General features: G+C 45.3%; 2 protein-coding genes across 2 annotated transcripts in view; one reads left to right on the top strand and one right to left on the bottom strand.

The window, feature by feature from the left end:
* The window catches only part of LOC142578170 (uncharacterized), a 29,913-nt gene extending 3,250 nt beyond the window's left edge, over positions 1–26,663 (top strand). The window contains exons 3-12 of the mRNA XM_075687571.1: positions 1,675–1,972; positions 4,511–4,544; positions 4,792–4,911; positions 6,063–6,185; positions 6,276–6,353; positions 9,861–9,971; positions 12,380–12,560; positions 13,923–14,081; positions 19,019–19,156; positions 25,826–26,663. Coding sequence (XP_075543686.1) covers positions 1,675–1,972; positions 4,511–4,544; positions 4,792–4,911; positions 6,063–6,185; positions 6,276–6,353; positions 9,861–9,971; positions 12,380–12,560; positions 13,923–14,081; positions 19,019–19,156; positions 25,826–26,011 — 1,428 coding nt within the window. The 3' untranslated portion in view covers positions 26,012–26,663. The remainder of the gene's footprint in view (positions 1–1,674; positions 1,973–4,510; positions 4,545–4,791; positions 4,912–6,062; positions 6,186–6,275; positions 6,354–9,860; positions 9,972–12,379; positions 12,561–13,922; positions 14,082–19,018; positions 19,157–25,825) is intronic.
* Positions 26,664–33,730: 7,067 nt separating this feature from the next.
* Positions 33,731–71,757, bottom strand: LOC142578882 (lysosomal alpha-glucosidase-like). Its single transcript, XM_075688553.1, has 20 exons — positions 71,625–71,757; positions 68,281–68,354; positions 66,872–67,191; positions 64,314–64,459; positions 61,430–61,595; positions 60,110–60,206; positions 59,216–59,454; positions 58,296–58,427; positions 58,076–58,186; positions 56,549–56,665; positions 54,936–55,135; positions 54,453–54,586; positions 52,900–53,051; positions 51,119–51,267; positions 48,548–48,632; positions 41,295–41,482; positions 39,475–39,563; positions 34,992–35,050; positions 34,779–34,922; positions 33,731–33,903 (listed from the first exon to the last, which is right to left on the bottom strand). Exons 1-20 carry the CDS (start codon positions 71,654–71,656, stop codon positions 33,841–33,843), a joined length of 2,697 nt encoding a protein of 898 aa, XP_075544668.1. The 5' UTR covers positions 71,657–71,757; the 3' UTR covers positions 33,731–33,840.
* Positions 71,758–72,089: the final 332 nt, after the last annotated feature.

Below are 72,089 nucleotides of genomic sequence, written 5' to 3'. Positions count from 1 at the left end.
AATCGCTCAACATTGACAGAGGCAGAAGCACCGTTTAGACTGAGTTTCGCTAAATAATGTTATTATTATTATTATTATTATTATTATTATTTAGTAGTAGTAGTAGTAGTAGTGGTAGTAGTAGTAGTAGTAGTAGTAGTAGTAGTAGTAGTAGTAGTAGTAGTAGTAGTAGTAGAAGTAGTAGTAGTAGTAGTAGTAGTAGTAGTAGCAGCAGCAGCATAGGTGGAAAGATTTAAATTTTTCGGGGCAGGGAGCTGGTGCCCGACCAGCTTTCCGAACCCAATGTTTATATATATATATGTGTGTGTGTGTGTGTGTGTGCGTGTGTGTGTGTGTGTGTGTGTCGCCTAAAAGAACAATTGCACTTGAAGAAACGTGCTGTGACCTCGAAGAATTGTTCACTTAAGTAGCGGCCTTATATGAGCATATGCAATACCTCGCAGTAGGAGACAGTTCAATTTCACAGTCTTAGTCCTCTCGCACCACCAAGAATCGGGCATCACTCCGTGGTGTAATCTTCCTTCGTGAAATTGTTTTCGCTATCAATAATAGTGCTTCGCCTTTCCGAAGAAACTGCAGCATCTCTTTTTTTCTCTGAGAGTTTGAGTATAAGCGCTGCTGCGCATGACTGCTGCTGATGCTGATTTGGAGTCAATCGGTCTTGGCCTCATTTCAGTTACTGAGTGAATTATGCAGGGTGCCCCAACTATCACGCACCAAGACTTAAAGAAAGAGCAGTTGCGTTACTCGAAGAAAACCTAGTGCACATTGTTTCCAGTACAGTGGAGTAGCGATAATTTTTTTCGTTACTGTGATTTAATTAGGCAATTATAATTATCTAACTCGAGAAGTACTGTCGTAAATATCAAAATATCAATAAGGCATTTGTAGGCACTCCCAAATTACATCTCATTGCAGTGTTTTAAACGATGTGCGAATTGCGTTAAATATTTTTTTTCTGACTGGTAAAGACACCCCACGAAAAATGAAAAATAGCACGTGACTGCGCTCCCACTCGCGTCATAAAGCGGCGCCCTCAAATAAGCTGATTGAAAGCAACTGCTTTGCCTGTCACAAACACGAGGAGACAGCGCATCACCTTGGTAATTGTACGGAAGGAGCATCAACAGCAGGTTTCTCAGCTTCACAGCTATTCCTTCCTCTCATTTCTACGTCACACTTATTATCCGCCTCTGAAGGCCGACTGATCACATTGACGATAGAAAGTAAGGCTAGTAGATTTACCGGCCGTGTAAACTTCTAAACATTCGCCTGCTAATTAAATTAACAAGCATGGTTTCACGCGTGCACAAGCAAACATTAACATATCTTACTCGATGACCTCGTGAACTCTCTAAAAACGCTGGAGTCAGGAAGTGCGGCAGGAGCAGCGAGCGAATTGACCTTTGTGCTGCCTCTCGCTTCAACGCGAACTAGGCGGTGAAAACACAGCGCTTACGAAGCTATCAGCACCCGGCGCACTCCATCGACATCGAAGATCACTTTCAAGATAGGGCATGCGCGGCCGCGCCATATGCAGTCGCCATCGGAGTAACACTCTCCCCTCCCCTTATGCTCACGTAGTATTTCTTTTTTTTTTTGCTAAGAGAATGAGTAGTTTCTAACCAATCTGTGCCACTCTTGGCGTTGCTTCCCCGGGAACTTGCATCAAAGGTTGCTGTCGCGGAAAATGCGCGCCCTGACCAAAGTGAATCGGGGAAGCCTAAGAAGCAGGGGGACGCCAGATCCTTGAGCGAGGACAATGAGAAAAGCCCCAAGGGTGACAGCGACAGAAGCCCAGAAAAGCAACACGAGTCTTTCGGTCAACAAGGCGCTGATCCGGGAGGTGACGATGAAAATGATCAACTGGGAGGCCACGAGGGGGCTGCAGATACTTCTCGCCTTGCGAGTGCCGTCGGAGAAGGTGGCCACGCTCAAGTCAACAAGACCCATGAGCACGGAGGTCGAGCGCGTGAGTTGTGCACTTAGGGGCAAGTTATGCATGCAAAATAGAATTAGTAGTAAGTGTTTACTGTTCGCGTTTAAAATATACTAGCAAGGCGTTTATTATACCATTGTGCTATTTTCGCTATTAGCTGGGCCTCTCGGCACTTTATTTCGAACCGGCTAGTGGAAATCTCAGAGCATGTATAAGGAAATCGCAGAACAAGGAAAACATGACACTCCTTAGGATAGAAAGTAGAGTGAGTGGCGAGGATTCAGCATTTTAAAAGGCAGGAATTTAGCTCAAGGGCACAAGGAAGCGAGAAGGAGAGCACAAATGCCGACTGTCAACTGAGATTTCGCGCTGTGGCAGAAAAAGCTGGGACACAAATTAGCCTCTAGTAATGATGTTCAAGTGCGCTTATTGGGGAAAATAGACTTTCGTATATTAATGCTTCTTGCAAGCAAGTTGCCTGCGCAACTAACACGTCACAATTCTGGCTTAAATGTTGCTCTTAGCTCGGAATGCTCTGCTAGAAAACTTCGCCAGAGTTACGTCATATGGGCCACCAGCAGAACAACTATCAACAAGAAAGCTGGATGGGAGATAGTGTGTTTGCGATGTCATTTGTATTGTCCCTTGCACAATACGCCATTCAATATGTCATGAATAAAAGTACGCGCGATGTTAGAAAGGCTTATGCAATGCTTGGTCATGTGTTCATGCAGATATTTGCAAGATTAATACACATATACGGAGAGGTTGCAATTTTTATTCAAATTACGCTTCCACTTGCATTTGATCTGGACTTGTCACTAGCGTTCGGTGTTTTTCCCGTTTACTTATAAAATTTATGCGCTTCCACAAGGACTCGTTGAACATGTACCTTGCATTACGTGTTCCCGCATTTAATGTCTGTCTTCATCTGTGATATGAGAATCTCGGCACATTTTGTGATCGATGACAGCTCCTTGATAACTTTCGTCGGCTCATCACACGTGTTAGCTCAGTGCCTATGGCGCAAGGTCGCGGGCTCGATCACAGTCGCCGCATCCGCACTCCGACGTTGGTATAATGCAAAAGTGCTCATGTTCCGTGCACCGGATGCGCGTTAAAGAACCTCAGGTGGTCAAAATTAATCCTCAGTTCCTCTCTACGGTCTGCCTCATAATGAGATGGTGGTTGTGGCACGTAATGCTCGATTTTCATTCTTGTGTTTGGGCTACCTTCGCCAGTAGCTATTCGCACCTCACCGGAGTCTCCAAGTGCAGGAGCTTGTAGGACTCATTTAAAAGGAAATGGAACCCGCTCTTTATACAAGGTGTCCAAGCTAAATTTAGCTAAAGTATAAAAATATGAAAATGCCACGTAGCTGGACAGAAAGAAGGTAATGTTGTTTGCCGTCACTTGGAGATACTCAGATTTTTTTTTTCATTCCGCCTAATTAGCTAATTAGTCTTAATTAATGAATAAGCTTCTCAAATATTATAGCTAGATGAAAAGTGTGAACGAGAAAATTGTAAAGCGAGATGAAGGCTCCCGATACAGCTTTCTGTTGCTCAATACGTGCGACATAGAAGTGTTTTTCCGACCATGAAAGAAGCCCGCAAATGCTCGCAATATTGCCGTGTGACTGGCCGCTCGAGGCACTTTGCGTGTATTCGCGGGATTTTTTTCGTGTTGCTCTACAATTTTCTCGTTCACCCTTTTCGTCTAAGTATAATATTTGAGAATGTTAATAATTCAGACGAACTATCTAATTTGGCGGAATGAAAAATTATATTGAGCATCTCCAAGCAGCGGCAAACAACGCTACCTTCGTTCTGTCCAGCGATGTGGCGTTCGCATATTTTTTAAACTCTGGCTAAAGTTAGCTGGGATATGTTAGCTGTATATGTAGGATAGAATAATCATTTTATTTTACATGCGCTGAACCAATTTTGATAGCTTATTCGGCTAAAAGAAAAGTAAACCTACCGATTCTTGCGAGAAACTTACTCTAGGCATCAGAGCTTTCAACACAAATTGTCGAAGGTTTGAAAGCCTGAAAGAAAAAGGGACTGCATCTGACGGTGAACTTTCGTCGGCTCATCACACGTGTTAGCTCAGTGCCTATGGCGCAAGGTCGCGGGCTCGATCACAGTCGCTTTTTAGATGTTGAAACATCTAAAAAGTCTGAAAAAAAGAGGGCGGAATTGATAGATTGCATGCCTCTCTGCATTATATATACCAATAACTTCTAAATATGGTTTATTAAAGAACTCAGTTATCAATATACCGATTTTCACGTATGCTCTCAAATAATGCTGCGTTCTTGAATTCACCAATTTTCAGAAAATTTTTTCAGACATCTACAACCGTAAATCAAAAGTTTACGTTCAACAGCCGGTACAATTTAGCTATTTCACTTAAATGCGATAAATTTCATTCATCTCAGTTCAACGATTCATCTACTAAAGGCGCTTTCTGAGTATCTCGTATAGTGTGATTCAATGGAGAAATCGAAATTCGCCCAGAGGGAAAGTTCCTGCGTGTTCTGAGTGGTCCTGTGGACTTCTGTTGCAGGGGAGCTTGAAGCAATAATCATGGAGGAAAAAGAGTAAGTGTCGTTTTGCTTTTTGGTCTTGGTTTATTTAGTTGTGGTTGATTCAGTCTCGATTAGTGCAGCCGCGTAGTTTGCGCAAATAAGTAAGTAAATATTTCATGGCCAATATCACTCTAGAGCTCAGCTCTAGCTCGTGATTCTCTCGGAATATATACTGCTAGAAATCCCCATATATATATATATATATATATATATATATATATATATATATACATAGAGTACGTTTTTATTTACTTTCCAGAAAAGCAAAAGACCTGAGAGCGGCTGTGCTACTGGCACTGACGTACGGCGCCAGTTTCGGGGCCGCTGCTGCTTACGGAGCGTCCAACGCTAACGTCTACATGAAAAAGTACATAGAAATGTGAGTATCATATTTATGACGCTACTCCGTATTGACTACTTCGCAAGTTTGTTCGCCTGAAGAGTTCAATTTCGTGATTAAATTTAGGCATAAAATTCAGGTTCTGCCTCTTGACTAGCTTTCGTATACAACTTCGTTGTCGAAAGCATGCGAGGTGTAAAGATAGTGGTAGCGTTAAAGGAGACGATGTTTTTTTTTTTCCAATCTATTACAGTTTACTTCGCATAGAAGTAGAGATCCAGCCTAACTTTATCGAGCGGCCAGACAGTTCTGAAGATGTCGATTTTTTGCATTATTACGTCCTGACATCTCTGCATACATCTAACGATTGAGCTCGAAAAATGGAGTAGGCCGCGTGGTATTGGCTTATTTTAATTACTGCATGCGCAGGTGCCTTGATGACTGCCGAGTTTGTGATGCGGGCCTGTGCTACAAGACAAGATTAATATACATACATTATAATTCTTTTTTTTTTGTGGTCTGGCCCAAGGTGTTCATTATTTATGGCCTAATTTATTAAGGACGGCACGCGGAGCTTAGATTGCGCACGTACGCATATCGACGTATTTAGTTGGGCCGCTGGCATGGTCGGGTGACAATATCCCATGATGCTGAGACCGCCGAGCTCTGCATCATAAGCGGTGAATTTGATCCTCAGCATGGAAGGACCACACGCATGATCGCAATGCACGTGACTGAGACCAATTAAGAGTTGGAAGTTTGAGAAAAAACTGGCGATAAACTATACTGAAATGCCGCAGTAGAACGTTTATCTCGCATCAAACGACTCGGCTCGCCAATCGACGCGCTTGTAGCCTCGTGTTACCATGAATCTCCGCACACCAACCGGCGCTCTTGAGACGGTCTACTGTGTATTCATCATCATCATCATCATCATCATCATCATCATCATCATCATCATCATCATCATCATCATCATCATCATCATCATCATCATCATCATCATCACCACCACCATCATCATCATCATCATTATCATCATAATCATCATCATCATCATCTTTATGTCCACTAATGTCCACTGCAGGACGAAGGCCTCTCCCTTCAATCTCCAATTAATCAATTAATTAAGTAATTAATTAAGTAATTAATTATTTAATTAATTAATTAATTAATTAATTTCCTTCAAGGAACGTCAAACTGCCGAACCTCACCCTGAACGTCTACACGTGGCTTCTAGTACACGTCCCGTTCTGCTTCGCGCTCATGGTCATCGCCGCCAGAATCATTTATTACGTCCACACTCGGAACTAGTGAGTACCGACACTTTAGACCTGGGCATAAATAGTTTCCTGATGTGCGTTTGTGCCTCTTTGTGTCTCCATCGTTGTCTTCGTAAACAGCGACATCATTGAGACTGCCACCGCCCCCAAGAGCAACGTCGTCATTCGGGACCGACTGCACATCATGGGACATGTCAGGTACGCGAAAAGAGAAAGCTGGACGACAGGCTGAGAGGTTCTGTGGGGCCATATAGACAAATAGAAATCATATACGATCGCACTAAATATTTGACTTGAAGTCAAATTGGACTGCGTTAGCGTAACGTTGTGCGGAGTTAGGAGTAAAACTGCTTTCGGAAATCTTACAGTAAGTGTATTAGCACGCAACAAAGGGCAGGGTAATGTATCACGTTTTCGCACCCATAATTTATTAATCTATAATGAATTACGCTGAGGCGGACGTTCCGCTACATAACTGCTCTTTTAACGGCGGTAAATATATATAGCGTACAAAATATTTGTCTTTATGCTTTTGTGACGATGTTTCTGTTACGGAATAATTAGAACGCGACTCCTGTTACACCACATCAATAATTATTCTGGGCTAAGAGAGCTGCTTCTGACATGTTGGATGTGTCTGTTTTGTTTCCTCGGAATCTTTGGTGCCATCATTTGGAGCGCTAGGGCTGGGTTTTACGTGTACACGAGTTGGTGTGTCCGCCTCCGCCCCCCCCCCCCCCCCTTTGTGGCACCCTCGCATGAGAGCCCTTAGGGGTATTGTAAATAAAAAATGAAGCTTAAATTGCGAATAACATATCCTCAAGCATAGAAATGTCCTTTTAATGACAACGCGAGTAGCCATTGGTACGTTGCTACACTCTGGTGGTGCGTTGCTATACCCTGAAAAAGACTCCGAAATTAAGGGCCAAGTTTACCTCGCGCTTACGTAAATTTCAAAATGTGACGTCACGAAGATGCGGAAATGTTCCGTCACCTTGCTGCAGGCGGTGGCTGTGGGCGAAGCGTCCTTGTGCCTCCTCTGTTGTCTGTTTTGTCATGTTTAACGTCGTGTACTGACAGCACGACTGGCTCCACTGGAACGCGTGTCTGTAAAATACTGGACAAATACTTTCGAGCAGCCTTTACGATATCTTCTTTTGAGTGTTTTTCCTTCGAAAGACGGCTGACATACAGTAGAGACCCTGCACGCGTCCGGGCTGTTTTTTTCAATGCGCCGTTTCGTAGCGCTCTTTGGTGGGGAAACGCAGCTCGATCAAGATGACCTTCGAGAGGCGCAGCGACGCCAGAGGGGATAGGTTAGTGGAATTGGACCTATAAAGGCCTACCTCTCGGAAAAAAATGAGATCCTAAACATAAGCTGCCTATTTCTAAACGAAGAGCACTGCGAAATAATAATAATAATAATAATAATAATAATAATAATAATAATAATAATAATAATAATAATAATAATAATAATAATAATAATAATAATAATAATAATACTTTATTGATGACTTGGGAATAATAGAATGCAAGAATCGGGCCTGCCAAAGCCGCAGTGGGCTTGAACGGCAGTGCCTGGCAGACAGCGACAGAGCCGTTAGTAACACGTTATTAGTTTGTAGACAACAGTTAAGAAAAAAAAACCTGACAGGCTCCCGATCACGCATTAATGTGTCTAAGAGCCTTTCTGAGGCCATATTTCGTCTTCACATCTTGTATGCTTCGGGGAAGTAAATCAAGCATTGCTGGGGACATAATAGTTAGAGAGTCTTCGACCGTATCTCGTCTTACAGCGGGGTGTAACGTATGGATTTTTTGGTCTCAGGCAACGAACAGGCACATAAGGAATTTTATACTGGCTTATTCAAAAATGCTTTAAGACAGCAGTTTCTAGCAGCAAAGAATTGAACTCAGGTAAAGACAAAGTTTTGAACACATCATATTTGGGGGAGACATCATATGCAACATGCTTCAGAATACCACGAAGGATGGAATTGACCCGATTTACCAAATGTGGATTGCCATGACCATATGTTGATATCCCATACCGGAATACACTGTAGCATAAGGCATGTACTACAAGCTTTCGGACAGACAATGGCATGTAAAATTTAATATTATACAATATACAAGACACTGCGCGAAGTTTTTGACAAATATGTGCGAAATGAGCGTTCCAGGATAAATCACTGTCGAAAAAAAAAACACCAAGGTATTTAATTGAACAAGCGTCACAATTGAACACACAGGGTCGCAGGAACAGGGATTGCAATGTGATGTGTGCAAATATAATGGGGACGATAGGGTAACTTGCTTGACAGGGTTGTAGAAACAGATTTGTTGAGTTTTGGACGCATTGATATCGACTACATTATTCCGAAACCAGTCCATCACTTTTGTTGTTGCCATTTGTAAAGAAGAGATGGCGTCAGTGTAACTTTGAGCGTATGAAACAAGGACCAGTGTCATCAACATACTGATATAATTTGACGGTACAGTGTGAAAGACATCACACTGTACACCTATAGATAGATAAACATAAAATATTAAATCAATCGATAAATAAATTGTAGCTAACTACGATGAGTTTCAATTTGTGAGGTGATTAACCGCTGTTTTTTGTTTTTGCTATGTGATCCAAGGTAGCTTTTCGAAATTTGTCTCCAAGCACTGACTTTGGCTTTTGGAAGAAATTTGCCCGCCAGTATAAATATGGCGGAGGTAGTTCCCGCTCTCAATGCTCACGGAGCAAAGACTGAAGCGACAATGATGGCGAGACTGTCATACTTCATGACGTCATGCTCTTCGGCTTTTTTGTTAGACCGGATGATTTTCTGCAGCGCTTCCCCATGTTATGTCGTGAGCTCCTGCTAGCCCGTTGAGAACAACAGAAGATACCGATCTATACGATCTATACGTTCGGGCCGAAGGAGAACGCCGAAGAGCCAGAGAGCACCAGTTCTGGCGACTCACTAAGGGTACTGGCTCACCAGAACAAGGGGTATTTAGCATTCACACACACAAAAAAGGATTAGGGTTATTTTATTTCTGAAACAAACTAGATGACCGCAGATGCTGAGGCTTCTGAACAGTGCAGGAATAAGGTATGTGCAAATAGGAGGTGTCTATAGAAGTAGAACCTCGTTGGCGAGAGTCCCGGTCTTCGCGAGGGGCACGGTCGCAACAAACTTTTCTTGTTCGCTTCTTATGCCTGGCGCTTGCTCGGTTTCGGCCTAACTCAGCCTGTTGTCCTCTTCGCCACTGATGTAGCGCTTTGTCGCAATGGATTGATGGCGGGTTGCCGTGAGGCATCGCAAAACCAAGTGCCTCACTGCGGAAACCGGTAATCAAAACTGAAACTGTTAGGTTTCTCTATTCCACAAGTGATCATGGCTGATCGCAGAGGGTGCATTTAGGAGTCCAGAAAGATGCATAGAAGCGTTGTGACACATTTGTGTCCTTGTGAACGTGAACAATCGTTTGAATCGTCTCGAGACGCGAGCTTCCCGAGGAAGTGAGAACCGAAGAGGTTATAGTTGTTCACGCATTTCGTGCAAACGTGCTTAAGCGTTTTCTAATATGGCCGAGGCTTCGCTGTAAAACCGCTTCTGCGGCAAAAACTGCCGCTTCAGGCTCAGTGAACGTAAACGCAGAATAGTTCCGAAGCGGCGGCGTTCATCTTTTTCTTTTAACGTCCAGCTACGGCGAGTACATCGCCGCCTTCCTCGTTGGCACGGCCATGGTCCTGCTGATTTTTCGGGAGCCTACATTCATGAGCACCGGATGGGGAGATTGGCTCGGCATTGAAAGGTGAGCATTGCTAAAATTGAAAAGCCTTCATAACATTGTGTTCGCTGCCCTCCTTGGCTTGTTGTGGTCTATATACTTATTTTGCCAACATTATCATTTGTTTAATTTATTTTTATTTTGCCTACTGGGACCTTGCGACTGGCCCATACTGACGGGTGCGGGTCATTAAATGACCCGAACCGTCATTTTCTGGCTACCTAACAATAGCGAGGTTCTTTCATTAGGCGCGGAAAGAAAGCTGGATGTGGGTCAGGATGTGGCTTAACGCAACGATTTTGTCATAGACACCTGGCTTGTGTGCCCTTCAGTGAGCTCTATACACTGATACTCCATAGTCTAACTACCATTTAAAAATTTGGTTAACAAATTTAGCTGATAAAAGAGACAATCCACAGAGACTTTCCGTGAATATGCCGTCAACTTCTTTTGTAGGCGTTTCTTTGTGAAGCAGAATTGGCTTTTCGCTGTTGCTGCGACGCAATCGCCTTTTAATGCGTAGCATTGGGAAAGTAGGCCCGAAAATTCTGTCCATTCGTCCGGGGCCAAGAAATGTGGGCCGATGCCGGAAATAGTGCAATGCCAGGCCGATAGTTTCCCGGTATTGAACCCTTTCCCAATATAAGGGGAGAATGCGCAGTTTAAGCCCATTGTGTGCGCGCTTGGCAGTGGCCGGCAGGTGTGGCGTGATAACGACTCAGCACTATACTTATGTCAGTGAGTCTCGTACGGTACGCTCTGAACTCTGTCTTCCTGGTTATGACAACTTGGTGGAAAAGAGAACGCCCGTGATTGTAGTGGGTGATTTGAACGTGGACGTATCAAAGGCCGTAAACAGATAGTTGCCGCAGTACCTGGAGGAAGTGTTCGGACTAATACTCTCTACATACGTGCGTACTAGAAGACAAGAATGAGTCATTGATCAAGTATACGTACGTGGCATCCAAAACGAAAAGACACTAAAGTACGCTTGTCATACTTCAGCACCAATAGACCCGTTACTCAGTGTATAGTGGGATCAAACACGTACAATGGGAAGCACGAGGGAGAAGTGCAATAAACACAAGAGGGAAAGAGGAGAGTGTACGTGTATGGAATGTGAAATACAAGACTACGTGAGTGTATGTATTTATATACGTTGTCTTTGGTTCCACACACATACTCAACAATTACTCTCCCCACAATACGTGCACTAAACAGCCGCAACAGCAGCAGAAGCAAGCCGAAGCCGAATATAGGCCTACCACTACCCATATCTTGGATCATTCCCGTTCAGGGAGGTTTCGCAAATTTTTAATCTGTAGGATGGACGACCGTACGACAGAAATTTAGGTCGCCATCTAAGTGCTTATTGCGGCTGCTTGCGCCGCTCGCGCCACTGAGTGCTTTACTCGGAGGCGCCTGGCTGATGCGTTACACTCACTTTCAGCACTGGCGGCGTGAGCTCGACCTCCTGCTATCGCGGTGGCAGGACAGCGTGCGGTGCAACGTTCACGTTCAGCAGACCACATCTTATATCCACGTTGGCGCAGGCACTGTACTTTTGAGCCCCGCTATCTTTTAAGCAAGGAAACCTTACACTGGGATTCGGAGGCGCCATCTCGACTCTGAATTGGATGCAACTACCGCCCACCGTTCCGGCTCTCTAAATGATCCGATCACTCCAACCGTCCTACGCACTGACCGCGCATGAAGCGACCCTTTCGGAGTAACCTTTGTGCTGTTGGCTCGCGCCCCGGACAAACATGATTTGCTGAAGGCCGGAGACATACGGATGGAGGCAGTGACGAAGCGGGAGCGGGTGCATCACGGACATGTTTTCGGTGTTTTATGAGCCGTGTGCCTCCTGCGGCTGTAAAGTAAGGCTACGACAACACAAGGCTGATTTCGCATAGACACCTATATGACTTATTGTTTTAGATGTTTACTTGCGAACAACCTGTGCAACTAATCTACAAACACCTTTATTTTCTATCGTACGCGAAAAAAAATAATTAAACGGTGCTAATTAGAATCTTAGCGTTCTCTTAGAAGTAATATTTACCTCTAATGGGAAAGAAACCAGCTGCACATTACGATGACACTTGCATGAGGATGCACCTGTCACTGGTAATGTCATCATAAAGGCGCCAAAAAAGCAGCTGCTATTCACTTGAAGGATCATTACCGTTGCCTTCAGGTATCACTGAGAGCATAAATACACGCACCACGTGCTTTTGTCTGTCACGCGAAGTATCGACTGACAAAATTTGCCGACCAGTAAGCGTATTTGTCTACACATCGAATCTAGTGCTCGTAGTCAATTCAAGCGATCAGATACTCTGTCAGAGCTCACGTTGCCATAAAAGACTACGTGATAAGACTTCCGCTTTGAAGGGAGGTGACGCTTTGGTGAGCATTCCGCTTTGAAGGGAGGTGACGGACGCATCGGTTGGCATCATTGTGGGTATGCTGGCCTTTCTATTTCCCGCGGACATCCTCCCCGAGGCACACCAGACGCAGATCATCGAGTGGGCTGACATGCTTAAGCGCCTTCCCTGGGGCGTCATCTTCATCTTGGGCAGTTCCTCCACCGTCACCACGGCAATAGAGGTGAGTGGCTGCATATACGGGGGCGTTTCGTGACCGCTGTTCAGTGAGCAGCATTGAGTTAAAGCGGTAAATGCCACGCCATTTGGGGCTTCCTGTAGTCATGTATTATTGTGCGCGAAACGTTCTGCCGCCTGTTGCTTGTTTGTGGTAAGTTTTTCTTGACCTCGTTCGCATATATTTGTGCGCGAGACACGTACTACATCGGAGTGCTACAGTTCTGATAGCGTAGTAGCTATGGCGCGATGGGCTTCTTATCGTTACCATATGGACACTACGTATCGTACGCTCACACTGCCGCAGTGGTCGCCGACGGTTCGGGAACGCATGGTAATCCTGCAACGCGAGATTAGCCAATTGTTAGCCAATTCATTCAATCCTACAACCATTTACGGTACTCGCTACGTGAATTGTTCCTGTACTTTTCGTTAGTGAGAACTCGGCCAGGTGAGTTCGGTTCGGCCAAGTGAGTTGAATACTATTCTGAGTTGCTCGTCAGCTCCTTGGGTGCGGCTTTCTGTGGTCTTCACTCTCACGTGATTTCAATTTTGTCCTTCACGTGTCCATTGAATATGGTATACCGCATTGCACTCAATGCGGCGCTATAGGTACATCCGCAACCAGCGCGTGTAGTACAAAGCAGGCCCCTCGGAGCTATTTATTGCGAAGGCAATCGTACTGTGGTGTGGCAATCGTACTGTAGGCACTGTGGTGAAACACTCCAATAAACCTTGAAGTACGAACATTGGTTGACCGTGTCAGGCACCCTTCAATAACCCCGTTAAGCTGGGATAGGGAACTGTCCTCTGGCTGAGCGATCATCACTCTGCCTTTAAATTTTAGACGACGTGCATAAGGACCTTGCACCAGACAGAGGGCGCTGTGGCGTTTTCACTTATCACTCCGGGTTAGCCGAAATCGGTCTCTGTGGATGCTAAGAAAATGAGGCGTCATTCCAAACGTCAATGACCTACACTTCATCGCTCGTTTCATGATTACGCTCCGAGCTTTGTGGAACTCAAGCGCAGGAATGTTGGCTCTTTTGCTCTCGATTTTAAACAAATCCAGTTATTTGAAGTGCACACACACTTCGACATTTTTACGTCTTGGACACTCATGCCTCGCGGTGAACGATCTGATATGTCCCGGCGAGTGTTTATCGTACTCTTCCCACTTCGCTTCCACTATACCTGTGTTTTCTGCTTCTACTGTCAGTTCCTGAAAGCTTCGGAATCTACGAAATTTTTCGTGTTCGACTTGTATTCCTAAGATCACTGCCGGCAGTTAAATGTGCTCAACTAAGCGCTAGCACTTGGTTGAATGGAAGCACATGATTTGGCATCGGCTCATCACTGCCGTTCGCAGAATAACGGCGTGTACAAGATGCTCGAGGAGAAGCTGTTCAACCTCACCATGCCGCCTTTCTACCACCAATACATCTCGGTGCTGATTATGGGCTGCTTCGGTGAGCTGACCACATTCAAGAGCCGGCTACGCCACTTCACCAGGATCGGATACAGAATAGTACGTCGGTGGATTTTAAACGATGCTCAGTCCGAATCCACATTGAACGCTATCGTCACTGAGCTTGTAGGTGTTGTGTTTAGCTGAAGGAATGTCACAACAGTAGCAAGGAATGAGTTGTTTGCTTTGTGAACTGTTCGACAATTGTTCGGCCAGTATAACATAACACGTGCAGGACAGAAAGTCATGGGTCCCTGTACTACGTTGTACCGGCCAAACCATACAGTCGAGATGCATTAACAAGCCCAGCAATATGTTAAAATTCAGCAATCTTGCCTGAAAAGGGCATCTACAAAAATTTCCGAGAAGTTAAATGATTGCGCTCACTGACCATGCTCACTGCGAATGCGGTAACAGCGTAAAATGTATTCCCAAATCTAATTTATATCGGGAAATCTTGTTATTATTGATATTTTGAATTTATCATGATAACCCTGATTTACATTGGAAACGTCGCATTGATCCCATTCTCCACAAAGCGCCTCGCGCCGTTGTATTTATGAAGGGAAATCAAAAGGACTTTCTCGCGAAAGCTACAACGATTTGCTGTCTGTTATCAACGTCCGGTCAATACTTTGATATGCCAGCATGGTGTGGATCCTTGAACCCACATATACATAGAAAAAGTAGAAAGGGCTCAGAAAGAAGCTGTACAGTTTTTATTTTAGAATTATAGCAGAAATTTTAGTATGACGGAGGCATAGGACATAGGACATAGGAACAACAGGAACCTCGGAACATAGGAACAGGTGAACAAAATTGATATTCGAGTTATTTTAAGCATGAAATGCATTTAGCTCCCGTTGTCGGCAACCTTCAAGTGACCCCGAGCCAAAAACCAGAGCCGTCATCCGGGCACTCAAAAGAGAAAACATCCGGGCAAGTTGTGAGAACAAAACGAGTTCATCCGGGCAACCCGTCAAGAGCGTATACATACGCTAGTTACTTCTCGAACAGATTACAAAAAAAAATATTACTCCCGAGTTCTTCAAAATGTTCGTTCACAATACCACTCAAGCTGTAACTTCTAGTACGCTGAAGTTTTATTAGTCATTTTTAATAGCGACGTTCAGGATGCAGATGCAGGACACTATACACTTCATTGTCATCTTTTGGCGCTGAGGCCGAGTTGCCTGTGGTCTTTTCAACGATGCGGTCCGTGAGGTCTGCGACGCGTCCGGCAGCGTCCAATCCAGTAGTGTCCGGCGCTCCGCGGATGGCTGCTTGACCGCGACGCGACTTACAATGAAGTTCTGCCAGTGACAGGACTGCGTCGACATGGATCAGTATGGTGTGGAGTATGGTGTGGCGCTGTGTGGTGTGGTGGGGTGCGCCGTTGCGAACGTGCGCTACACCCATATTAAGATCATGGCCAGTATCATGTCAGACCAATCTGCTTTGCCAGTGGCGCTTTCATGCTTGCTTCTACTCTCGATTACGGGAGAGCCAGCTTTTCTTTAACTTCTAGGGTTCTATCAGCCAAAATGGCGGTCTGATAATAAGGCACGCCGTATCGAGGGGCTGCGGATTAATTTTGACCACCCGGGGTTGCACCTAATGCACGGTGCGCGAGCGTTTTTGCATTTCGCCTCCATCGAAGTGCGGCCGCTGCACCCGGGATCGAACCCGCCACCTCGAGCTCATCAGCGCAGCCAGAGTGGGATACCGCGGCGGGTAGAGATTAAAGTTGCTTCTTAATACTGTCAATTCAGAAACAAGTATTTTTTTTATGGTTACTACTACCATAAAAATTCATTTTACATAGGAACATGGGTTAAACGCGCACACGATAACCAAAACAAGCGCTTACGCGCTTAGAATTGCGTTCTTGCTGGTTTGTTCTTTCGCGTCCACGCGCGTCTTTATACACTCTGGGATAAATATGCAAAACGAGCCCGCGCAATATCCGCGCAATATCTTGCTGGAGCGAGCTGCAGAGCTAACGAGGCCGGGCACTTGGTGCAACGCTGTGCCGCAAGCTGAATCGAGACCCACACTTAGTCCTACTTCCGGTGAGCGTGATGACCTGAGCCTGATCCTCCCGTCGGCGAGCCGAAACAACGCTATATATATATATATATATATATATATAAAAGCTCATTGCGCTAATGAACTTCCTAATTAATTGTGTCACATATCTACCTACGCATTATAGCCGGTGAGTTCGCAAGGACTGCATCAGGACTGCATCAGTTTCGAGATAATAATTTTCAAAGTTTCAGATGAAATGCATTGGTGCTCCAGTTACCTTCATTTTTAAAGAAATAGCTGGAACGCCAGTACATTTCGTCGGACATATTGAAACATTTCGAAACAGCCCTGAGAATTCGTTCCGAGTGGATACAACTTGCGAATTCGCCGGCTATAATTCGTAGATTCAAATATGTGCCTTAAGATAAGTTACATAAAAAGTTGCTTAGCCTAGTTATGTTATTTTTTAATTATGCATTTTAACTTTTCTTAGAAGTAATGGCGCCCTCGTCGAGTAATTTAGACCAAGGGTTAGAATTGGGCTATCTGACAATGGCGATTAAAAAAGGAGTTAGTGCAGCTAAAAAAATTGCGCCCTATATAAGACAGGCACGTGGCTATCAGCATCGTAAGAGTTTCCGCAATGTGTTGCCATATGGCGCAACACGTAGAGCGAGCGTGGGTGATGGCAACGACAAGGCGACGACACGACGAGAAGGAGTTGACGACGATGGCGACAACGATGGCATGGAGGTTGATTTATCGTAATCCGGCGATGCAGCGTTACGTTGCTACATCTTACGACCTGGGCCGCTCCCAAAGGCGGTGCCTTGTCACGCAGCGTGTCAAAGCACTGGCTGCAACACGGAAGGATGAGAGAAACAGGCGCGCTGACGTGACGTGCGCGCCGACCGTCTCGACGCGCTAGACAACGTGGGTTTGAAGGAGTGAAATAAGCTTGTTATCCTCTTGTGCTATGCATGCGTATGTAGCTAACGGGCAGGGATGGTCATTAATTTTTTATTAGATTAACGACTAATCATTCATCATTTTAACCTTTAGTCGATTTATCGCTTTTGATGCAGGGTTTGTCATGGCACAATTAATTAAGCGAAATTTTTGCCGGTCCCTTTCAGAAAGCTTGAAACACAGTTATCTGCTTTTGTAGGACCCTATCTTAATGATTGAGAGGTGGAACCAAGTTTGAAACACGAGTCTATAAACGTTTGATAAAGGATAATGTTTAACTTGTTAAAAACTAAATATAATTGACACTGTGGCTTTTGAAAATATAAACAATATATGTTATAAAATTTGAATGACACACAACCAGCATGCGAAAATAAGTGCTCGGACGCTATAGATTTCCTGGAATCGACATGAACTCCATCGCTACGTCAAACCCGCCGTGGTTGCTCAGTGGCTATGGTGTTGGGCTGCTGAGCGCTAGGACGCGGGATCTAATCTCGGCCACGGCGGCCGCATTTCGATGGGGGCGAAATTCAAAAACAGCCGTGTTCTTAGATTTAGGTGCACGTTAAAGAACCCCAGGTGGTCAAAATTTCCGGAGTCCCCTACTACGGCGTGCCTCATAATCAGAAAATGGTTTTGGCACGTAAAACCCCGTAATTTATTCGCTACGTCAAATACATGCTACGTACCGGCGCGCCTGCTGTGTGCCACGTATTCAGTGGACTGGAAGTGGCACGAGGATCCAACGGCTGGGTTGCCATAGTATGCCTTGAATTTCGAAGGCATTTCAAGCCTCAGGCTTCGGGCAGCGTGGTGGTGTGTGCGGTGTAAGGGAAGATAAGAGAACGGCTCGGCTCGGCGTCACTCGGGACTCGAAAAAAATACAGTCGGCAGTCGCTTTACCACAGCCACACAGCCAGTGCTCATGCGGCGCCATTCCAATGCGATTTCAAAATTTTCACGCCCCTCCTGTCAAACTCTCTAAAACGACTAATCGAACAGGTCTAATCGATTAAGTCGATTGAGTGAAAGGTGGACATCGATGAAGAATAGTTGTTTTGCGGGATACATCTAATCGATTAATCGATTAATCATCCATTGATATTGCCAACCCTACTAACGGGTAGAGCACTGGGCTGTTGTGTCGGTAGACCGTGCTTGTTTTAAGTCCCATCAGCGATACTGCTATTTTAAGGCAACGGTTTCTTTGCTTACCCCTCCGGGATTTGGCGTGTCGTCGTCCGTCTCGCCAAGTAAAAGCTGTCGACCAAGTAAAAGAAGACCATACTGTTGCGGTCGCAAATACATTTTGCCGAGATTTCGCGTGACTCGGCACCAGACGTGTCGGGGTATATGGCTGACAACGTTGATGGCATTGTGCCAAGCTCGCTATCTTCGCAGAGGGCTAAAGGTGCGCTATCGGCCGTCTATTTCGACGCAGCCGGTGCCCACACAGGCCAAATCTCGCGCGAAGTTTAAGTACATCGGAAATTAATCCCTCGAGAACATTGCCCCTGAATGAAATTTGCCTCGCCGTGAAAGGTGCGCCACAGCGACTGGAGACCCGTTACGGGCAGGTTATGATGCGTTCGTCGCCGAAGTGCTCTGAGTTTTTCGGTGATGTGATGAGCGGGTTTGTCTTGCAGGCTCATCAAAGCTTCGCTAACACCGGTTTCCACAGTACGTGGCATTGCATAATATAATTTTTAATATAATATGCCCAGAATGAGGCGAGACAGTAATCTACTTATTGCGAAGTGGTTTACAATGCGACCGAATGCGCCGCATTGTAAACTGTCAGGATTTCCGTAAGGCACGTCGCAGACATCCTCATCGCACAACGCCGGTGCACATCCGAGGGCGCGGATGCAGAAAAGCAACACTGCCGTTTACTCTGGGATGAATGCGCAAAACGAGCAGCCAATAACCCGCGCATTTCTGGAGCGCGCTGAAGAGCTAACGAGGCACGGCACTGTCCACTCGATGCAACGCAGTCGCGCAAGCTGCATCGAGAACCTCACTTGTTCCTACTTCCGGTGAGCGTGGTGTGCCAGCTGAGCCTCATCCTCCCGTCGGCGAGCCCAAACAACGCTATGGCCTTTGAGTTGGGCAGCATGACTTCGCTTCAAATGGTTAGTGTGCTGCAGCGACGTTGCCAGAAATTTTCATCCCCTGGGTGCCGGTGTGGACATTCTCAAATGCCGCCATATTGTCAACTTCTGCAATGGCGGCACTTTGAACAAATGAGAGAAGCCGTATAGCAGCCCTCTGAGCCTATCAGAGCTGACAATTTAGATGGCGAATTTGACAACATGGCGAATTTTGTCACTGCCAAAAATAGCACTTCCTGTTTCGAGCAGACAGAACGGTAGGTCGTGGTATATTGTCGTGAGTATCGGTCACACAAAGCCAACCATTTTCTGTGCTGTGTTGTCACGTGCCACTTTGCTTCGCTTCGTGTTCGTACGGCAATCGGGGCCAGTCGTAACGTCACCGAGGTAAGCCTATGACATAAAAAGAAAACGCTGGTCATGGGCCTTATAGTGTAAAACCATTCCAATTTGTTGTTCCAATCTCCTAACGTCAAATTTACAGAAACGCCGACGCAGGCATAGAGCGTTGACCCGCAGCGTTACTTGAACACACCACTCAAACGCTCTCCTCATTTATAGGAAGTCACTTTTGTTTGCTTTCAACATGAATGACATTGCATGTCTTGACCGTTTCTTTTAAACCAGTTGGCTGACACGAGGCAAGGATCACGCAGGAGTTGGTAGAATTTCGGTGGAGCCGAGTTAGTCTAGTGAAAGTAAATAATCGGATTAAGAGGGTGGTGCCGGCGTGTGCGATTGGCCCGCTTCGCCTTGTTCAACTTGCCGTGGCTGGTCGAAAATCGCGGCGATGTGCAACTGAAGGGCTAAAAATGCCACTGAAACGTATCCTGCGTGAAGAAGAGTTGGCAGTGCGATGTCGTAAAAGTGCCAGAACGACTCGACAACGTTATGCTGCCGCGCAAGAATGCTTATTATATGCAAATAAATTCATGCTCCCCGGCAGCTTCGCGTAGCCATGCAGCGTTCGAGTGATCGGTAGGCAGAACGGGGCAGTGTCCGGCTATTTCGAAGAAAAAAAATTTTTTCAACGGATTATGACATCTTTATTGCGCACACATCAACTTTGACTTGGGGCGGCTTGCACGAACATTTAATAACAAACAGAATAACGAATTTAAGAACGCGTTCTAGTGCTGTCTAGGAGTTGTCTACGGAACATTCAAGAACGTGTTCTTAAATTCGTTATAATTTCGTTAATTAAATAATGCAGTGCGGTCTAGGAGTTGTCTACGGAACATTCAAGAACGCGTTCTTAAATTCGTTATATTTTCGTTAATAACATATTTAAATAATAACCAATTTAAGAACGCGTTCTAGTGCGGTCTAGTAGTTGTCTACGCAACAATCAAGAACGCGTTCTTAAATTCGTTGAATTCTCGTTGATGAAATGGTTGAATAATAACGAATTTAAGAAACAGTTCTAGTGCGGTCTAGGAGTTATCTACGGAACATTCAAGAACGCGTTCTAGTATGGTCTAGGAGTACTCTACAGAACATTCAAGATCGCGTTCTTAAATTCGTTATATTTTATTTAATAAAATAATTAAATTATAACGAATTCAAGAAGCGTTCTAGTGCGGTCTAGGATTGTCTACGGAACATTCAAGAACGCGTTCTTAAATTCGTTATATTTTCGTTAATAAAATATTTAAATAATAACGAATTTAAGAATGCGTTCTAGTGCGGTCTTGGAGTTGTCTACGCAACATTCAAGAACGCGCTCTTAAATTCGTTAAATTCTCGTTGATGAAATGGTTAAATAATAACGAATTTAAGAAACAGTTCTAGTGCGGTCTAGGAGTTGTCTACGGAACATTCAAGAATGTATTCCTTAATTCGTTATATTATCATTATTAATATAATTAAATAATAACGAATTTAAGAACGCGTTCTGGTGCGGTTTAGGAGTTGTCTACGGAACATTCAAGAGCGTGTTCTTAAATTCTTTATATTTTCGTTAATAAAATAATTAAATAACGAATTTAACAACGCGTTATAGTGTGGTCTAGTTGTCTACGGAATGTTCAAGAACGTGTTCTTAAATTCGTTATATTTTCGTTAATAAAATAATTAAGTAATAACGAATTTAAGAACGCGTTCTAGTGCGGTCTAGGAGTTGTCTACGGAACATTCAAGAACGCGTTCTTAAATTCGTTATATTTTCGTTAATAAAATAATTAAATAATAACGAATTTAAGAACGCGTTCTAGTGCGGTCTTGGAGTTGTCTACGCAACATTCAAGAACGCGTTCTTAAATTGGTTAAATTCTCGTTGATGAAATGGTTAAATAATAACGAATTTAAGAAACAGTTCTAGTGCGGTCTAGGAGTTGTCTACGGAACATTAAAGAACGTATTCCTTAATTCGTTATAATATCATTAATAATATAATTAAATAATAACGAATTTAAGAACGCGTTCTAGTGTGATATAGGAGTTGTCTACGGAATATTCAAGAGCGTGTCCTTAAATTCTTTATATTTTCGTGAATAAAATAATTAAATAACGAATTTAACAACGCGTTATAGTGTGATCTAGGAGTTGTCTGCGGAATGTTCAAGGACGCGTTCTTAAATTCGTTATATTTTTGTTAATAAAATAATTAAGTAATAACGAATTTAAGAATGCGTTCTAGTGCGGCCTAGGAGTTGTCTACGGAACATTCAAGAATGCATTCTTAAATTCGTTATATTTTCATTATTAAATGTTCGTGCAACCACTCCTGGTGAGGTTTCGCAGTTTTGTGATGCCGCGGACAAGAAGCTTGAGAAGTTGAAGACCGCGCAAGGAGCGATATAACGAGATTGATTGATTGATTGAAAACATCTTTATTTGCAGGATATTCGTAGAACTGATATAGCGAGAAATATTAGGCGTACCGTTAAGAGACAGCGAGACAGGTGTGGATCAGAGAGCAAACGTAGGTAGCCGATATTCTAGTTGACATTACGATGCGAAAGTTGAGCTGAGCAGGTTATGTAATGCGTAGGTCAGGTAACCAGTGGTCTCTTACACAATGGTTGCCGAGGGAAGGTAAGTACAGTCGAGGACGCCAGATAATTATGTGGTGTGATGAAACTGGGAAATTTGCAGGCATAATTGGGAATCAGCTATTGGAAATTAGAGGTAATTGGATATCGCTGGGAGAGACCGCCGTCCTACAGTTAACATAAAATAGAATGATGACGACCACGATGACGACGACGATGGTGATGATGATGATGATGATGACGACGACGAAAAGAAAAGCTAATGCGTCCTTTCGCAGCTTCTTGTCATAGTTGAAACCGAACTTCTTCTAATGGCTGATTGAACCGTTGCCATGCATTCAGCATTTCCTTCTGGTGTTGTGGCACATGCCATTAAGCCTGTTGCCCCTCCCCCTTTTCTACCTTCGCGGCGTATGTTTCACATCTTCGGGTTGCCGTTTCGGAGCATTCAAGAGGCATCCTTTTGTTCGGGGGATCGAAAACGTGCGCTCCGACTACATTCGGTTGGTTCTTTCAGAATGCTGAAATCCGACTTGGCGCGCCCAGAAATGCTACCACAGACGTGATACGGGTGGTTTCTGGTCGCGTGAGCGTTGTGCAGCTTCCGTCAGCGTGCTTTTGCCAGTGCTATTTCGGTCGCTTAGACGGATTCCTAATTGAGCTGTCGTGATTTGTGGCAAGAATCAGATGTATGCGTTAAGAGACAAAGCCGGTAATATCATTAATAATATGGATGAGATAGTTCAAGTGGCTGAGGAGTTCTATAGAGATTTATACAGTACCAGTGGCACCCACGAAGATAATGGAAGAGAGAGTAGTCTAGAGAAGGCAGCTGAGGAGGATCAGGTAACAGCAGATTTGTTGAAGGATGGTGGGCAGATTGTTCTAGAAAAACTGGCCACTCTGTATACGCAATGCCTCATGACTTCGAGCGTACCGAAATCTTGGAAGAACGCTAACATAATCCTAATCCATAAGAAAGGGGACGCCAAAGACTTGAAAAATTATAGGTCGATCAGCTTACTGTCCGTTACCTACAAAGTATTTACTAAGCTAATCACAAATAAAATCAGGAACACCTTAGACTTCTGACAAAGAAGGACCAGGCAGGATTCCGTAAAGGATACTCAACAATAGACCATATTCACTCTATCAATCAAGTAATAGAGAAATGTGCGGAATATAACCAAACCCTAATATATAGCTCTCATTGATTACGAGAACGCGTTTCATTCAGTCGAAACCTCAGCAGTCATGGAGGAATTGCGTAATCATGGTGTAGACGAGCCGTATGTAAAAATACTGAACAATATCTATAGCGGCTCCACAGCCACCGTAGTCTTCCATAAAGAAAGCAACAAAAACCCAATAAAGAAAGGCGTCAGGCAGGGAGATACGATCTCTCCAATCCTATTCACAGCGTGTTTACAGGAGGTATTCAGAGACCTGGATTGGGAAGAATTGGGCATCAGAGTTAATGGAGAATACCTTAGTAACTTGGGATTCGCTGATGATATTGCCTTGCATAGTAATTCAGGGGACCAATTGCAATGCATGCTCACTGACCTGGAGAGGCAAAGCAGAAGGGTGGGTCTAAAAATTAGTCTGCAGAAAACTAATGTAATGTTTAGCAGTCTCGGGAAGAGAACAGAAGTTTACGATGGGTAGCGAGGTACTGGAAATGGTAAGGGAATACATCTACTTAGAGCAGGTAGTGACGGCGCATCCGGATCATGAGACGGAAATAATCCGAAGAATAAGAATTGGCTGGGGTGCGTTTGGGAGGCATTCTAAGATCATGAACAGCAGGTTGCCATTATCCCTCAAGAGAAAAGTGTGTAACAGCTGTGTTTTATCAGTACTCACGTACGGGGCAGAAACCTGGAGGCTTACGAAAAGGGTTTACTTAAATTGAGGACGACGCAACGAGCTATGGAAAGAAGAATGATGGGTGAAACGTTAAGGGACAAGAAAAGAGCAGATTGGGTGAGGGAACAAACGCGAGTTAATGACAGCTTCGTTGAAATCAAGAAAAAGAAATGGGCATGGGCAGGACATGTAATATGTAATGAGGAGGCAAGATAACCGATGGTCATTAAGGGTTTCGGACTGGATTCCAAGGGAAGGGAAGCGTAGCAGGGGGCGGTAGAAAGTTAGTGGGCGGATGAGATTAAGAAGTTTGCAGGGACAAGATGGCCATAATTAGTACACGACCGGGGTAGTTGGAGAAGTATGGGAGAAGCCTTTGCCCTACAGTGGGCGTAACCAGGCTGATGATGATAATGATGGTGGTGATGATGGTGATGATGATGATGATTATTATTATTTGTGTGCATCGCAACAAAACGTTTGCTTTTGTTAGCACCACCTTCAGTTCTTCCTTTGAGTCGAGAGGCAAATACAGCGCCTTCATCATAGTGCTGAAAAGTTGCTGTACTGGCGTAGGACAATCCTGAAAGCGATGGCCTCTGTAGTCGCCATTTTGTAGTCTCCAATTTCTTATGTGGCTCATGCTCTAGCTCGCCATGATGCAATGTGATGCGGCGGTATTCACTCAGACATCACCGGTAGCTCCTCTACGCCATCGTGTCCTTCCCTGTCACGGCTCCGGAAGCTGAACGGAGTGGTTCAGGTTGCGTGTGCTTTCTCTGACTCGGACTTGGGCCTTTTGCAATCCGACTCAGATGACCGGATACCGTTAAATGGCCTATGATGAGTCCGCCTAGAAACTTTACGTGACGTTGAAGAGTGTATTCTTCTTTGAAACTGGGCAGTGGCATGTCCTACCATGCTCCAGCGTGCTGTGAAACATTTTTATGCAACATTACGGGGTACTTCAGCGTCACCTACAACTCTAGGGATCAACGGCTTAACGAAAGTGATGCTACTTCCGAAACACAGTGATCTCATGCAGGTTACTTCGCGCGAAAATCGAACTTTTGTTCCAGGCCCGTTGTACTAATCTGTGCCCTCTGTATGGAGTTGGGCTGACGCGAACTAGTTATACGACCAGGCTGGTAATAATGGTAAACCAAGTTCACAGAACATACGCATCGAAAACCACTGCCGTATGCCAGAACATATATGCGCTGAGACAGACCCGTCAAGTTGTGAAATGACGTTCAATACGTGTTTGACCAATGGTTAGTGGCTGGATTCGATTCACGGACCATGCTTAATTTTTTCTACAACTGCAAAGCTTTCTTTCTGACAAACCCGTGTGGGTTTGCTTGGTAGCTTTAGGCTTACGCTAGGGTTGACGACAAATTTCCCTTATCCTCCGAGATAGCAGCGCGCCGCCCAATCTAGGGGGCCTTGACTGCACCCTGCGGGTTTCTAAAAAAAATTGAATTATTGGGTTTTACGTACCAAAACCTTTTTGTGGCACGCCGTAGTGGAGGACTCCGGAAATTTCTACCACCTGGGGTTCTTTAACGTGCACCTAATTTTAAATACACGGGCGTTTTTCGCCTCCGTCGAAATGCGGCCGCCGTGGCCGGGATTCGATCCCGCACAGCAGCCCAACACCATAGCCACTGAGCGACTTCGGCGAATTTGCGGGTTTCTACAGAAATATTTTGCCATATTCGGTTTCGCAAAGTTCGAGCATACGTTGGTACCTGAAAATACCGCATCCTCCATGCTCCGAGAGCACACGAACGCGCACTAAACACTTGTGTGCATGTGTTTCTGGCAGATCGTACCCGGCTTCATCACCAAGGCCCTGGCGATCGTGCTCTACATGACGCTGATAAACTTCACCATTTCGCCGAATGAACTGTCTGATGTGCACGGCTTCGTGAACGACACAACTGGCTTGGAAGCTGGCTATCAGGACGCAGCCAGTGTGGCCATTGACGTTGCGCAGGTCGCATTCGAGTGACTTCTTCGCCTATTTGCAGACACTGAAGTTGTGCGATGGCTGACGATATCGTCACGTTTAATATAGTCGCTTCGCGGATGCGTTACGAGTTATCAGGTGAAAGCGTGTCCATCAATACTCCCGGGGGACTCCTGGAGTATGCTGAACTGCACTGGCTAGGGCAAGTTGAAAGGGGTTGAACAGCGTGACAAGGCGCGATGAAGTGTAAACGACACAGTGAACGTGAAATTAGCGAAGCTTATTAGATACACCAACGCGGCACGTGATTCATGTGTTAGCTTGCCTTGTGTATCGCTACATGGCAGTGAAATGCGCCACTTATCGAATGTGTGCTAGTTCACCGACAGCAGTGGGCTGCGATGGTTTTGTGTTGTTTTCATGTTCTCAGCGTGGCTTGTTTATCCTGTATATTGCAGAGGACATAGGGCAGTGTTTCAAACGGCGCACGCAAGCGATTTTGCGTGCACGGAAACCCCCACGCCCTGCTTGCGTCCTTTTGCAGGCGTTTTGCTTTATTTTATATACCTTCCTGCGTGCTTTCATACGCCGGACACTTTTCGTCGCCTAACTTTGGGTGCCGAAGACTCCCTAATGTCGAGTGGCGGTAGATATGGGGGCGCTGATACCTTCATGTGAAAAATAAAAATATAGCTCCTACCGATATATATATATATATTGTAACAGATACAAAAGGCACGGACAAGAGAAAAGAAGGGACGACGAAGAGGACGAAGCGTTGGAGAGGCCGAGCTGCGCTACTATCACGCGACGATCATCATCCACCGCCTGTAAATAAAACCATTTCTTCGCAACTCTTCGTAACAGTTGTGGTGGAAGGTGCGGGGTAATCGACACCCGAAGACGGAGGCTGAACCAGAAATTCTTCGACGGAGCCGTCGCATTGCTGGACTCCCACCGTATCTACCGGAGCTGAATATGTCCCACGACGCAGACGAACAACGGCCCATTCCAACAGCTGCGCCGACAAGTTCCGTTCTGCAACTGAGAGATGCGCGTCCCTTCGCCGGAAGATCGGACGAAGACGTCGAGGAATGGCTCGTCCATTATCACCGGGTGAGTGCCGCCAACAAGTGGAACAGCGCTTCTCAGCTTTCGAACGTCGTGTTCTTCCTAACGGATACTGCGTTGCTGTGGTTCGACAATAACGAGGAAACGTTCACAACATGGGGAAGATTTGTTTCCGAAATCAAAGAGAGATTCGGCGACTCCGCGACGAAAAAGAAAAGGGCGGAACAGACGCTACTGCAACGTGCGCAAGTGCCAGGCGAAACCTGCACGACCTATATTGAGGCGGTAATAAAACTGTGTAGGATGGTGGACTCTGGAATGTCTGAGGAAGATAAAGTCGGGCACATCCTGAAAGGAATTGCCGAAGACGTCTATAATTTCCTCATCGCAAAGGACAACCTGGCTTCCGTCACTGACATCATTCGGCATTGTCGTACTTTCGAGCAGCTGAAAACGAGGCGCATCACGCCGAAGTTTGGCAGGCTAGCCAATGTGACAACAGTTGCAAGCGTGGACAGCAACCAGCCCCTCGATCTTGCATCAACGATCAGACAAATAGTTCGGGAAGAGCTCAGCCTGCACGCACAAGCGACACATTCAGGCACTCACAGCTTCCGCTTATCACCAGATTTCCAGTCAAACGTGGCATCCATCGCCCCGTATCCTGCGGCGAGGGGCACCGAGGATTATGAACTCGCGCCCCGACAGCAGCCACGTCTCTACGACAGAGGCGCTACTTATGACGCTCGGCCACAACGAGAGCAGCCGCGGTTTTACCCCCGAGGTCCTGTGACTTCTGTCAGGCCGCGACAAGAAGGGCACCGACCCTACTACCACGACGTGACTTATGAACGATATGACGGATTTCAGCGAGGCGCAGAGACACGTTATCCACATGACAACGAACTTTCTCGCCGCCCGCAGCAGCCTAGCATCCGTTTCGAGGAAGATGCTGTGCACCACGACCCTCCCGTGTGCTACAACTGCGGTGCCACAGGCCATATAGCACGGTATTGTCGCCAAGGCCGTCAATCACGAAGGACACCAACAATGCTATCGCCACCCAGAACCCGTACTTCATATGACTTGCGGACGACCGATTCCCTTCCAATGGACCACTTCCCACACGAGACCAGACGCAGCGATTCGCCAACTTCTGAGCGGAGTTTGACGCCACCAAATAATCGTCCCCGTCGCTCTCCGTCCCCTCGGCGCCGTTCTTCGTCACCGCCGCCGGGAAACTAGCATCCGCGGCCAATGGAGGTGAGGTCGCCGGACGGTCTTTGCCAGAAATTCCTCTGCCTGTTGTGATGCTCAAAAACAAAGTGAATGTCTCGATTGACGGAATACCGACCATGGCGTTAGTTGATACTGGGGCGACTGTGTCTGTGATGAGCCTCGCTTTCAAGAACCGTCTAGGCCACAAAGTTATGTTTTCTTGGAACGACGGTATTACTTTTCGTGGAGTGGGCGGCGAGTGGCTTCATCCCCTTGGTGTTTGTGCTGTGAGTGTTTTGTTGGCTGGGAAAGTTTTTGTGTCGGAATTCGTTGTTCTTGCTCGTTGTTCGCACGATGTTATTCTTGGTATTGATTTTCTTGAACAGTGCGGCGCTTCCGTGGACTGTGGTTGTGGCGAAATATCATTGAATAAGTTAATTATATCAACAGATTCCGAACAAAGCTCGCGTGGCGAACACAGGGACACAGACACACTCAGTGTTCTTGATGAAGTGATTGCACCATCGTGGTGCCTGACGCCCGTTCGTGTTTCTGCAACTACTGTTGACGCTGATTGTGTTGATATTGTAGTTAGGCCTCTCCGCATAAACTGTGCTAAAAAAGATATACTTGTGCCCTGCTCTGTCGTGTGCATGACGAAAGGAGTCGCCACATTGTGGGCGCTGAACTGTTCCGCCACGCCGGTTGTCCTTCCTCGCGGTATGAAAATCGCTCTCTTCGATGAAGCCGCATGTAACTCAATGGCGGCCCTAACTACGGACGTCTCTACAGCTTGCTCTCCTTGCGATAATAGCCATTTTGAAGAGCTAATGCTTGGCATGATCAGCAAGGCTCTCGGTACGTTGGAACGGCAAGCACTGGTACATGTCCTTGCCAGGCATGAGGCTGCATTCGACTTCACGCATGGAGATGCACCCCTTCATTTGCCGTCGTCCCGCGCTCGTCACAGAATAGATACCGGCTCCGCACACCCCATCCGCCAGAAGCCCTACCGAGTGTCATCCTCCGAGCGAAAGGTTATTGCACAACAAGTCAAGGAGATGATGGACAAAGGTGTCGTTCAAGAGTCGTCTAGTCCTTGGGCAGCCCCAGTAATCCTGGTCAGAAAAAAAGATGGCTCCTGGAGATTCTGCGTGGATTACAGACATCTAAACGCAGTGACGAAGAAGGATGTCTATCCACTACCGCGAATAGATGACGTCATTGATTGCTTACACGCTGCTTCTTACTTCTCAACACTTGATTTGCGATCGGGGTATTGGCAAATACCTATGGACCCTGCCGACAAGGAAAAGACCGCTTTCGTGACTCCAGATGGCCTATTCGAATTTAATGTTATGCCTTTTGGCCTTTGCAATGCTCCTGCCACCTTCGAAAGATTCATGGACACAGTACTACGTGGTCTGAAGTGGGAGATATGCATGTGTTACCTCGATGATGTTGTAATCTTTGGCCGCACGTTTGAAGAACATAATCAACGCCTCAGCCTTGTTCTCGACTGCATCGAGAAAGCTGGGCTGGTTCTAAACTCAAAGAAATGCCGCTTTGGCGAACGTCAAACACTGGTCCTGGGACACTTAGTTGACAAGGATGGCGTCAGACCCGATCCTCGTAAGATTGAAGCGGTGAGCTCCTTCAAGCCACCACAATCAGCACGAGAACTTCGCTCATTCATTGGCCTATGTTCATATTTTCGTCGTTTTGTTCCCAGGTTTGCCGACATCGTTTACCCGTTGACAAGTATTTTGCGACAAAATGCATCCTTCAATTGGACACCAGAGTGTGACGCATCATTTTCTCAACTGAAATTTATACTAACGTCAGCACCGCTCTTGCGTCACTTCGATCCGTCTTGCCCAACTGAAGTTCACACTGATGCTAGTGGAATTGGGATAGGAGCGGTGCTTGTACAACGTCACAGTGGCGCAGAACATGTAGTCGCATATGCCAGCCGTTGCCTGAGCAAATCTGAACGGAATTATACGGTTACGGAACAGGAATGCCTGGCAGCTGTTTTCGCCATACAGAAGTTTCGGTGTTATCTTTACGGTAGACCATTCAAGATTATCACCGACCATCATTCTTTATGCTGGCTGGTCGGTTTGCGTGATCCCTCTGGTCGCCTCGCACGTTGGGCACTGCGCCTCCAGGAATACGACTTTGTGGTGTCGTACAAGAGTGGCCGTCGTCACGCTGACGCAGACTGCCTCTCTCGGATTCCTCTTGCGGCTACCGACTGCGATGCTGAGAATTTTGACGACTGTCTCGCTGCTGTTACTTCTACGTTCCCTGACGCGGCAGACTTTCAGCGAGAACAACGGAGTGATGTTACCCTCGATCCGCTTTTTGTTGCCGCCCGTCCTTCTCAAGGCAGTGGTCGCTTTACCGTCCGTGATAAATTACTCTACAAAACTAATTATTCCGGGCATGGAGCGCGTTTTCTGCTTGTTGTCCCGGAGAGCCTTCGCTCCGACGTTCTACGCGCCATGCATGATGATGTGACATCCGGCCATTTCGGTTTCGTACGAACACTACACCGCACGCAGGAGCGCTTTTACTGGCCCAAGATGTACGAAACAACCAAGCGCTATATCGCTAGTTGTGAAACGTGCCAACGTCACAAGCGACCGACCACCGCAGCCCCGGGTCCCCTTCGGCCATTGACACCACCCAACACGCCATTCGAGCAAGTAGGCATTGACCTTTTGGGTCCATTCGTGTTATCTAGCAACAAGAACCGTTGGATAATTGTCTGCGTAGACCATCTTACACGGTATGCAGAAACTGCAGCCATACCGTCTTCCACCGCCGCTTGCGTGGCGGTCTTCCTGTTGCGTTCCGTGGTCCTTCGTCATGGCCCACCACGTGTCATCATCAGCGACCGTGGTCGCCAGTTCACTGCTGATGCCATTGAAGAGCTACTTCGTTTGTGCACTTCCCAGTTCCGTCATTCCACGCCGTACCATCCACAGACCAATGGCCTCGTTGAAAGGACGAACAGAACGCTGACCAACATGCTTGCCATGTACGTCTCCTCCAATCATAAGAACTGGGACGACGTGCTGCCCTTCATCACTTACGCATACAACACGGCGAAACACGAAACCACGAACTATAGCCCATTTTATCTCCTCTATGCCAGGTTACCGCGAAGCCCTCTGGACACTTTCTTACCGTTCGTTCTGCACAGTGACGATTCTGTATCGAAGACTTTGTGTCTCGCCGAAGAAGCGCGTCGAATAGCTCGTCTTCGTACTCTGGCCTCGCAAAGTCGTTCGAAAGAGCGATACGACAACCGTCACGTACAAGTATCGTTGGAAAAAGGTGACTTGGTCCTTCTTTGGACACCGCAACGCAAGCGTGGATTGTGCCAAAAGTTATTGTCAAAATATTCAGGCCCATTTGTAGTTGTGGACCGCCTGAGCGAACTCACTTACGTCATAGCTCGCCTACTGTGCAATGGTCGGCGATCAAGCAGAACTCAGCTGACTCACATTGCTCGCCTGAAGCCTTTCTACCCTGCTTGCGCATCCTGACTCGCCCCACGGGCTTCGTCTGCTTGCGGGGAAATGTAACAGATACAAAAGGCACGGACAAGAGAAAAGAAGGGAAGACGAAGAGGACGAAGCGTTGGAGAGGCCGAGCTGCGCTACTATCACGCGACGATCATCATCCACCGCCTGTAAATAAAACCATTTCTTCGCAACTCTTCGTAACAATATATATATATATATATATATATATATATATATATATATATATATATATATATATATATATATATATATATATATATACATATATATATATATATATAGCTGTGTTTAAAGACAGCATAATTTAGTAGGCAAGTTGTGAAATTATTTCAATACCGAACTTCTTTGCTGATTTTTGCTGATTGAATTAGCGTTCCAATAACGAAATAGGCAACATCCAATACAGCTATTCCAGCTATAGCTAACCGCGCAATCTACGCAATCTTTTCTTTAATTAATGTATTTTTTTGTTGTCGCATACATCTACAGCTTAACACTCATCAGTGACAACTAGTCTTATCCAAGGTTTCATGTGAAGCATGCAGACATTTAAACAACGCGTTCTCATTGTTGCAGCCTCAATAGGTTGGTCGGATGGTTGGTTGGCAGGTCCTTCCTTAATGAAATGGCGCAACTGACAGTGGAGTAAGGACCGGAACTTGGGCGATACAGGTTCAAGAAAAAAAAAAGCTTGAAGAAAATGCTCGAGGAAATAATATTGAGGAAAATAAAGGACCGGGAAAGTCTCAGTTCTTACTGTCGTTTTCTTTGCACATGTGTCGTTTCCTCTCCTTCGGAAAAAACCTCTAGGAACCGTTTCAACAAGAGGACTTCAGATATAGCACGTTTAATGCCTACGATATTTTTTTAAGCGAAGCGTCCTTTTCCGCACTCGAAAATTAAGTTACCAAACATGGGTGCAGCAAATGCAAAAAAAAAAGTCTCCGTGTCGCCCTAAAGGCGAAGCAGCGATTGCGATAGCAAAGTTATAGACAGCTATTTAAAGTGAGGATAATAGTTTTATCGGACAAACAAACGGTTATTATCATAGTTTCAGCGTGCACAAACGTCAAACCACCACACTCGATGAGCGCGGACACTCTGTCCTTCGTGTTGCCTCACCGAAAACTCGGCGGCCAAAACGCAGCATGCGCAAATGTATGAGCCATCGAAGCGCCTACTCTGCCCTCAACGCAAATCACTATCAATATATGGCGCGCACCGCCACTGAATACGCCGTATAAGTTACAACGCCCCCTCCTTCCCCTCCCCCGGAACCTAGCGCGCGACGGAAGAGGGCATGCCTCCTTCCCGCTTTCCTTCCTTGCGCGCGCGAGACTGAGCCGTGATCGTCGTATCCACTCGCACGCCTGCACTCGTACGTACAGCATACGGTGAGCGCCAATGGTGTTATCGCCCTTGGACTTTATACGGGATATCACGCCGACGGCGACGCCGACGGCAAATACGCGCCCGCAGTGTCTATACAACGGCTATCGCAATAAAAAAGGAATATCCGCACTTGTAAGCCGGCGCACAGAAACCTGCGCGGAGATAAGTGTCCGTCCTTTGCGGGCGTCGAGTACATGCACTTCAGCAGCGCGACAGCTTGCTGATTTCAGTAAGGAGAATGACAGTGTTCACCTGCTTTCTCAATGGCCGCTCGAGCTCCAAGGAGGCCAAGTGCAGCAATTTCTCCCGACTTCTGTTTTGTACATTTGCATTGAAAATTGGAATAGTAGTGAATGCACCTGGATGGTGCACGCCATGGTGTGGAAGCAAGGCGCGGGAGGCTAACGAAGCTGATTCTTTCGTTCCGCATTCTTCCATACCTACGAGTGGCTTTCGAACGCTAAAAGCAAATAATAAGTTTCCCCACAGCTTCTGTCACTTATTAATTGGGCGTTGATAATGCTGCTGACGCTTTGGTGAATTTTATTTATGTGGTTTATATGTGTGGTTGTACAAGGTTTGACACATCCGTCCAACATGGATTGAAATTGCAGCTCGTGGAGTTGCGTATCGCTACGACCAGTTTATCTCGAAGGCTTGGTCCAAGCGCTGGTTGACGCCAGATATGACGAGTACCTGAAAAAAAAAATTCAGTGTAGTGCTCAATTCGGCGCAGCGCAGTGCGTTGCTAACACTGAAACAATCTAAATGGGATTCACGTTGACTTTAAACGGATGCTAAAGGGACTATTACGTTGAGCTACATTAGTAAATTAACTTTTATAGAGTGCCAACAAAGCCACTGTTACTGTCGGAGGAGGCCTAATAAGCGACAAAACACGCAGAAAACAAGAGAGGACTACTACGAGACGGTTAGCCCGACACCATTTTGAAGTTTCCGCACCTGCTTACGGTGTGGTCAAATTTTAACGGTGCCTACTCGGGCCCAGTTATTTGCTTGGTAAGGATGGGCTACATCATATACTAAATGGCTCTGGGACTGAACTTGACAAGTTTCGAAAATGTTCAATGTGCCGCATCAGTCTAAATACGAGAAAATGAATTGGTATACTTGCGTTGGAGTTTCGGCACAAGCTCCCTTTTATATTCTTGTGTTCAAACTGTTACCGTAAAATTGACGAAAATAGACTTCGAAATAGAATAGCACGAAATAGAATTCGTGCTTTACCAGCCGAAACTGATTTATCTTTTTCTTTGTCGAGCCTTCACTGTGTACAGTGCGCTTTACCAGCCGAAACTGATTTAGCCTATTTGCCGCGCCTTCACTATGTACAGTGCTACCATATTTGCCCGTTGTTCGTGTATTAAGCATGAGATGGCACTGATAAAATCACAGTTACGCTACAAAAGTAGCCATCGGAAGCGTTGACTCACGTAGTGTGAATGTATAATGCGTAAGCGCACTTACCCGTTCTTCGTATTTTAATTCATAGGAGCGCTGTTATAAACGAACCCTGACATAATTAGGCGTATGATGAGAACTTTGTTTACCTTGCCTTTGGAGTAAAAGAACTGCAGGCTTCTGGTTCCGATGGTAACGTCGTTGGGCAGTTTCGAAACACCGGCCACATAAACTGTCTTCACTACAGGCTTCTCGTCGTAGCCGCTCATCACGGGTGTTACAAAAGTCACCACCTGTCGGGACAATTTGCATGTGCAGCTGGTTATCCGCCCTGCGTCAACGGAAGCTCTGTGAACGCTTACCTTTTCTGCCCAGTTTGCAGAAAATGTGAACAGGTTGTATTTTCCTTTTTCGATAGTATCTGAAATAACGATTCAGAAAATTCTGCCGTTAGGTACGTCCTTACTCTCTTGAGAAATATGCGGCAGTGTTATTAGTGATGATAACGAAGGATCGGTGTAACGATGGGGTTCGCATAGATCTCTTCTAAAATATATACATAATGTTATTGTATGTACATTTCTAGTTCGGGATGAGATCATATACTTTAATGGAATTTAACTGCGGTATTAATATGCAAGTGATGCTGTTGCAATTACGTCTGAATTGCCGGTCCTTTCTTAGTCGGTGTTTCTAAAGAAACGTATTTAGAAACGGCCAAAGTATATGCTATAGTCTGGCTATCGTGAAAGGAAGAACCTATTCTTTTGGTCTTTCTTTCTCGTGTAGACAACAGGGAAAAAAATTCCTGCCCATGATTGCGTCACCTTCGAAAGCGTCCTGCAAAAGACCTGCGCAATAACGGCTTTATGGGACAAAAACAAAAAGCGAGTACACTTTCTCGACATGTCGGATTTCGAGTCTGCGTCAAGAGGAGCGCGCCTTTCGCACGATTCTGCAACGCGTGCAACGGAAGAACGACAGCTAAATGTAGCGCTTCCATGCATTTCCGCGGTGTCATATAGCTTTCACTTTGTTTGCGTTCGGTAGTGCACACGTTAAGACTGGCTCATACATCTAAGCCCACTTAAAGCGGCCCCGCTTGAAGCGAACTTCACCGTTCACGAACAGCTTCCGAAGTCTTACTTGCAGCATGCGAGCAACTTTTCCGTAGAAGCAGTTTATGGCTACAAATAGATCTCCGTAGACTTCCAGTGTCAAATTGGAGCAGAAACTGCTTTACGGTCCGGCTTGAACAACATGTCGGGCCATCACGCTGTCTGAATATAGCGACAATCGGGGCGAAATTGGACGACTCTGAGGACCGAACACGCCATTCAAAGTTAGTGTTCGTTGGTTTTTTTTTGGATAAAGAACGTGAAACGCGGTCCGAATCTGAAGCCTCAGTGCTGCAATGTAGTAAAGAGCTAAGCACAACAATTGAGTCAACGGATATCGAAAGAGCTCACCAGTTAGGGAAATACGAAACAAAGAAAAACCGACCAATCGTTGTTAAATTTGCACATTTTAAGACTGAAGAAAAAGTTCTGTCATATGCATATAAACTGAAGGGCTCCCAGTATCGAATTTCGGAAAATTACTCCCCCAGCACACTTAAAGCAAGAACCCACCTTACTCGCCTTTGCCGTATTCGGCAAAGCTCAACAGCAATCTATTAAACTTCGACATGACAAACTCATCATTGGTAGCAAAACACATACTTAAATCCACAACGCTGAAGAGGTTGTTCCTGGCACTTTAAACACTTAGGCCCTAGCAGTATTATTTTGAGAAGAAAATCGTTTTCGTTTCTATATACGAACATAAGAAGCATTCTTCCTAAAGTAGATGCTCTCAAATTCTAGTTAAGAGAACAGAATAAGATTTTTTTTGCAATCACAGAAACATAGCTTAACCCTGCTATAACTGACTCTGAGATTGTACAAGTATTTCGAGATCTCAATATTTATTCCGACGTGACAGCACTAATAAGTGTGGTGGTGGCGTATAAATAGGTAGTCGTAACATTCTTCAGTGTACCGGAATCAAGACATCCTCGTGTTCCGAAATTATATTCGTTCTCTGCAATGCTTCGTATCCCACCACGATAATTGGGGTTTATTATCGCCCTCTTGGTAGTGACCCTCTTTTTGTACCCGAATACCATGACGGTTTTCGCTCTCTAACCGAATCTTATCGACATCTTCCGATACTGCTGTTTGGCGACTTTAATTTTCCAGCAATATCCTGGAGAAATCTAGCACGGGTAGCCTCGAAAAACGGTACCGAGAGCGATTTCATCAATTTGTACCGAACCTTTGGATTAACGCAACTCATCGATGAACCCACGCGCTACAGCGATAATTCTTCTATTATTTTAGATCTTTTTCTTGCATCTGAGTCTGACAGGGTATCAAAAATGACGTTCTTGCCAGGGCTCAGGGACCATTCAGTAATCCATGCAGCCTACTCCTGTCAGTTTTCGCATCCCACAAAGATAACTAAAACAATAACACCGTGCGGCAAGGGTGATTATTCTGCTATAAACTCTGAACTCGAAGAATTTACTACTTTTCTTCTAACTGACTTTTCAACGCGTTCAGTCGAGGCTCACCGGTTACTCTTGAAAAACAAAATACTAGACCTGTTCACTAAGCATGTGCCCAACATTATCGTAACCGAAAAGGAGTCTTCCCCATGGTTGAACGTCACATTGAAGCGGTTGAATAATAAAAAGAAAATGCTTTTTCGTTCCGCAAAACGGTCCAATGACGCACGCGCGTGGAGCAGCTACTATGTCATAAAAAAATAATTCGATAGTCTCGCAAACAAAGAACTTTCCTTTTTTTCACAGGCATTACCTGCTATGCTACAAAATAACTAAAAAAAATCTGGAACGCCATTAACCCTAATAACGGCCAACGATTAGCATTGTTCAACGAACAAAACCATACAATTCCCGATCATGAAGCCGCCGAACAGCTTAACCACTTTTTTTCTTCCATTTTTACCGCCGAACCTGTCGACAACTTATGTCCCTTTTCATATCTCGACTATACCGTGATGCCCGATCACATTTTTCCAAACGGCATTTTAAAACTAATCTACTTGTTAAAACACATTTTCATGTGGCGTGGACAGTATCAATGCGAAAATTCTGAAAAGCATGAAATCGACTATAACTGTGATAATATGCCATATTTTCCAGCAGTCGCTATCAACAGGAGTGGTACCAATAGACTGGAAAGTGGGAAAGATTTTTCCAATACCTAAAAAAGGTCCTCCATCTTTGTGCAGCAGTTGTCGCCTTATTTCACTTACTAGCATTTGTTCTAAACTACTGGAACATGTGATCTCCTCAAACATTGCCAAGTTCTTAGACTGCAATAATTTCATTCTAGTCAACACGGCTTTCGCGCAGGACTCTCATGTGTATATATAACGATATTAGTTCCAGCCTTGACTTACACATACCCGTCGATTCTTTCTTCTTAGACTTTGAAAAAGCATTCGACAAAGTTCCCCATCAATGGCTACTGCTAAAACTTTCACGACTAAACATTAATACACCTGTATACAATTGGATTCGCAGTTTTCTCACCACTCGGCAGCATTTTGTTTATGCTAGCACCCACTCATCAAACCGATCCCCCGAAATCTCTGGTTTTCTCATTTATATTAATGACCTCCCAGCTAATATCTCTTCTACCATTTGTCTATTTGCAAATGACTGCGTATGACGCAGTCATTTGCAAATAGACCTCCGCCGACAAACGACCTCCGCCTTATTCAGTTTTGGCGTAACACATGGTTAATGTCTTTAAATATAAAGAAAACTTCATTAATATCTTTCCACCGCAGGCCACATTACCAGCCAGCACAATATATCATTTCCGGCTCCACAATACCATCCACTGTATGTTATAAATATCTTGGCGTAACATTTTCAAGAAATCTCTCTTGGTCAACCCACATAACAAGCATAGATAACTCCACGATTCGCGCTTTGGCCTTTGTTCGTACATGCACTTAAGACTCGCTCCCCCATCAGTGAAACTAATAGCTTATCTTACTGTTCACCCCAAGTTAGAATACGCGTGCGCTGTTTAGGATCCTCATCAATCTAACTTATCTAATATTCTCGAATCAGCCCGAAATCGTGCATCTCGTCTTATTTACTCTCTGCATCTTTGCCATTCCAGCATTTCCGAGCTTAAGGCTCGTGGTCACCTGACCAACCTTGAATTGCGACGTCACCTATCTAGACGGTGCCTTTACCACAAATTTTATAATGCTCCCTTCGGAGTTCCAGCTACCCTACCAGTTCATCGCTTGTTCAGCCGCACAAACCATCCCAGAGCGGTTTACTCTCCCCCAGCGCAAATTACCACTCATGTAATTACCACTTTCTCTAACGACCGTACGGGAATGGAACCATCTACCTACAACTGCCGTGCACCATTCCAACCCACATCAATTCAAGACGGCACTGGAATCGCACTTTCACTGTAATTAAAACCCATCTTTCATGTAACACCCCAACTGAGGTCTTTGAGGTATAATAAGTGAAATAAAATGAAATAAAGGAAGTGGTGAGTTTGCGAGGTCCATGGCCACGCAGTCATCATTCCCCTCAAGCTAACGCGCTAATTGTATGCTTCCTTTAGAGTGCGAACTCTTACAATTCGCGAGGCGAGTAGGAAGGAAGTTGATTTGAAATGTTGGTTAATTTGTGAACACTTAGCGCCGTTGGAGTGCCTTTTGCCTCTGATGATATAAGTGTGCACTTCTCGCGAGAGCCAGTTCTGGCAACGTGCTATAGGAGGCAACGTGCTAAGATCTTACCTAGAGAGTCTCCGTCATCCCAGAAGAGTTCTCCTTTTGCAGTACCATCCTTGTCAAGAGCCGCAAACAAAAACAAAGGCTTCTGCCGCCTGGAAAGTGCACAACAATTAGCGAAATGCCACTCTAGAAGATGAAATCCCTTTTAAGAGGCGTTATGGATGTTAGGTTTGGATGATAAAGGCTGTGTAGTGTGATTAGGGCTGTACTTATAAAATGTGATCACATCAAAAATGTGTCATGAGTTGGAATTTCACACGTGCGGAGCTCTCTGAGCGTTCGCTATAGACGAGACAAGTTTCCGTACGAGACACAAGCGCTAATTGCTTCCCTCGCTGACAGATTCCGACGTCGTGGGTCGCCTCCTTTCCCGTCATCGCAACCACAGGGCCGTTTGCGTTGCAGTGCGTGCTGTCGGTGTTTGTGTTTAAACTTCGGCAAGCGTGGCCTTCTCATCCCGTAAGCTGGTACACAGTATATTTGTGTCGCTCAGTGCCGCACCAGCCTTGAAAACACGAAATACTGAGAGCAGCCCGTGACACTGCATGCTTGCTTAAGAGAAATTCACAGATGAGACTGGCGCAGCGCTGTACAGAGTCAAATCGCCATATATTTCCGTTCGCGTGCCTTCTTTTGATACACATCTTGTGATAAATCAAGCGGCAGTTACGTACACAGCGATAAAGTTCAGTAAGCTTCGTACATACGGGCGCGTTCACGCAACGCTGGTCCCTCTCGGGAAGATGCGCGCTGCAGAACCAGCCGATGAGAAACGTTGTCACGGTCAAGTGGGTAGTGCGGAAATGCAGTGAAAACAATAGCATGTTTTGGGCAGCAACCCAACGGGCAAATATTATGGGCATTTTCCGGAAATTCTGCCAGTGGTCTGCGAATCTTTCAGGCGGCCGCGTGACAAAACGTCAACTGTAGTAGTTTACACAATTCCCAATTGTACACCCTTTATCATAAAGCAATTTAATATTTTCAAGCCTTTGCAAGACATTGTACATATAATTGCTCGTAGCCGTCACCGAAACAAAGATAATTTAGCTTTATTTTATATATGCTGCTCACCTACTAAGTGACGAGAGAGAGAGCACGCGCTCCGCCGAGAGGTAACAACAATGACGCGGCGACGCGACCTCAAGAAGACACTTCTATTGCGATATCAATTGGATGGTGGCTGTATGCGGCGACGTCTTGTCGCGCGCCTAAAGGGAGGTGCGAAGTGCGGCGGCTAAGGTACGCATCTTCCCTTCTACTCCGGCTACGGCGACTGAGCGCGGTCGCGCACTCTCTATCTTGGAGGTAATCTGCGATGTGCTCGAAGGCTACAGGCCACTCGATATAGTTGATGGCTTTGCGTGCGCTATGCCCTCGCGCGCCTAGTTGCATTGAAGTAAGATGCAACACGAAGTGGAATTCACCCGACGCTGCTGCCCCCGTTAATCACTACAAGCGTTCTGACAGCGAGTGCATACAGTCATCGAGTGAGATGTGTTCGTGTTTGTCATTGCTTGCGTGAAGACGTGATTGTTAATTGAATTAGCCAACGAGTGTTTAGAGAAGTTTATATAGCCGATAAATTCTTTAACCGTGCTTCGTGTAGCTGCCTGATAATTTGCTATCGCAATTAACGCTTCGCCTTTCGAGTGAAACCGCGACTTTTTTAACATTGGGGGCGCTTCTGAAGGGCCGCAGTAGCGCCGCCTAGCCGAGGTTGTGAGGTCCATAAGTTTTCCTCCGGCTAGAGTGCACTAGAACTCGGCGTTTTAACCAAAATTAAGATAAAGCCATTATGTGGGCGTCTGAGATGTTCTTACTGATCCTTTGTAGTCGTGGCGTTCGTCGCCCCTGCGAAGATGTGTCCCCCGCGAATGAGGATGTTCATCGGGTCGCTCAGAGCGGCGGGGAAGGTAAGGTGGGTGCCGCTTTCGACTTTCACGCCGATCCCGGAGAGCAGGTCGTACCAAAGACTGGCGGGCACATAGGCTTTCACTTCGGTTTGGTTCTGCGCAGAAGTGCCAAGAAACTCGGGTAACAAGCCGCGCAAACGCTCGACGAAGCAGCACACGCACTTGTATCCATATTTAAAGAAACCCTTTAATGACATTCAAAATAATCTTTTAAGAAAAAAAATTCAATGCCCTTCCACTCTGTGAAGAAAGATGACCAGCGAAGCTGTGTATGTGGGCTCCTTAATGGCGAACTGCACCTCCGCCGCGGGCCGACCCGGTATCGCACTATCTTCAGGATCGGCCCACGTATGGGGAGTGCTTAATGCCTGCATCACTTCCGGCGTGGGCCGATCGAGTATTGCTCTATCTTCGGAATTGGCCTACGTAGGGGGAGTTCTTAACGCTTCCGTCACCTCCGCCGCGAGTCGGCCGGGAATCGCATTATCTTCGGGATCGGCTCACGTATACGGAGTTTTATGTGTGCACATGGACACCATCCTGGAGGAAATAGCGCTTAACAGTTTCGCTGTAAAAAGGAAACTCTACAGACAAGCTTTTATGGGTGGCCTCGTTGCAATCGCGACGACGCTGTAGGCTCTCTACAAGAGTGGCCACAGCAAGAACGACGCACGACTCAAACTTCCGCTGACGCCGATAAGCGCGAGCACGCTGTATATATTCAAATAAAGTTGCATTCATTCATTCATTCATTCATTCATTCATTCATTCATTCATTCATTCATTCATTCATTCATTCATTCATTCATTCATTCCGCGACGCCCTCCGGTAGCGCTGCAATTACTTTCTCCGTCAAATCCTGTCTGTCTTGTCTTCCTCGCGATGTATCTTTATTCCATCTCACAAGCTAGTTTCAGCACTGTGCAAGCTACACGAATCCTTAGCCAATAGGAAGGCTGAATGCCCCTCGAGATGGAATCATCCGCGCCGCGTTGTCTGCTCAGCGTCTTCTTAGCATCCTGTTACATGTTCCATGGTTGGTGGATTGACGCAAAAGTTTTGTGACGCCGTAACCACAAGCTGAGAGAGTGCCAATTGAGTGCCATCTGTGCGGTTTAACCGAGTTCCGATTGGTCCACCTTGACTGATCAAAGAAGGCACCACTGTTGAGTGCCATCTGTGTGGTTTAACCGAGCTCATATTGGTCCACCTTGACTGATCAAAGAAGGCACCACTGTAGGTTAGATGAGGCGTGCAGCTCCTGCGGTGGCGGTAGAGTATCCGCCTCGCGTGCAAGAGGACCGTAGTTCGAATCCCGGTGCCGCGCAATTTTCCGCCAGAAAAAAAAACCGTGTGTTGAGAAAATTGCATAAACAGGCCTGGAGTGCGGCCTGATCCCGGTGACCAGAACCGGTAACGCACTCTCTCACCAGAGCAGGATTGGCCACCCTGGTGCAGTACTTGGCCAGAACCTCCTATATGAATAGAACAATCAGACCCCGGCCCTCAGTCCCCAGCAGCCGCGAAGCTACTGACCACGGCGGCGGTCAGATCTGTGACGCAGCAGAAGGTGCTAAGAATCCCTGGCTCCGGACAGGCCGCCATTGTAATCTCAACCTGGCAACGTTTAACATTAGAACGTTATCTAGTGAGGCGAGTCTAGCAATGTTATTGGAGGAATTAGAGGGTAGTAAATGGGATATAATAGGGCTCAGTGAAGTTAGGAGGACAAAAGAAGCATATAGAGTGCTAAAAAGCGGGCACGTACTGTGCTACTGGGGCTTGGCGGAGAGACGAGAACTAAGAGTCGGATTCCTGATTAATAAGAATATAGCTGGTAACGTACACTAATTCTATAGCATTGACGAGATGGTGGCAGGTCTTGTTGTGAAACTTAATAAGAGGCACGAATTGAAGGTAGTACAGGTCTGCGCCCCTACATCCAGTCATGATGACCAGGAAGTCGAAAGCTTTTATGAAGACGTGGAATCGGCAATGGGTAAAGTCAAAACAAAATACACTGTACTGATGGGCGACTTCAATGCCAAGGTAGGCAAGAAGCAGGCTGCAGACAAGTCAGTGGGAAATATGGCATAGGCTCTAGGAATAGCAGGGGAGAGTTATTAGTAGAATTTGCAGAACAGAATAATATGCGGATAATGAATACCTTCTTCCGCAAGCGGGTTAGCCGATAGTGGACGTGGAGGAGCCCAAATGACGAGACTAGAAATGAAATAGACTTCATAATCTGCGCTAACCCTGGCATCATACAAGATGTGGACGTGCTCGGCAAGGTGCGCTGCTGTGACCATCGGATGGTAAGAACTCGAATTAGCCTAGGCTTAAGGAGGGAACGGAAGAAACTGGTACATAAGAAGCCAATCAATGAGTTAGCGGTAAGAGGGAAACTAGAGCAATTCCGGATCAAGCTACAGAACGGGTATTCGGCTTTAACTCAGGAAGAGGAGCTTAGTGTTGAAGCAATGAATGACAATCTTATGGGCATCATTAAGGAGCGTGCAATAGAAGTGGGTGGCAACTCCGTTAAACAGGATACCTGTAAGCTATCGCAGGAGACGAAAGATCTGATCAAGAAACACCAATGTATGAAAGCCTCTAACCCTACAGCTAGAATAGAACTGGCAGAACTTTCTAAGTTAATCAACAAGCGTAAGACAGCTGACATAAGGAACTATAATATCGATAGAATTGAACATGCTCTCAGGAACGGAGGAAGCCTAAAAGCAGCGAAGAAAAAACTAGGAATAGGCAAGAATCATATCTATGCGTTAAGAGACAAAGCCGGCAATATCATTACTAATATGGATGAGATAGTTAAAGTGGCTGGGGAGTTCTATAGAGGACCAGTAGCACCCATGACGATAATGTGAGAGAGAATAGTCTAGAGGAATTCGAGATCCCACAAGTAACGCCGGAAGAAGTAAAGAACGCCTTGGGAGCTATGCAAAGGGGGAAGGCAGCTGGGGAGGATCAGGTAACAGCAGATTTGTTGAAGGATGGTGGGAACATTGTTCTAGAAAGACTGGCCACCCTATATACGCAATGCCTCATGACCTCGAGCGTACCGGAATCTTGGAAGAACGCTAACATAATCCTAATCCATAAGAAAGGGGACGCCAAAGACTTGAAAAATTATAGACTGATCAGATTACTGTCCGTTGCTACAAGGTATTCACTAAGGTAATAGCAAATAGAATCAGGAACACCTTAGACTTCTGTCGACCAAAGGACCAGGCAGGATTCCGTAAAGGCTACTCAACAATAGACCATATTCACACTATCAATCAGGTGATAGAGAAATGTGTGGAATATAACCAACGCTTATATATAGCTTTCATTGATTACGAGAAAGCGTTTGATTCAGTCGAAACCTCAGCAGTCATGGAGGCATTGCGTAATCATGGTGTAGACGAGCCGTATGTAAAAATACTGAACGATATCTATAGCGGCTCCACAGCCACCGTAGTCCTCCATAAAGAAAGCAACAAAATCCCAATAAAGAAAGGCGTCAGACAGGGAGATACAATCTCTCCAATGCCATCCACAGCGTGTTTACAGGAGGTATTCAGAGACCTGGAGTGGGAAGAATTGGGGATAAAAGTTGATGGAGGATACCTTAGCAACTTGCGATTCGCTGATGATATTGCCTTGCTTAGTAACTCAGGAGACCAATTGCAATGCATGCTCACTGACCTGGAGAGGCAAAGCAGAAAGGTGGATCTGAAAATTAATCTGCAGAAAACTAAAGTAATGTTTAATAGTCTCGGAAGAGAACAGCAGTTTACGATAGGTAGCGAGGCACTGGAAGTGGTAAGGGAATACATCTACTTAGGGCAGGTAGTGACGGCGGATCCGGATCATGAGACGGAAATAATCCGAAGAATAAGAATGGGCTGGGGTGCGTTTGGCAGGCATTCTCAAATCATGAACAGCAGGTTGCCACTATCCCTCAAGAGGAAAATGTATAACAGCTGTGTCTTACCAGTACTCACGTATGGGGCAGAAACCTGGAGGCTTACGAAAAGGGTTCTGCTTAAATTGAGGACCACGCAACGAGCTATGGAAAGATGAATGATTGGTGTAACGTTAAGGGATAAGAAAAGAGCAGATTGGTTGAGGGAACAAACGCGGGTAAATTACATCTTAGTTGAAATCAAGAAAAAGAAATGATCATGGGCAGGACATGTAATGAGGGGCCGTATAACGTAAAACTATTCCAATATGTTTTTATTCCAAACTCCTGACGTCAAATTTGCGTAACCGCCGACGCAAGCATCGGGCGGTAACCCGCAGGGTTGTCTGAACAAACCAATCAGATGCTCTCCTCGTTCATAGGAGGTAACTTTTCTTTGCTTGAAAAACGAATAACCTTGCCTGCACTGAGCGGCTTGTCTTATCTAATTGGCTCACCAGAGGCGAGGAGCATGCTCAAGTGGAGAGGGATCCGCTGGGGCCGAGCCACTGCACTGAATATCGATAACCGGATGAAGAGGGTGGTGCCGGCGTCTGCGATTGGTCCGCGTTCTCTTACTTAGCTTGCGGTGGCTCGTCGACAATCCCGGCGGCATGGAACGGAACCTTAAGAATGACGCTAAAACGGATCCTCAGGAAAGAAGAGTTGGCAGAACGAGGTCGTAAACGTGCCGAAAGTTCTCGAAACCGTTACACGGCCACGCAATAAACTTTATTGCGCGCAAATAAACCCATGCTTTCCGGCAGGGGCGAGTAGCCAGTGCCGAAGCGATCGGCGGCAGCCATCTTTTATTCCTTTCGGAACGGGGCAGCCTGCTGCTATTCAGAAGAAAGTTCAGTTTTGTACGGCATATTAATGCATCTTTAACGGGTACGCGTCAGTTTGACGCAGTAATTTTTTGCTGTTTTGTGACGTCGCGTGAGAGGCAGGTGAAGTGGGTGCAGCCCGAAAACTTTTGACCAATAGCAGAGGGCTAATGGCAAGAAGGCGTGGAATAAGAAATAACTATTTTTGTCTTGTCCGGTCAAATTATGCATAATCAGTGTGTACACGTGATATTAGATGGGGAGCTGTCGCAGTCTTCATGCCGTCGCGTGACAGACAGGTGAAGTGGGGGTGGTCCAAAAAGTTTTTGACCAATCGCGGTGGGCTGATTGCAGAATTGGAATAGAGAAGTTTGTAATAGTTTTACGTTATAGCGCCCGAGGAGGGAAGATAACCGATGGTCATTAAGGGTTACGGACTGGATTTCAAGGGAAGGGAAGCATAGCAGGGGGCGGCAGAAAGTTAGGTGGGCGGTTGAGATTAAGAATTTCGCAGGGACATCATGGACACAATTAGTACATGACCGGGGTAGTTGGAGAAGTATGGGAGAGGCCTTTACCCTGCAGTGGGCGTAACCAGGCTGATGATGATGATGATGAACCACAATTAAGCTGTGTTTACATGAAAGCGACAGCAGGGCTTCGCTTTACCTGTACGATTTCACTGCGGTTTTCTTGCAGCCTCCTGAGCAAGTATATAGCACGCGTGAATGCCCTTGCAAATATTCACCTGCGCCAAAGTGTCTGTTAAGCGTCTACTTGGCGTTTGCTCGACTCCATCATCACGTACCATGCTAGAGCGGGGTAGTAAATTAATGATGTAGTGAACAATAAGGCTTTTATAGTCTTCCGCATCGTCAACGCATCACCACTGCTAATGCTGTGAAACCATCTGCTAACTAGAAACCAAACGAGTTTTACGGCTCGGTGCCGTGTCTGTAGTCCTAGAAACGTGAAAACAAACAGTCGATCGCAAGAGCTACGAAAAAGGTACCTAATTATTTGACCCAGCTTGAGATAAGGCTTAGCAATGACGGATTTTGCGGCTTGTTTCTTGTTGACAGGGCGGAGAGCCAGGAACAAGCACGAATTCGGATCGAAGCGGGTGATCTGCGCTGTATAGGCGCTACCATGTTGCCACGAGTAAGGTGGCTGCTAGGGTTACCGGTAGTAACTGCCGCAGTAAATTTCGGTATCCGACCTGCATACGCGAAGGTCCTAACATGTAAGGTATCGCTCTACCGTGTCCTGTAGCGAGCAAAAATAACAATCTCTAGTGGAGCCAATAATCAGCCAGTTAAGCCCGGAACTATATACCGCAGTGCAAGGATGTTTCTTGTGTGCGGCTCGTACCTTCTGCAGTTCTGCACTCACATTGTGACATGGAGTATAAAGTTGGTTGCATAGAACATCACCAATGAAGCTTGATTATCAATTATAGATCGGTTGATTTTTGTGACACATCTTTGAAGTTTGAAATTCAATAGTTTTCGTCTGTGTAGCTTCCCTATCAAAGGGCTTCTCTGTTCTTTTCTGTGAGTCCCCCCCCCCCCCCTCCCACGAGAATAACTCACAATTCGAAGCATAAGCAGTTTCAATTCAGACGGCATCTAAGATCTCTAAGGTGGAAATCATTGGATCACGTAGGGAGTTAACACTGCATGTCATCCTTTCTCACGTGGAGTATTTCAACACATACACGATCGCAAAGAGTTTCGCATTCGCACTTGCAGCGCAATCCTCGCTGCGTTAGCTTGCGCTTCTTACATTGTGCCGGTAGTTCGTGCACAGATGGCCACACGGTTGCCACCTTCGCTCGTTAAAGTTATGCGAGCACTGCCTTGAAAAGCTGTAAAGCACTCCTTCCGTAGGCCCTAACCATGGAGGTTAGCCGAATTCGTTACTTTCCAGCCGCCTTGCGGTTCAGCATATTTGTTGTGTTACCTACTGTCAATCGGCTCACGTTGTATTTACTCCTTTTCTTGTTTCCGTATATTTTCATCGGCTGTCTACAGTAGTTGAAAAAGTGGGCGAGTTATTTACTTTACTATGAATTCAATCTCCTTTCTGAATTTTCCCATTTCCTGAATGCTTCGAAATCTCGATATGCTTTGCTATATCTGCCACTACTCTTGCAAAGCCTGACCATTTAGAACGCAGAGCGTCCGACTTGATGAAACAAAATAAATTCAGCGTTGTGGCACGTCATCATCAATGCGACTTCGGACGTCGAAAGCCAGAAAGAAAACGGCTGCTGAAATTATTTACGGCACCGTGCTGCCTCGCGTATATACTGCTCTCGCTGGTATTGAAACAGATTAGTATGGAACCCACTGCTTACCTGGTACAGTGCCGGACTGAACAGAAAGGCCGATCCCCACATGAACTGTTCGTCGATGTCGTAAGTTTGGGGATCGTCCGGGAATCTGCATGCAACAGAATATTCAAAGCGTGGCAACTGCGCTATTTCCTCTAAACTCGGCATAAAATACTAATGCTGCGAAGCTAGAATCACATCAAGACACAGTAACGCACAATCAAGACAAGTAACGCACGTCCGCTCAAGGCAAAACAGCAGCAGGTGTGAAATTTTCCCACCGGTACTTTTAATGAACTGTTGGCTATAGATGCAAAGCGATGCTGATCTAGGGAGCGTTTTATAACGCGGTATTAAAATATTTTTATTTTTCTTTATTAAATGATCGTGTAAGCCACCCCAGGAAACAATGCATACAAACCGAGGAAGAAGATGACAAATTATGTATTGGCATTTGCCTAATAACGAGTCTCTTAGCAGCCATGACAGTTGTGATAGATGATTTTGTATCTGATTCATGAATTCTAATTCAAACCCAGTTGAAAATGACAACAGAGGTTGTGTTCAGTACTACAGAAATTTCTGTTGTACAACAGGATTTTTCTGTAGTAACTACAGATTCCTGATGCAGCGACAGACTTTTCTGATGTACAACAGACATGTCTTGTTGTGACTACAGAAGTACAGTCTGTCGTATGTCTGTTGCTACAACAGAAAGCTGAAGCTCTACAACAGATTTTTGTAGTACTACAGAAAAATTTGTCATCACTACAGGCACCCTGTTGTCCCAACAGAAATGTTCCTGAAGTAACCCGAAAAACTTCTGTAGTGCTACAGAGAGCTGTTGAAATACTACAGAAACCTATTGTGGCAACAGGCCCCCATTTTGTCACAACAGAAGTGTTCCTAAAGTAATGCGACCAACTTCTGGTGTACTACAGAAAAATGTTGTTGTACGACAGAAACCTATCATTGCAACAGGCCCCCAGTTGTCATAACAGAAGTGTTCCTGAAGTAATGGACAAACTTCTGTTGTACTACAGAGAACTGTTCCACAACGGAAACCTATCGTCGCAACATGTACCCAATGATGACAACAGAAGTGCACTGAAATTGTGCGATGCGACAAGCTTCTGTAGTGCCCAGTTGAAAAAGACAAGAGGAATTCCTGTCGCAACTACAGAAATTCTGTTGTACGACAGCAGTTCTTGACATTTCTTAATTGAGTGACATTTCTGACGTTACGACAGAAATTCTGATGTCGCAACAGAACCATTCTGTCGCGACAACAAGAGTTCTGAAGTCGGAACAACAGCTTTATATCCTGACAGCGACTCCGACGTTACGACACCAATTCTGACGTCGCAGCAGAAGCATTCGGTCGCGACGGCCAAGAGTTCCGAAGTCGCAACAGAAGCGCTTTCCGTCGCGGCCCTTTAAAATTGTATGTTAGTTTCGCATCGGTGGTGTACACTGTACTTTTCTCTTGCGCGGTATTAAATCCCGCTTTTCTGAAGCCGGCAATGCTGATGGCACCAACACCGGTATTAAAGTCGACGTGGCGAATAGTTATAATTGTGCCGTGACGACGCGGCACCAGCAACGCCCTACCGGCCTCCTCAAGATCGGCCGCTGATCAAAATCATACCATCTGCAGGAATGGCTGCGTATCCGTTTTATTTTTTTGGTAAGATGTGGCACACAGGCCTGTGGACTTACATGTGCTGTTACACTGACACATTAGTTAATTTCCCAGGAATATTTCACAAGCTTATGCGAAGCGGAAAAGAAGATTTGGGTTATTCCACAAAGTTGCGTGAATAGCTGCCTCGCTCGAGTCTCATTAATCTGGTACAGTGCTGCCGTGAGAAGCCAGTATGCTGTCAGAAAGAACTCTCATCCACGAATGTTTATGTAGCTATTTTGCATTGAACACACGAATTATATGCGCGCTCAAAAGTGTAAAGAACGAGAGACAACTGTCGAAACTAGCAGTAATAACCCTAAAAGTCAACGTTGTCTATTTCTGAATTTCTTATTTAATATGGATATCGTACACCAAAATCGATGTTCTAGCACTCCACGATGTACCTGTCGATGGTACGAACACTCTTGCTCTTCTAGAGAGGCGGCACTTGACGCGGTGGAGTGATAGCGGATCTTGGCTCTTGGATGTAAACATCAGCGCATCAGCACGTCGTACTATTGACATGGCCAAAATGCACACTCGAACAGCATGTCAGGACTGGTGCAGTGGTAAGATGCCGGGCTCGGAATCGTGAGGTCGCAAGTTCGAATCCTGGGCGGCGACGGCTTTTTTTTTTCATTTTTTTTTACTTTTATATTTTTCTTTTTTTGTACTAACAAATTTACATAGCCTTAAGGAGGTCTCTGTCAATTTTTAATTAAATATTGATCAAGAACTACAGAACTTTCTACTACAGGACGTCACACTACAGAACAACAGAACTACAGACAACAGAACTACAGGCAACAGAACTACAGAAACAACGTCCCAAAATACGACAGACTGTGAAAATTTCCTGTTGTGTTTTTCAACTGGGAAATGAAAGCGTTTGATCATTTTCCACTCACTCAAAGAAGAGGGGCCGGGCGACCGTCTCTCCGTAGACATGGCTTCTGTAGAACAGCGTATACAGGTAAGGAATCAACATGTAACGGATGCGCAAGTTCTTTGATGCAGCTTCGATCACGGTTTCGCCGAGGCTGAAAGGGTCTTGGTCCTGCGAATAAAGAAATTTTGCTGACAGTCGGCAGCATCAAATACGCAAGGTTACAAACATCAGTTTTAAACGGAATAGCCAAGCCTTTACGCAATGTTTTCGTGCAGGCACCCAAATGCACCAATTGCAGTGACAGCGCGAAAAGATGAGCAGCGTGCTTAGTGAACGTCGCTCTTCCAGAGTCGAGCGATATCTAAAACGAAACGAAGAAATTAGTGCATGCTGTATAAAATGAGCACGTGCGAGAAAACGCTGACGTTCTTGTTAAATCTTGACAGTTTTGTGCCACGCTTCGCGTTTACGCGCACGTAGCTGTTGACCTTTGGCACCGCGGTTTGCAGCACACTGATTAGGTTTCCGCCCGGCAAGACGCAGGCAGAGACCACCGCCACGTGACCCACGTGACCAACGAGACCGTAAGCTTGGAAACAAAAATTGACCGTAATTTTTTGCTTTAATAATCAACCTATTTAAGCCAAATCGTCAAAAATGTAGTTCCTAAAGAGTACTTTATTAATGTAAGCTAATTTAGTGCCTTCCTTGAGTGTGCCTTAATGTATCGCTGGTTGTGCCCCCCTTCTGTTTACCATCAAGCCGCGGGTGGATCTCCGGCCGCAGAGGCACATACATGCTCAGGGTAGCATAAGCTCGAAAACGTCTGCGCATCAGGAATTTCATGAATTGAATCTGGTGTATCCTGGTGTACTTAAATAAGTAGGAGCGCGCCACTGACGCGTCTGCCATAGCTGAGGTGCTGCTTTGGTAGACGCATTTAATCTAATTTAATATTACGCGCAACGGAATCATCAGATAGTGTTGGAAACTATAGGGGCCCTAAAAAAATTAAAGTATGGGGTTTTACGTGCCATAACCACTTTCTCATTATGAGGCACGCCGTAGTGGAGGACTCCAGAAATTTTAACCACCTGGGGTTCTTTAACGTGCACCTGAATCTAAGTACACGGGTGTTTTCGCATTTCGCCTCCATTGAAATGCGGCCGCCATGGCCGTGACTCGATCCTGCGACCTCGTGCTCTGCAGCCCAACTGTAGTAGCCCTATGCGCTAAGACATATTACCGTTGTTTTCTTTTCTCGCTAAGAGCCTTCTGAGAATTCAGAAGCAGAAAAAACGCGTGACAACTTATTTCCTTGAATTCATTCAAGCTCCAAAAGCTGCAAGGAAGGGAGTGGGTGACAAATACACAATACAACAAGAAAACAATGCAGCTGATAATAATACAAATGATGTTCAACTGCAGCCTTAATTCAATAACATCGGTTGTTCCGGTGGTAATAGGTATGGAGGTGGTTACATTTGTTGGCTGTATTGTAAACGAAAAGGTAATCGAACAAGCTTTTTGACAGGATTGTGAGTATTTTGTGCGCATTATTGCAAATTTCATCAAATTTATGTACAAAATATAATTTTACGATGCTGTTTACTCTGTAGCACAATAGGTGAGAGGCCCAAAACTTTTTAAATGAATGATGCACTAGAAGCACGTGCATATATTATGAAGAAATGAAACGTGCACTGCTATTATCGATGCATAATCAAGTCCTTTTATAGAGAAGTTGAAGGGAAGAAGGTGCCTCGTAAAACTTCCAACATTGTAAATGTGAAAACTTACGGTTGCATCGTCCGAGTTGTGATTCCTGGAAAATGGATAAAAGGCTCCCAGTGCGTGCCAGCGGGCGCACAGCTCGACAGTCGTGTTCCTGTTGAAGCCGCATATGTCTGCCCCCGTTAATGGCATTCCGTACATGCCGAAGCTCAAGATATCTGGAAGTCGAATTCACGCCTTTAGAAAATATTTTTTTTTTACAAGAAGGCAGCTAGTGTCTGATAGAAGAACGCACTCTTCGATTATGCCATTGGTATATCCATAACAAAGACCAGGATATCTTAATGCTTGCTTAAGAGCTAGACTGGATTCAATATTCTAACACCATCTAGCCACGTTACGAAGATGAAATTATACAGGGCTTTTAGTGTATATAATTTTGCTTAAGGTACTGACATTTGCACATAGGCACACTTCCACACCCTCACACTCTCACGCAATAAAATTCTGCACAGTGTTGTACTTTTTGGCCATCAGTACACGCGCAATCGGAAGAGTTTGGTTACCATGACGAGCTACATAGCCATTGTATGTTTGATTGGTACTAAAAGTCTTACTTTTCCTGGTCTTACTACAGCATTCGCGTTGAGCAAGAGTTTCGTATCTGCATTTACTACGCTAATCAATACTAACCAACATGACCTGTGCATTCAACAGTTTTGTTGTTTGTTGTTCAATTGTTGTTTTTTTTCTCTGTGTGTTTTGTGTTGATAACGTACTGATTACTTGTATAGCAAAACTCGAAAACATTCGCTCCATCTTATCGATCTTGCAGTTTTTTGTATAACCCCCTTCACATAATGTTGCAATAGGAACCTGTGATGTACGGGAATAAATAAATAAATAAATAAATAAATAAATAAATAAATAAATAAATAAATAAATAAATAAATACTACTCGGTCTGTCTCGGGAGGCAGCCATTGGCACCTCTGTGTAACTGAAAATACCGTTTTTAGGCCATCCGTATTTGTCCTTGTTTCTTGAACATAACACACTTTGAAATGGCAGCTCGGATTGAACCCGATGATCGCGTGATCCTGTTATTCAACTTCTTTTATCTTTGAAAACGTTGTACCAACTATCACGCGCATATTTTATTGGCACGTTTAATACTGATTAATACGCGCCACTGGGCAAGTTGGTTCGTTGTTCGAATTGAAGAATACCCTTTTGATTGGGCCTTCTATGTGTTCAGTATCCTGTAACCAAACTACACCATTCCAGAGCCATATCGCCACTGCCACATGCCACGCAAGATTATTAGAGTATTGCTTAAGAAGAGGTCTTTTGCTTGTGCAAGTCCTCACGTTGTTCGTGGCTGTCATGCCATTCCGTGACCAAGTCAAGCTAATCTGCAAGATTTTCAAGTCTTCTTCTTTGGAAGCATGTGCGATTTTTTTATACTGGTGTCGTGTGTTTTGTTACATTGGATGGCTGAGGCAGTGCTGGAAGCTTTTAGTCGATTGCTTGCGCGCAGACCACAGGTAGCATCTGTACTGTCCTTGTCTGTATTGTCTTATATAGCGTTAATCATAATTTAAAACGTTCAATGCTCACTGGAAATGCTGAGTTTCATATCCTCCCACGAAGAGCTGATGTCTCCAGACCAGTGGCCCGACCACACAGATTGTCCTGGTGATGTCGACCGGGAAATGATGAAGGGTCGTTTCTGGTGGATCTGAACGAGGGCTCTAAGCATGACAAAAATAACAGATTACAGCCTGTCATTCGCATAGTCACTTTAGCTATAGCCATCCCATAGCTATCCCATAGCCATTCGCATAGCCAGCCGGAATCCCTTTTTGGTAAGTGTTATGCGTCGTGTAGTCGGAGATTTAGTGCATTGCTTAATAATGCAATGCTTAAATAAACCTACAAAGAACCCTAAAGTGATATAACAAAATGTGGCCATGCTTGTTAATTTGCGGACTAACTATCCATATGCATACCAGCAAGTTTCGGTGCAACATATTGTCAAAGATTCGCGTTTCATGCAATTGCATACTGCAGTCATTTTGCATTTACTCTGTATCAACATACTTGTACGTCGCTCTGGCCTCCAGCTGGGAGTAGATATTGTGGACATTGTAGTGAGACGAGATGTAGTGACGGTCGCTCATGCAAAGGGTCTTTGTGCACAGCTTCTCTTCGCCTGGAACGTACGGCGGTTGATCTTCTTTCTGGTTCGGAGGGCAGCCGTCCTCGTGGCCGTCGTAGAAATTGGATGGCTCATTCATGTCCTGCATGATAAGAAAGCGACTGTCCCTGTTTTTCGCGCCTTGATATCGGCCTTGTAGTTCACTGCCGTAGCAGGTTCGTTCGTTCTGACACATGCAAGCGCGTTATGTGTTGTGTACAACGGACCGCACAGACTAGCCTTCTACAAGCACCTATTGTTCCCTTTCGCTCCACAGGGGTTTTCTTTACTTATTTAACCACCTTTAATAAGGTTTCGCTCTCTTTATCTCCATTTTGCTGCGCAAGTGAGGGCACCAGAACAGAAGAACGGCAAAGATTCGGCCATTTACTGTGGCAGAGATATGTAATGTGATCATTTGATGTTTCACTGATATGAAGTTTAAGCGCATTTTCTGTACAAATATTCCCGAATGATTACATCGCGGCAGTTGAAGTTTGGAGGTCTGTCTGTGTGTTTTTGTACAGCGCACTACCGTGAACATTTACGTCCATGTGTAAGTGTAAAGATGTCTAGCTGATGAAGCCAGTGAATTCATAGAAGGGTTCAGAAAAGTAAACTCCACCATTTTACCCGTAGGGTTGAGTGACTGTCGATACAAGAGTACATGGCGAAAACTGTATTCCGGCCGTGAACTGAATCATATGTCATACATAACTTAATTTAGCCCTCGTCATTGCACAAAATGTCGCATAACACAACCCCAGGCATAGAATTTACCTTTATGACTCGGGAGAAAAAAGAGAACGTCACAAAACGAGCGCTCATTCTAGGTGGTAGTCAATCCTTTAGTGTTCAGGAAACGTCCAGATTTTGTGCGTGCTAGTACAGGGCAATTTAAACAACAGTATGCTTTCAGAACGCTTTCTGCAAGTGAACGGTTTTCTGCAATTGTGTGCGCACTGACTTCCTCTCTTCACCTTATCTTCCTTGCCTTCTTTTCTCATCCATAATGTTATGGAAACTAATCGGGTGCGATCTTTGCTGATCAACTTCCCTGCCTTTTCCTTTTCACTCATTCTCTTCCATGCACGATATTCGCGCGTGTCAGCTACTTACGACTTTGTGCACTATCATGTTGGAGAAACGCACCAGCGCATTTGGGGCCTTGCACATAGCAGGCATTCGAGTCCAGGAGCACAAGATCTTCTCATCTGTGAAAGGCCTGTCGTCCAGGTGCCCCAATGCTGCTCGAAGGGCACTCCTCAGGAAATTCATTGTTGTCATTAAATTAGTGACGTTTCCTTAGTGCCATCGCGCAGGTGATTATGAAATTAAAGTATGCAGTGCTATGCGACAAGAAACTAATATATATTTCACTGAAAACAGAACAGTGAACTGCAGAATCGGATCATACTAGGGCAAGAGTTACACTCAGCCACGATATTCCGAGCACCGGAAGGAATATACTTTACCTAATCTTTCAACTGAGAGAGAAAGTGAATGGAATACTCACAATCCAGGCGCCATCGAAAGGAACCTCATTGTGAAACCTGGCGAACTGCTTCATCCAGTAGGCCGTCGCATTGGGGTGGCTGAAGTCAGGGAACACGCTGCTCTTCTCATTCCAAACCTGTCGAGTGCAGAATGCAGGGTGATGCTAGAGTAGCTGCCGTTAGATGAAAGCCTCACATTACTGACTGCGCATTTAGCAGCCCAGCACACTTACACCCTTGCACTTGTTGAACGCAACCTTTCCAAGCTATCTCGCTTATTTTAAGTACAACTTGAAGGCGCATAACATAATATTGAAGAAAAAGTCCCAATGTCATCATAACCGCCTCAATTTACGCTGTAAAGCTGGGTCAGTGGTCAGCGTCAGGATTAAGATTAGGCTTTACAACTAGCTGTTCATTGCAATGCCGTTGGCGAACTTCACGCCAGCACCAGGGTCACGGTAGAATCTAAGTTCACAACGCCTTCCATTGCTTCACTTGGCAGAGCAAGATTCAAGGGTTTGTGTAACCTAAATATATATGTCCATTGGACACTTCTACTGCTTGGCATTGGTCGGAAACAATGTGCCTGTAGCAAAAGTGTGCAATAATGATTGTAATACAACCCAGCGATTAAGCTATGTGTTCGCGCGTTGAGCTGTAAACTAGGGCCGAATCTTTTACGAAGCACTAAGGTTTTTTTTTGAGCAAGTTGATATAGAAGAAAGAAAACTATAAAGTGCATGCAAATCTAGTTTCTTTTTATTTTCGCAAATTATTTCAAGGAAGGTGTGGCAGCTACATACTTTGTCTGCATTGCAGGGATTTAGTTACCTTCGTCATGCTGTGGGCGTGCGAAAACGCTTCTGATGTTTCTGGTCATAATGATTATACCAATTATGATTATATTTACTACTATTAGTACCCTGAAGAGCTACTCAATTTGCGAGCAATGACTAATTAAATACGGAACTATGAGTAAAGATGGCAAACATATTTACGTTGCAATTTTTGAAGCCTTATATTATATATCACAGTGTTGCACCCAATCGCAATTCAATGCGAAGCAACTTAGTAGATGGGTGCGAATATTCAAAAATTTTGAATAACAAATTCTCTCCGCTGTCCTAAGGAACCTTGACTGTGGGTGTCTTGTAGCATGCCTTCGCTAAAAAATTAAGCTAAGTGGGTTTCACTCGGTGAATAATTGCCTCGATAGTTTAGAATTAATTATGGCCCCGATGAACATATGCCATAAGAAGCTTGATCAGAACATTCTTACTAAATGGCTTTGTCTTTGTTAATGAAATAATGGCCCATTTGTCCTTGCCCTTTTAATTGTCACTGTTTGGTTGTGACACGTTTTCTTGCAACCTTCTTAAGAAGCTTTGTTTCAACGCGCTGAACAATATACAATATTATTTTGGCTCATAGGAGCGCTTCTTCATATATGCAGACCTCCGAGTTTTGTCCGGAATTTTTATTTTTCAGCCTTAGAGAAGCGCGTCAAGCTGGCTAAACGCTCTAGTAGGGCGCCGTACTGATACCTTTCCGTAAACAATGCCTCCCGTGATATTTTTGACGAAGACACCCATGACAAGCCCGTCATCGTAAGGAGGGTAGCTTCCGGGTGCTTCAGAACCACTCACTGCGGGATCCTGTGGGAAAATAGACATGTTTTTGATGTATTAGTGCCTGAAACCATGCATCTTCAAACAACATGCTTTCAGATGGGCAAGCATTCAAGGTGCTCGTTAAACCACTTACCATGATCATGACGTAGTGGCGGCCAGAAGCGTGGAGCTCACGGACGAATTCCGGAAGCCCTTCGAACCTGTCCTTGTCGTAAGTGAAGTCGTTCCGCCTTATCATGTAGTCAATGTCGCTCCATTGTGTGTCCTTGACGTCGCAAAAGAAAAGAGAATAGCATATTTCTAAGGTATTTACGTGACAATGTAACGAATGTTCTCTTACATGAATGCATTTAAAAAGAATACTTCTATGGTGACTCGATGTGCCAGTGGAGGCATAAATTTCACGGGACGAGCTCTGTAACGTTTTCCAATTTCCAAATCATGATGAAATTTAATATGCTTATCTCAGAGAGCTTTATGATGTTCTAAGCTGTAAAACAAAATTACATAAACTGATGCTAGCACCAATATTGCAGTGATGCTTGCTCATGAATGTACAAGTACACTGCATCAGATTTGTTAAACACACACCTGCAAACACGGAGAGAAAAGAATATATACAACTGTCATTCTCCGTTCCTGTCTTTCCTTTTGGTCAGAAACAGGTCTAGGAATGCATAGTCTTACAAATTAAATCTTTTCCTGTGCGTTATCTTACCTCTACTTATGCGTCAGGCTTTCGAGTCAGTACTACCCGAGAAGGTTATATCAAAAACATGTCACACACATCGCACATCAACCAGCGCCTATGCAAAACATCTCAGAAGAGGAGAAACCGGAACATCTACGATAAATGTTTTAGTCCCTTTCTATGTTGTCGTAGGGCTAGCGAAAGAATGGCACGGCAACGAAATAAACAGAAAAAATGACCTCACAGGGCGAACGCTGGTCATGTTGCGCTCCACCATTACATAATGTTCCACCAATTACCCCAGCAGTCAAGATATACTCCCTCTACACACTCGAAGGAAAAGACACCATTTGTGTAAATACCAGTGGAATTCCGGCCTTGATGTTCATCTCCATGATGTACCTAGTCCGGTTGAGCGTGTTGTAGCCGTAGCGGCACAGGTGGAAGCCCAGGCCCCAGTAGGGAGGCATTGCGGGCATGCCCACGACGTGTTGCAACTGGCTGACCACGTTGGCCGCCGTCGGGCCAGCGAACACGAACAAGTCCAGCACGCCGCCCAGTGCTCGGAACGTGACAGCAGGCGTGGGCTGCAGCACCACCTCTGGATCAAGAGAGCAGTGGCTCGAAATGTCTCATGGTCATCGTCATTGCTATTATCTGTGTAACGTTGCTTTTTTGTTGTCGATAACAATTATTTAATGACATTGTCAGGAGTATCTTCAGGGCTGTAAGCACCTGCGCATAAACAATGCGTCACAGTAGTCTATATCGGCCTACGCTTATGGCTTACAAAATGTTGTAGATCCTCGACCGCCGTTTGCTTACGCTCAGTACTTATTTGTCGCTTTTGATCGAGCGCGATTTTTAATCAGACAGTTATCGTAGTCTTCGTTATTCTAGTATTAACTCTCACCTTGAGAAAACCCTGGCCGTTCATCAAGTCGCTGCCTACAAAATAATATCTATATCTATATATTGGATTCTGGGGTTTTACGTGCCAAAACAACGATATTATTATGATGCGTGCCGTAGTTGGAGACTCCGGATAATTTTTGACCCCCTGGGGTTGTCTAAGGATATAAAACGCAGTGGCCGACGAACGTTACGTAAATATAAGAAATTTCTGCATCGTTCGGTATACTTGCAATGCACTTAAACACCTTACTGCAAGAGCCTGTAAATCTCATATTTTCTGTTGGGCCACCACTTGGGACAGTTCATTCACAAGAGGAAGAGACTGAATAGAGGAAACCCACCCAAAGCGTTGCTGTTATGCAGGAACACTCCGTATCCCTGCCGGTCGTTGTCTACTCCAAGCAAGATAGGCTGTGTGCCGTAGATGTTCTTGCCACGCTAGAAGGTACAAGAAGTTTTCATCATCAATATGAGAATGCATCTGCACTTGCACGCGGAAAGACTTGCTGGGTTCCAATTTATACGCGTACTCAAATTCGTCAGTAATATTAAAAAACACGTAGCTGAAAAGAAATTACCCTTAATGAAAATAAAGAAACAAACGAACGAACTCAGGGTCGTGCTTTCGCGTGTAGAGGTCCAGGCGCAAGCATTATACCACGTATGGCGCATGCGCAGAGTGGATCCTTGGATTTACTATTGCGTTCTTGACGTTGCGAGTAAATTTATCATTCTCATAACGCGCACGTTGCCCACACTTTTGTGAGCAAGCGTGCGCTTATTTAAGTGTAACTCTCGGGCAACGTAGTTTCATAAACAAGGTAAATGCAGTCTGCCGCTGCTATGAGCGAGAAACTTATTTTAGGCAGCGCTGATACCCACAACCTTGTTTTAGCCACTGTTAAGTGAGGTTTATCGCAAGCGAATACAAATGCATGAAACGCGTGGAAGTTTCACCTTTGCTGCGACGAGAAAAGAATATAGCGATTTGAAGTGTTCCTTGTTTGCGAACAGAAAAATTTGATCGAAATCTCATAAATTACCAGCATTTTATAGCAATCACCGGAGTTAGATGCCCTTGTGACGATTAATATTCATCGCAGTCGCCGCCTTTCAAGCACATATGCCATATAAGAGTACACTTTTGTTTCATAGCGTTACAGAGATTAAAAAAAAAAGAACTCAATGAAATGTTTTGATATATAAACCTACTGTCACGATTTTCGTATTTTATACAACTTTGCACGCTTACCTCTTAAGCCAAATCGCCCTTACAAACATGGTTGAGAAACCACGTTCATGAGCAGGGCAGCGCTAGCGTCTCAAACCGAAGGATCACGCGCTCCCCTGAACCGTGGCACAGCGACCACAGAGTCTGAAAGCTTAAGCTCTACCAGAAAACGTTCGCTCGCAGAACATATAGACTACTGTCGGATAACAATAACGCCTAGACAGCTCGGCCAAAGCCCCCCCCCCCCCCCCCACTTCACATTACTTCACTAATCTCATTGATTTATGGTTTCGAAGCTTCCGCGCTCGCGAATCAGTGAGACGGACACGAAACGTGGATTGCTTTGGAACACTACTCGACCGAACGTGTACAACGCCAATACGCAGTATTTCTTTTTCTTTGGATGAGTACTGCTGACGTGAATACAGACCAAAGGAGGTCGGTCGCGGTTGAAGGAGAAACGTTTCGTCCAGCTGACGTTTCGGCGAAGGGTCTTCCATTGTTCACCGAGGCCATAGACGTAGTCCGATGGCAAAAGTATGGAAAGCTGAAGGAACTGGTCAGTGAACACGAGGCGTGACAGGTTCGTGTGGAAACTGGAAAAGAAGGGAAACGGGTGAAGACAGTTCTTTATTTGTATATATATATAATGATCGATTTGGATTAATAAGAGGTTGAAATAGTCTTAGGTTATCTCGGCCAACGCACCTCCCTCACGCTTCCTTATGCGCACGCTGCGTCGTCTAGCGACGTCGCCTGTAAGTCCGCGCCTTACGCATACATGGATATACGAGGGTTAATAAATAAAGACTGAGACTGATGCTTTGAAATTCTCATTTCTGAAAATTATTTATCTGTTTTTTATCACTTTCTGTGTGCTCCCCAGTAAGTGAATGCATTCGTCCAACCAATCCTAGAAAACATAGGAGAACCACCTTTCGACACCTACTTAAGAATGGCCTCCAATCTCTTAACTTATTCCATGAATTGTTCCATGTCAAAGCGATGTCCTTTTAAGGCGATGGCGTTAAGGGCCCTGTGTCGCAAAATCCGCCGTCGGTGCCTGCGTCGGTAGCGGCGACGTTGTCCTTATGAGAAAAAATATGCTGTCCCGTGATCGAGAGTAGATGTAAGCATGAGATGGCTATCGGCAAAGCAGACTGGTTGGACATGATACTAGCCATAGAATTGAAATGGGTGTAGTGCATGAGTGGTTACGGGCAAAGCAGACTGGTTCGACATGATACTAGCCACAGCCTTGAAATGGGTGTAGTGAATGAGTGGCTACCCGCAAAGCAGACTGGTTGGACATTATGCTAGCCACATTATTAAAATGGGCGTAGCGCATGAGTGGCTACCGGCAAAACAGACTGGTTGGACATGATGCTAGCCACAATATTAAAATGGGTGTAGCGCATGAATGGCTACCGGCAAAGCAGACTGGTTGGACATGATGCCAGCCACAATATTAGAATGGGTGTAGCACGTGAGTGGCTACCGGCAAAGCAGACTGGTTGTACATGATACTAGCCACAGCCTTGAAATGGGCGTAGTGCATGAGTGGCTACCGGCAAAGCAGACTGGTTGTACATGATACTAGCCACAGCCTTGAAATGGGCGTAGTGCATGAGTGGCTACCGGCAAAGCAGACTGGTTGGACATGATGCTAGCCACAATATTAAAATGGGTGTAGCGCGTGAGTGGCTACCGGCAAAGCAGACTGGTTGTACATGATACTAGCCACAGCCTTGAAATGGGCGTAGTGCATGAGTGGCTACCGGCAAAGCAGACTGGTTGTACATGATACTAGCCACAGCCTTGAAATGGGCGTAGTGCATGAGTGGCTACCGGCAAAGCAGACTGGTTGTACATGATGCTAGCCACAGCCTTGAAATGGGCGTAGTGCATGAGTGGCTACCGGCAAAGCAGACTGGTTGGACATGATGCTAGCCAGAATATTAAAATGGGTGTAGCGCATGAATGGCTACCGGCAAAGCAGACTGGTTGGACATGATGCTAGCCACAATATTAAAATGGTGTAGCACGTGAGTGGCTACCGGCAAAGCAGACTGGTTGGACATGATGCTAGCCACAATATTAAAATGGCTGTAGCGCATGAATGGCTACCGGCAAAGGAGACTGGTTGGACATGATACTATCCACAGCCTTGAAATGGGTGTAGTGCATGAGTGGCTACCGGCAAAGCAGGCTGGTTGGACATGATGCTAGCCACAATATTAAAATGGGTGTAGCGCATGAGTGGCTACCGGCAAAGCAGACTGGTTGGACATGATGCTAGCCACAATATTAATATGGGTGTAGCGCATGAATGGCTACCGGCAAAGCAGACTGGTTGGACATGATGCTAGCCACAATATTAAAATGGGTGTAGCACGTGAGTGGCTCCCGGAAAAGAATACTGGTTGGACATGATGCTAGCCACAATATTAAAATGGGTGTAGCGCATGAATGGCTACCGGCAAAGGAGACTGGTTGGACTCTTGGTTTTAGATAGCATAATATTTATATATTTTTGGTTTTGTGTTATCACAAGCTTATCTTCAAAAATATGATAGGTTATCCCTTTTTCGTTCCTTCTCACTATCTTTTTTTTTTTCGTACAGCGACATAGTACATGAACACACCCGCCGCTAACAGTAGGCACAAGACTTTGGCGAACTTTTCTCGTCGTAACTTCACATTGGAACAAAACGAAACACCATGGAACAAACACGCAGCATGTTTGTTTTTAACAGTGTGTCGCCGCGGGATCCTGTTTTCAGACGAAGCGTGTAGCGCACCGTCAGCAATGCTCGCTGCAATCTTTTGTCGCCGTATCACGGCTCAGAATAAACGCACGCGGCACGAATGGTGCATCGTAAGCTCGCAATAATACTTCCGGCATGATACACCACCACAAACAGTTTGGTAGTCCACTCTGACGAGGGGGCAGACGCACACGACTGACGCGATTCGGCCCAGTTCGAAGCGTGGGCTGCCATCTCCATCGGCGGGGTCACCGGCCGTCGGGCTCATGACGTCAGTCTAGAGTGCGCGCCCATTGGTGGAAGCTCGTGTGCATCCGCCTTCGAGGAGTAAACGCCCTTTTTTTTTCAAATTTGTATCCGTCTATAGAATAGTTTTGAGTGCGTACTCTGCTGGTCTGTCCGCATGTCGTATACATCGACCATGGTCTGCGCAAGGGCTAGGCACTGCATGTCAGTGGGCACACATTTCTTAATGACAACGCTACTGAATCAGCCACGCGTGCTTCGAACCCTTCTGTGTTATTATTGACGCAAATGTCAACTTACATAGTAGTTGAATGACGATCGAGGCGATAGACTCTTAGTTGGCCATCTTTCGAGATGCTCACGTTGTAAAGCCGGCTACCAGTGTATTTCCGTTCTGGAATCTGTGGTACAGGTGGCCTGAACCGTGTCTGATTAGAATCCAGAATCTGGAAAACACGTAACAATATGTAATTAGCCTGACTGCCGCTTTATTTGTTACAACCGATGGACGTACCCCATGAAGCTCACTTTCTGCGTCACCATTGGCATGTGGCCGCATGTAGGTAAATTAAATTCTTGAGTTTTACGTGCTAAAACTACGTTCTAATTATGAGGCACGCCGTAATTGGGGACTCCGGATTAATTTGGGCCACTTGCGGTACTTTAACGTGCACCTAAATCTAAGTACACGGGCGTTTTTTGCATTTCGCCCCCATCGAAATGCATTCGCCGTGGCCAGGATCGAACCCCCGACCTCGCGCTCAGCAGCGACACGCCATAGCCTCTAGGCTACCGCAGCAGCTCACATGTAGTTACGAGAAAGGATTCTTAGCAAAACGAGATGCCTTCTTTCAAAACTTAATTTTTATTGCCCTGCTAGCAAATATAGTAATGGCTCATATAAAAATCAAAATCAAAAATCAAAATCAAATCAAAAATCAAAATATTAATGGCACATTAATTATGTTCGCGAGCTGCAATGATAACATATGTACAAATTATAAAAATTTTGTAGTCTGAGATTGCTCAGGCGGCGCCTGTCTGGCAGAAACCACAAGACTATAGCCCTAGTCACCCTTATCCGAAACGAAGTATTTGGTCGTCCTACTTAAATTTTCTCTGATAACTTATCGAAGTATATGCGGGAAAATAATGCGTAAAACGCCAATCTGTCAGGGTCGCGTTTTGTCGACACTTATTTCAAAAGTACTGCAGGCCTGACGGAGAGAGGGCGAGAAGGAAAGGAAAGGCTGAAAAGGTTAACCAGGCCCGCGGTAGGGCAAACCCTACACAGGGGGAAAGGGACAGAAGAGCGATGGAAGTGAAAGAACACGAACACTTGCTGCGCGTATGCAGGTGGATGTGCACACAAAGTCTATAAACGTTCGAAAAGATCTGTTGACTTGAAGAACTACAGTAAGATTTTCGTAGTTTTCTGCGCCAGTGGCGCGTACAACTTGCGAGTCTGCGTTGGCACTGAGCCGTGCTCCCTCGAGGGCTGCAGAAGACAGCGCCAACCTTTTCTTTCTCACGCCGAACCACTTCTCTGTCTCTCTCTTTCTTTCTCTCTCTCTCTCAGTCTCTCTCTCTCTCTCACTCTCTCAAAAAGGTATAGCTAAGGCCATAGGGAAAATAAGAAAAAGGGCTTGGTGGTGCAACCCACCGCCCCGTTTTAACGGGAATGCTCATAGCATTCATCCATCCATCGATCCATCCATCTGTCCATCCGTCCGTCCGTCATAGCACCCAAAGTAAGTGAGCATTCTCTCAGCTTTCACTGAATTTATTACCACCAATCCGCTGAGGTCCACTAAGCGCCGATTATGAATTACTGTTGATTTTATAACGAATTATTACAGTGCAGCTGTATATAGCTAGGGTTCCATGCATTTTTGTTCTCCGTGAACAAGAAATATCATCATCAATGGCCCATACCCTCGTAAGCATTCATGCTCCCGTAAGCAAGCAAAAAATGCAATGGCTCATGGCCCCGTAAGGCAGAGGCTACAAACACTTAGCAAAGTGAACCGAACAGTGCTTAAATTCTTTCTACTCACGCATACAACATACAGAACAGCACGTCGAAAACTGTCATTATCAATGCCTCACGCCCCCGTGAGCAATGGCTCATAACCCGCGAGCAAGCAAAAAATGCAATGACTCATAGTCCCTGATGACACACCCACATCAAATCCCCGTTGTCGGTGATTTCGATGTGGATGTGTCGGTACCGAAACGGGAGCGGTTCACGCGTTCCGTGTTGCAGACATATTCCTTGCGATGCCACACTGATCCGGCACAACCGATCACCCAGTGGCGTACGTCCATCGATTTGAGATCCATCGATTTCGATTCCATCCATCGTCCATCGATTTGAGTGAGATCGAAAGGAATCTGATTGCACTTGCCAGTAAGATAATGACCACCAAACAAAACAATAAATGAATGTGCGTACCTTTCGTCACGATGACCACCCATCAAGACAGTAAATGAGTTCGAACCTTTGTTCAAAGTTATGCGTCACCTCCGTGTCGTGTGCTAAACACCTTCGCTGGTCAACCACCTTCACAGAATGGAATGGCTCATGATGTATTCCTTTATTTATTTGCGCATTTCATGCCACCTGCGGGTGCTCGCACACATATTCGCCAAGGACAGCGAAACATTTACGGCGCTCGAATAGGGCCTTTAGCTACCTTGGGCGTTGCCAAACCCGCGGAATTTATAAGCTGAGCTTGTTCTTTGTTTTTGGTCAAAATATTGGAGGCATACAGCGTTTTCGTCTATGCGTGATTTTGCATGCGAATCTTCCACGTCGAAGCATGACTGGGTACCGTTTGATGCCAAAACGCGCTCACCGTTATCCTGGCTGTGTCGTTCTCGTAGAAGACGATGTTCACTGCCACAGACTGCACGTCCTTGTCGATGCCCGAAGGAATTATCCTGCGGAGCTTGGCGGAGATGCGATCCGGAAAGTGTTCTAAGCCATCGAGCACGTATCCCTGATAGTCGGCGGGGTAGTAGCAGTGGGGAATGGTAAGCTGTCCATCTGGGGAGGCGTCACCTAGCGCGCTCCAGCAGCAACCCCGGGCCTCACAATCCTTCTGTGAAGATCCAGGCTCTGGATAGCAGTCGAAGCGATCCGCTATGCTTGCCAGTTGGCATTGCTTTTTGTAGCCTAGGAAGAATGCAGCCACAATTAGTGTTTAGCTTACCTTGAAGCTCATTTGGTAAATTTTGTTTGTAGAGGCACTAAGAAAGTAGTTTATTAGTTTGCATTTCTAACTTAATTATTGAGATATGTTTGTTTTACTTCGGGGTAAGGAAGTAGCATTGAAGCTAATGGCGAAACTTCCGTTCTCGGATTTCGCAATATGACTGCGAATTTCATAGCATCAATGTGGCTCCTCGGATTTCGCCACATTTTCTCTTATTGCGGCGATATTGGCCGACATAAAAGCTCATTAATTTTCCAGGCTGAGTACTTGCTGGCTTTAAAATTTAACGAAGCTTCTTTTTTTTTTCATTGATAGACACCTAATTAACTCCGTCAGAGGCTTAAAATTTGTGACCTCAGAAGGTACTGCGAGAAAATATAGGTGACAGCGGCATGCTTTCGTTTTTACATTTTGGAATAACACGTCCCTGACTGCGCCAACACTATAACCTATTTCAATTCTGCACCAGTGAAAATTCAAAGAGTCCGTAAGACTGATCAGCTTACAGAATGAACTTACAGAATGGTTCTTTGTGGGCAGTTTTGTTCTACTGTGCTCAAACATTTTTGGTGCACTACTTTAGAACTGTCCATTAATATAAAAAAACCCTATAGGATTAGCGGTAACGTTTATATAACAGTTAACCCTACAACTACGGTATCATTCAGCTGTCAAGTGCCCCTGCGTCGGCTGTACTGTACAAGACAGCCTGGCGGTCACCCGCCGTGGTTTCTCAGTGTCTATGGTGTTGGGCTGCTGAGCACGAGGTCACGGGATCGAATCCCGGCAACGGCGGCCGCATTTCGATGGAGGCGAAATGCGAAACCGCCCATGTATTTAGATGCACGTTAAAGAACTCCAGGTGGTCAAAATTTCAGGAGTCCTCCACTACGGCGTGCCTCATAATCAGAAAGTGGTTTTGGCACGTAAAGCCCCATAATTTAATTTAGCCTGGCGAGCAGAACTTGGTATGCGCGGTAATCGCAGTGCTTGAGCAATGCCGATTTGATAAGGCTAAAAACGCCCAACTTTTTCGTTCATGCTCTTACCAGTGGAATTTCTTGCCTGGCTTGAGTCACCAAATGCGTTCGTTGAAAAATTTTGGGCTTGACAGCACGCAACACTGCAGAAGACAAAAATTGACAAACGTGCCAGAATAATTAGTTGTTGGTCATTGTGTCTTTTTTTCTTTCTTAAACAAACTATTTTTCCTCAAAACAAACAAGGACACAGAAAAGGAGCAACACAAGGACTAGTGCTTGTCCTTGTATCGCTCCTTTTGTCGCTCCGTTTTGCGCAAAACAAGTTTGTTTAAAAATGAATCTGTTCCAACTAGGCCGACTCGCAGTTATGCTTTTTTCTTTCTTTCCCTTTGCATGTGTGGGTGGTGCAGTACCTTTCATATTTCGTTTTGCGAGTTTCCTAGATTTAATCGTTTGGAGATACGGCGAAATTGTTAGCACACGGTAGTTTTCAAACTGCATACTGTATTCTAACATTTACGGTCTGAGTAAATATATGGAGGATTTTATTACTATTGATCATTTTAATGGCAGTAATAAAGATTAAGATGCGTCATCAAGATAACGCACAATGCGCTACTTAATGCAAAGTAAGCGAACTGTAACATGGACGAATACCGTCTTTGAATCTACAAAATTTGTACAACGCGCATTTTAAAAGAAAACGCCAGTTCCTCCCGAATTGCGATGTATTGACAGTGATAGCAAGGTTTAGCGGTGAGCTTAAACCCACGAACGGCGTTCTAACTATACGTGGGTGCGACATGTTGGGGCGATGCATCAAGCGAGGTAACCGGTACTCCGCAGAAGAAACAGCGTCCCTCCGGCTACCAGGCGACTCACACAGCTCGCGTAATGAAGAGCGCCACCAGTGGCGTCGCATGCGTCGCACCTCGGTGGCGCACGAGGTGAGATCGACGGGAAACCGTCGGCGTTAGCCAAACGCCTTGTGGAATATTAGATAACTTTAGTTGTACGCTTACTCCTCAGGCAAGCTTATACTTAGGAGCTAAGCAGAAACGATATAGTGTACATATAGTGCACGGATGGGCACAACGCTTGTACCAGCATGACAGCATCACTGGAGACCCTCTAACCTTCATGCACTAGGGCCAGGCATGCGCAGTCGATAGCCGGACAGCACACCGGCGACGGTGGTGCTGACGGTATGAATACGCCTCGAGCTACCGTGTAAGTTCTACCGCTTTAATAATAAAACAAATATATGAAAGTGGTACTTCGGTGTGGAAAAACCGCTTGCAAGAGAAATTTGTGCCACTTGTATGAACTCCTTGGTTTCAAGAAACTTATCTTCTCCGACAATTTCTTTCCAAATTTTAATGTACTGTGAACGAGCTTTGTTGGCACATATTACCCATGAAATTTGTTTTTACACCTTCTTTTTCCTTTGTGAACTAAAGCTGTTCTAACCTAACCCGTGCATATTCAGATAGAGATCATCACTTCTCCTTTCCGCTCGTTATATATAGCTTTGTGCTGCATGTGTTTGTTCACGGAGTAGTTAAATATAAGAACGTGTTTGGAATCTCATTTTAGTGTTCACACCAAAGAAACGAAAACTGCACGACAGCCCGTCTGTTCCGCGAACTGTGAGAAGTGCTTCTGTGGACAACGTATTTAGTGCCGCAGCTGACAGAAAGCCATCGTACAGATCACGAGTATTTGTAGTGACCACAGAGGATTCTTTGAGAGTCCGCAGCTATCGTTCGCGATAAAGGCGGCTACTTGCGCGGAGAAATGCTCGAATTACAAACACGGTAAGAAATCAATCGTTCAGTCCCACTTGCATGCTCGTGCGACCATACCAAAATCTAATTCGAGCACGAAAGATACTGCTAGACGTATTTTAACGTCTGTTTGTTGAAAGTGAGGCTTCTATATTGCTTTTTGCAAACTGTTGCACGAGCACATGCCTCATGCGAAGTAATAAGGTGCGTATACAATGAAACACATTTTGGTCCCTTCTAACAAGGATATATAGTTTCCTGTGCCTTGCGGTTGCACGTCCTCCAATCAGTTATCAACTGAAGGTCATTGATACCTGACGTTGAGACCTTGTCATGGTGTCGAAATGAAAGGGTTCTAAATTTTTCCAATAGAGGGTATGAAAATGTGTAAGATATGTAAAATAAAAGATGTAACATGCTCTTGCACCACAGCCCACTGAAAGTTAGTTTTAAGAGTATACGTTGCATTTCATTTGATTTTTTTTTAGAAATTTTAAACTTTCACGTAAGAAACAATGAGCGACCCGAAATTTCAGTGTTTCTAAATGTATCACGGCTCCACTAGTAACACTTGTCATGAAGCGAGGCCGGTCTGTATACTGCATTAACAGTTTTGTGACGCAGCGTAAGTACTCTGCAATGCATTGGTACCGTATTAGGACGAGAATACTCAGTTGTGGTCCTATAATGTCAGACAAACTTCCAGAATTTGAAAAATGTAAAATTTAGGGGTTCCCTTTCAGAGCGAGTTTGGGCGACAGAACACAATCTCGGTTTGCACTAATTCGTAGAAACACCTAAAGTTATATAGCTTTGTGCCATTTAAAGGCCTAAAAATATTTTGATCTGTAACTACAGATTTTATCTCAAGCAAGGAGTCAGCCTGCGAGAATATTTCGCGCGGCATTATGAATCAGTAGCGTTGCGATTGATAACCTCGTTCGTTCGTTTGTAGTTTCTAAAAGAGCATGCGTAAACACCACACCTGGACGGACATGACTACTGCAACAGAACGTAGCCTAGATACCTTTTTACACCTTTTCTAAAAGTTACACCGCTTCCTGAGGTTTTACTTCTATGGCAGAGAAGCGAGCCCAGCGCTTCACGTGGCTCGATTCTTGGCCTGTTGCAATCATAAATATTTAGCGTCTCGTTACCATTCATAGTATATGGCAGGCTATGGCCCGTTCTGTTACTCAATGCAAGAACGAAAATACTGCGGTGACTTCATTACAAAGGACAATAAATGAAAGATGCTCGCACACCGAGATTTCGGCGCACTTTAAGAACCACAAATAGCAGAAATCAATCCGGATTCCTTCTCTAGGACGTCTCTCGTATACCACACATGCAACCTTGGGGCGTAGAACAAAACCAATCAATAGATTAATCAACGTCGCACTTAGCACAATAACTTACAAATACGAATTATCTTATTCTGCAGTTGGAGTCGAGTTGTGCATTCCTCACGCAAGTTAATACAAGCAGGCGCTATACAGAAACGACGAAAGATTGCGTAGGATTGAAACACAAGACATACAGGGTACGTTGATGTTACGGCTGCTTCAGTTTGCCGTCAGAAATACGCTCACTTCAGATGGATCCACTATAAGTGTGACGTACCTCAACAGTAGAGGCATCAACCTCAAGAGCATGTTGCCTTCTGCCAGACGCTTCTTCGCGTGCCGACGAAAGAATCTGCTCTCTCTTTCCCACACTTGTCTCTGGCACTGAACTTCCTTGTCACACTGACTGTCTTTATTGTATCTGTAAGGTCGAATTGTGGCAAAAAAAGGCTAAAAAATTTGGCTTCGACTCTCTCACCCCCGTATCCCGAAACACACCTCAACTTGAAGCCCATGCTTCACTTGGTCAAGTAGATGCCTGAAGTGAACGCGGCCAAGGAAATGCAATGAGCATCTTGGGCACGTTCATCACATGCGTAATATTGACGAAGCCGAGCATGGGCTTCAAGTTAAGGCGCATTTCTGAATTCGGGAGGGTTAGTCGTAAGTGAAACTTTTCAGGAGGGCGTGAGTTCTCGGGGAAAGTAGTAAATGAAGTAATGCTGCTGTTTGGCAACCTGCC

Source organism: Dermacentor variabilis, chromosome 4, assembly GCF_050947875.1.
Source record: "Dermacentor variabilis isolate Ectoservices chromosome 4, ASM5094787v1, whole genome shotgun sequence".
NCBI classification, from domain to species: Eukaryota; Metazoa; Arthropoda; class Arachnida; order Ixodida; family Ixodidae; genus Dermacentor; species Dermacentor variabilis.
Note: the sequence above shows the minus strand (reverse complement) of the source record. Positions and strands in the feature narration are given on the sequence as shown.

Bases quoted from the DNA above. Each gene is read 5' to 3' on its own strand.
- LOC142578882 (XM_075688553.1), bottom strand. From the start codon at position 71,656: ATGCTCTTGAGGTTGATGCCTCTACTGTTGAG. The intron at 56,666-58,075 runs GTATCAGTACGG...TGCACTCGACAG, and splicing joins GAGGCATTGTTTACGGAAAG to GTTTGGAATGAGAAGAGCAG. The intron at 41,483-48,547 runs GTAAGCAGTGGG...ACTTCTGCGCAG, and splicing joins TCAGTCCGGCACTGTACCAG to AACCAAACCGAAGTGAAAGC.